Here is a 72,089-nt window from a genome sequence, read left to right as displayed (position 1 = left end):
AGGACCAGCGTCAGCTGACATCCCAGAGGGGATAACGAGCAGGACCAGAGGAGGTCTGTGAGGCCCCCAAACTGATTAAATCCCTTTAAAAGAGGAGGATTTTGGCAGCAAACCGTCAGACTCTCTCGACCTGACCCCTCTACATCTGACCCCTTAAGAAAGGCAACTGCTGCTGAAGGCTCTGCCCAGCTGATCTCTGAACAGAAGCGAGATCCCTCAGGGCTTGAACATAGAAAACGGTGCCAAGGGCCGACCTGGACCAGGCCGAGGCCTTACCTCAACTGTGCACCTTAAGAAGCAGTACATTAAATGGATGTGAGTATGACAAAAATGTTTTAGATGAAACTCCCCAAATATTTTTGATAAACTGAAACCTTTAAGTTTTGCTAAGATAAATTAAATGATGGATGATCATTTAACATTTAGATAATTTCCGAATAAGATAAAACATTAGAACATTAATTACTAAACATAAGCTTCCTTTTACAGAGAAACTAAAGATATTTGAGCCCATTAATCAACATGTCCTGTGCCAAACTAAAAAATTTTACATAAAAAAAGGTTTCTGGAAATCATAAAAATATTTATGAATTTGCCAAGCTACAGAATGCTAATGCAAAAAAAAAAACAGTTCATAATTGTTTACCTCTTTAGAGTCACTAGAAATCAAGGATTTTAGGTTAAAGATTCTAATATATAACTAAAGCCACTAAAAAGTAATAATAGAAACATCTCCATTTGCAAGAAAAATAGGGTGCATGTTTTTGGGGAAAAAAAAGGTATGAGAAATGGAAATGCAATTTATGTTGAGAGAAAAAAGTTGTAAAAGGTTTAGGGAACTGGAATCTTCGAAAAGGGATATTATGAGTGTGGTCAGGGCTGGCTAAGACTGGAATGAATTTCATTAAGTTAAATAAATTTTAATATCAAAAGTAAGCTGACACAAATTAGAATTTGGTTTTCCCTCTGTTCTAAAAGGACAACGTTTTCTTGGACTATTGGTCTGCCTCTGATAAGAGATTATCAAAAGTTTTCTTTATCATTTAAGTAATCTGCTTAACAAAGAAAGATTTTGTGTATTATCCAAATAATTTCCTCTGTCTTTATCGAATCTTAGATTATTTAACCAAGCTGAGCCGTCTCTATTAAAAGAGCTAAGGTTGTTTTGTTTTTTGTAAGTTTTCAATTTTCTGTATTTGTGTTTATTTTTTATTTTATTTTTTTAAAGAGTTTATTTACTTGACAGAGAGAGAGACAGTGGGCATGAAGGGGAGTAGGGGGAGAGGCAGAGGGAGAAGCAGACTCCTCATCGAGTAGGAAGCCTGATGTGCGGCTCTGCATGGGGCTCCACATAGGGCTCATTCCCAGGACCCTGAGATCATTACCTGAGCCAAAGGCAGATGCTTAACTGACTGAATCACCTAGGTGCCCCTGCCTGTGAATTGCCACTATGATTAAATGGATAACTAAATACTGTCTCACAATGATCTATAATCCTATTTGACCAAGTGTTTTAAAACATTTACCTATTTTCTACAAACTTCCCCCAGATCCCTTTTAAAAAAAAAAAAAAAAAAAGATTTTATTTTCTTATTCATGGGAGATACAGAGAGAGAGGCAGAGACACAGGCCAAGGGAGAAGCAGATTCCCCACAGGGAACCCGATGTGGGACTCGATCCTGAGACTCCAGAATCACACCCTGAACGGAAGACAGATGCCCAACCACTGGGCCACCCAGGCGTCCCTCCCCCAAATTACTTCTAAAATCTTTTTGACCTCAAACAACTTTAGGGATTTTCCAAAGGGTCCTTGGAACACCTCAAAAGATTTGTTCTCTATCTTTAAAAAAACCCAAATATTACACTAATCAGGTTTATTTGGTATCTTCAATGACACGAGAAGCATTGTCAAATAAGTGGTGCTAAACCCTCTTTAATTATATTTGTGTGGATACATGTCATTTACATAAATATTGCAGAGATTGTATGAAACGAATATGTCCCGGTATGTTATCACTTGTAATTCTAGTGATCGTCTTGGCATGTCATGTGTCAAAGAAATAACCAAATTTGTCAATTGCATTACAATGAATTCTCACCAGATTTTTAACCACAGCTATTTTTAAGTCTTTGTCATTTACAGAGTTATTGTTTTACCTTGATGCTTTTGAAGCGTTCCAACCAATTGCTTCATCTTCAGGAAGACTCATGGAAAGGGACCCTGATACATTTTCCACAACCCATGAGATCATGACCTGAGCTGAAACCCAGAGTTGGATGCTTAATAGACTGAGCCACCCAAGTGCCAGGGTTGATTGATTTTATATGAAGCCAATAAAGCCTCATGGAAAAATTGACCTGGTACCTTGCTTTTTAGTTTTCAGCAAAGCAGTCTTTAGAAGAACTTATATGGTTAATCAGTATTCTTGCTGCACTTAAATAAATAATTAGGCCAAACTGTATGCAAACAAATTAGTTGTACTGTTACCATCTTTGGTAAAAAATGGGGGCAGTGGTAGACAGAAAAATTAAGTTTGAACCTTTTTTGCTATGAAATTCTAGTCCTATTAATTGTCTTTGGTGATTTACTGTATATCTGTAAATTGGACTGGATCCTAAATACTTCTAGTTTCCTCAAATATTTGGTTATGACTCTCCAAACTAACATTTCCAATTCTCTCTCACCCTTCTGATTTGGAATCACTAAGAGCAGGACCACCCTTGATTCTCCCTGGAAAGGACTATATATCAGGTCCTCCTTACTACCCAGATGACAGCCAAACTTTAGGAACTCAAACGTTACACAATTTACAGCCCAAATTGACAAGGAAGAGAAGTCACCCACCTGAGTGGAGACTGCTTCCTCCCAAGACATTGGTTCAAGACTTCAAAATTCAACTAAACATGAAACCCTTTCTTCTTCTCTTTCTTTCCTTTACACTGGCCTGGAAAGATAATGTCATCATCTACAAATCCCAGGCTGTTGTTGAAAGGGATAATCTTTCAGACTGCTGAATTGTCATTAAAAAATACTGATCTGTCCATGGTGCCAGAGATGTCCCTGGTCCATTTAACAACCCCAAAGTTGGGGAACTTTGCCTCCAGGCTCTGTGCAAAAAAAGGGTACAGGCAAGGGTAACCACAATGAAACTGCTTGTGTGGTCTACAGACCCTTAACATTTTTATTGGCCTACATGGCTATCACCTCCAGTCTTGAGACAAATCCAGATAAGAATTACCAGGAGGCATTCATGATTCAGGATTCACTTCCTTGAGCAGGATTCTACTTCCCTGTTTAGGAATAAATGTAAATGACCTTATGATTAAAAACCTCTTCCTGGGTGCCTGGGTGGCTCAGTAGGTTAAGCGTCTGCCTTCAGCTCAGGTCATGATCCTAGAGTCCTGGGATCCAGCTCCATATGGGCTCCCTGTTGAGCAGGGAGGCTGCTTTACCCTACCTATCCCTCTGCCCCTCCTCACTACCCTTGCTCTCTCTCTCAAACAAATAAATAAAATATTTTTTAAAAAGGAGGAAAGAAACCTCTCCTTAACTCTTAAAAGTATTGCAGGATCCACTGCTAAGGTGATAGCTGCCCAACAAATAGATTCTCTGGCCAAAGTTTGTTGTCTGTTTTTTAAAGCAGATGTTAACATTTTATTTTATCTTATTTTTATTTGGACATAGTTAACACACAATGTTACTCTAGTTTCAAGCGTACAACTTTAGAATTCAACCACCCTATATGATATGCTATGCTCATCACAAATGTAGCTATCGTCTATCACCATATAATGCTATTACAATGGCACTGACTATATTCCCTATACTATACCTTTTATTCCCATAACTTTCATTCCATAACTGGAAGCTTTTACCACCCCATTCCCCTTCACCTATTTTGCTTGTTACCCCACCCCCTTACCTCTGGCATTTATTAGTTTGCTTTCTGTATTTATAGGCCTGATTCTGCTTCCAATGTTGTTCTTGACAACAGAATATCCCTTGGATATCTTTTAGCTGAGCAAAGAAGTGTCTGTGCTGTGGGCAACTCCACCTGCTACATCTGGATTAATACTTCCGGGGAAGTCGAAACTCAGTTACATATATTACTGACCAAGCATCTTGGCTTAAAAGGATAACTCCTCCAATAGGTTTTTCTTTGACTTACTTGATTTTTATTGGTTTGGGTCTTGGGGACCAGGGCCTGAATTATGCTTCAAATAATTGGGAATTATCCCGCTTAGAATAATCATAATGTCTCTGGTGCGTTGTATCCTCTCAAAAGCTTTTAATGCATGTTTGCAGCCACTAACCAGAAAGCAAATGATCTCTTTAAGACTGGAATATCAGAAAAGGAAAAAAAAAAAGAATGATTGACTTAAAGATTGTGAACCTGCTGTGACCTGTGAACTTTACACAGATTAAGCAAAAATATCATGACCTATGGATAGCATAAAAAGAACCAACAAAAGCTTCAAGTAATAGCTGAGGGTGGTGCTAATGCCTCAGATTTCGATCACATCTCTGGGTTAAGCTGAGAGTCTGGTCACAAGGGGGTGGGGGTGGGGGATTGTTAAAAAGAAAAAACTGGCCTAAAATAGAGTCACTCGTGCTAAGCCCATACCACCGAATCTTGACTAAATACCTAGCTTAATTGCAATTTCAGCTTTCTCCAGGACTGTAGTCTTAACTGGTCAGTCTGGAATATTCCGGTCAGTACTAATAATGTAATCTGCCACATAGACTATTTTCATCCCCAAAAGGATGACAAGCAATCTCTTCTTTCCTTCCTCATTCCCCCTTCCGCCTGTAACAGTCTTATATCTTGTACAGCTTTATGTAACTCCTTTCTACTTGCTAGAGGGGATGCTGCTTGATTCTTGAATCATTGAATAAAGCCAATTAGATCTTCAAATTTATTCAGTTGAATTTTTGTTGGTTAACAAAGGACAGGATCTAAATCAATTCAGGCAGAAATAGCAGGCATGGGGGTACAAGACAAGAAGATGGCATCAATAAGCTTGAGTCAATTTTATTTGCCAATTATACCTAAATAAAGCTGAAGTTTTAAAAAAATAAGAAAAACTGTATTTTTGGAACTGCTGTAACCTAGGGTGGATATAAAGATAACACACTGGATGAATTCCTTATATTTCATTTTTAAAAATTTTCTCTTCTGTCTGAAGCCAGGGCTTACATTCCTCCTTTTCTGAATTTCAATTTACAGGCCAATGTTGAACATTTCTGTTTGTTACCTGTAATTCAATCTTGAAGTTACTGAAATTGATTTTACTCTTCCAAGAATTTCATAAAGTAATGCGAAAGTTAAACCGAGGTCAGTCAGTAGTTGAATTGTTTCAGGAACCAGCCAGTTAGAATGTTGCAGATGTCATCATTTCCAATTTGGGAAAGAAGCAATACAAACAGATTATTTTGTGGTTTGTCTGTTTGTGAGATCAGAGAAAATTGTTTTCATACCGCTTTGTTGAGGTTTGCTAATGATTGACAAAGATTCTCCCGGAAATACTTTATTTTCCTCTAGATTCCAAATTTTAAAAAAGTCAAAATCATTCTTGCTCAATTCTCTGAATTAAATAATGATGGCTATCATTAGGTTATTTACTGCATATACCACGGGAAAAGTGAATTTGAATGTTGGGGTGAAGATAGGATTCTTTTGCCTAAAAGACCCTGAATCTTTTTTTTTTTTTCTTTTTTTTAGAGAGAGAGAGAGAGAGAGAGGCAGAGACACAGGCAGAGAGAGAAGCAGGCTCCATGCACCGGGAGCCCGATGTGGGATTCGATCCCGGGTCTCCAGGATCGTGCCCTGGGCCAAAGGCAGGCGCCAAACCGCTGCGCCACCCAGGGATCCCCAAGACCCTGAATCTTTTTGTCAAAGACACTTTGGTGCGCTGATGGAGACAGGCAAGAACATTTCAATATTTCTCAAGGAGTGATTAACTCACTTTTCAGCACTTCTGCATCATATGCAATAGTAAGAGCAATGACCCTACTATCTCTATCTATTCTTCTCCAACCTATGAAGTACCAATTTAAAGATTCTTTGTTGCAAGCAACGTAAATCAGCAATGCAGTCAGCTTCTTTGGGCGGTCGTGAGTTTAAAACCATAGTATAATATTTCAAAGAAAGTCTTGTATCATGCTTGAATGTGATGACTCCTAGGGTAGTGATCTTCAAATGTTTTATCTGTATGTGCACCAGTTTTGTATTTTTTTAGGAGGTGTTCAGACAGGTGCGCTACAAGAAGACATGCAGACAGGCTAAGGAAACAGCAGAAATTATTATACTTGCAGATTCTGCAGACAGGAGGCACAGCGTGTCATGCAGACCACGTGGGAAAGCCACCGAGGTGTTCAGGAGGCAGAAGCAGGAGTGATGGGAAGGTTTAGGACAGTCTTTATTGGGGTTTCCATGGGGAAGGCAAGGAGGACAGTGCGCGCAATTTAGAATTAGTTAATTTGAATAATTTTGGCAGGTTCGGGCCTACAGTAGGGGTCCCTAGTTGCCTGGAAACTGGCCATGGGATGATTAAGGTAGGAAAGTATATTGCCTGCACAGTATAAGAACCAGATAGAGGGATCCCTGGGTGGCGCAGTGGTTTGGCGCCTGCCTTTGGCCTAGGGCGCGATCCTGGAGACCCGGGATCGAATCCCACATCAGGCTCCCGGTGCATGGAGCCTGCTTCTCCCTCTGCCTATGTCTCTGCCTCTCTCTCTCTGTGACTATCATAAATAAATAAAAATTAAAAAAAAAAAAAGAACCAGATAGAGAAGGTTTTGGATTGGTTGGTTTCCAAATCAAAGACATGCTTCTGGCTGGGTTCTTTGCTCTTTTTAAGAATTGGCTAGCTCCTGGAGGGGCACTCTCCCCAGCCAGGCAAAAAGGATTTTGTTTTGTTTTGTTTTTAAGATGTTAAAACATCATAATATACAGAAAAAAATTTTTTTTGGATTTTTTAATATACAGAAAATTATAAATATTTACAATACAGCACATCACCAGAAAATGGTTTGGGAGTATACACTCACAAAATATGCATATGCATTTCCTTACAAAAAACCATATGCATACACTACATTAAATATTGAGTGCATTAAAATAGAAATTAGAAAATGATGAATTTTAGGGCAGCCCCAGTGGTGCAGCGGTTTAGCGCCGCCTACGGCCCGGACGTGATCCTGGAGACCTGGGATCCAGCCCCTGCATGGAGCCTGCTTCTCCCTCTGCCTGTGTCTCTGCCTCTCTCTCTCTCTCTCTCTCTCTCTCTCTCTCTCTCTCTCTCTCTCTCTCTGTGTGTCTCTATGAAAAAATAAATTTAAAAAAAATCTTAAAAAAAAGAAAATGATGAATTTTAAACAAAACTTAGATAAAATAAAGTATGCTATTAAATAATTCAAATTTAAAAGCAATGCAAACTTTTAAACTAATGGCACAAAAAGTTTTACTTTTACCAAAAACATCCGTTTCAATAATAACTTAGTGCAATGCTATTGAGTATGCTTTATTATTTGAAAGTATTGTGTCAATATTATGTGATACGATGAATTAAAGGAGAAGTTCCAAATTAGGTTTTTTTTTTACCTTTTAAATAAGGACATTTTTAATACAAAAATAGCATTAATACTAAAATGAACCCCTCCATATTCTTCATTTCAATCATTATCAGTTCATAGAAATCTTGGTATATGTATACACTCAATGACTACGACCTTAGATTATTTTGAAACAAATTCCAAATATTATACAATTCATCTGTAAATGTTTTGATACATATTTCTTGATGATATGCATTGTTAAAATAAATCACAACAATATTGACAAGGAAAAACTAATAAAAATCCCTTAATGTTATCAAATATCCAGTCACCATTCACATTTTTTTCATTATATTTCTACAGCCAATTACACTTATATTGACACTTGATTTTAATCACTGTGCTACACATAAAGAGGCATTGCAAAACCATAATATAAACAATGTACATTACACAGTTAGGGCCAATTAAATAATGAATGATACCAGATGTGAAAGCATATTTCAGAGTCTCCTTGATAGTTTTGAACATTTTTGCCCACTTTCATAAGATTTAATTAACTATCATTGTTTTCATCTCGCAACACACACATTTGGCAAAAGCTAAAAAGGAATTGTTGCGTTTAATATCTCCATAGCTGTAAGTACTAGAAGCTTCCAATTCTTCAAATGTCCTCTTTTTTTTCCTCCCCTGTTGACTTTAGACTTCCTTAAGGACTCCTCCTTAGAGAGAGTCTCTACCTTTCAGCTGTAGTCCACTGTTGCTCTACTGGAGCAGTGTTGGCACGTAGTAAGCTGGGGGGGAGGGGAAGCAACCTATAATCTTATGACTAAATCACAGTCTTTTTAGTGGACCTAAGTCCTTGGATATTACCTTCCCAGTGTTTCCCCTTTTATATGAGACAGAAAGGTTAAAGGGGATGAAGTGAAATGCTCTTCCACTCAGGAAAAGGCTCTGTTAAAGATTTTCCTTTAGGGGCACCTGGGTCGCTCAGTGGGTTAAGCATCTTCCTTGGTCTCAGAACAGGATCCTGGGATCCTGGGACTGAGCCCTGCAAAGGGAATCCCTGCTCAGCAGGGAGTCTGCTTCTCCCTCGGCCCCTCCCCCGGATTGTGCATGTGCGCGCTCTCTCTCTCTTTCAAATAAATAAAATCTTTAAAAATGAAAAAAATATTTTCCTTTAGAGAGTAGCTCTTGTTATAGAGAATACTCTGAATGTTATTCACAATGAATAGTCTTTCCTTCCCCTTTCAGAGCCACAAAGAGATTTTTCTCAGCTCTTCCTTGTGAGAACCATTTTGAAAAATCACTGTAGGCATTATTTTTTCAAATATTGCTATTATTCCATTGTCTCTTTCCTCCCTGTCTGGGACTCCAATTTTATATGCGATAGACCATTTTACTATGTCACATGTTTCTTGTACTTTTTAAAAATGTGTTTTCTTTTTTGTCTTTCATACTTGAGTTTGAATATTTTTTCCTGACTTATATTCTGATTTATTTATTCTCTTTTCATTCTGTTATATCTAGAGATTTTTTTGTTTAATGTTAGATATTATTTATGAAAAATTATAGATACTTCAATCTCTTTTTAAAAAATATTTTGTCTATTTATTTGTGAGAGACACACAGAGAGAGGCAGAAACATAGGCAGAGGGAGAAGCAGGCTCCATGCAGGGAGCCTGATACAGGACCCCTGGGATCCCAGGACCCTGGGATCACCACCTGAGCCAAAGGCAGACACTCAACCACTGAGCCACCCAGGTGCCCCGATACTTTAATCTTTTCCTGATATTTTCCCACAGAGAAAGTTTACTTTTTTTTTTTTTTTTTTGCTAAGGGGTTAGAAATTTCAGGTCACCTTGATCTAATCAGAAATTGAAATTATTCTAATTTGAGCCTTATTTCTGGTTCACTCTTGATTCCTAGGATGAAGCCTTTGACGATCCCACCATAAAACCTATACCATTTACTAGTCTTTCTCTTTTCTTATAGTCCTTGAAACACAGTTTTTTTTCTTACTGGAACTTTATGAGTCTGTCAAAACCTCTGCTCAGTTTTTTTTGTAGACTCAGCAGTTATTTGAGAAGCTCTTGGACTTCTCTGAACTTCATTCTCTCTGGGATCTTGCTTTCACAAATCTTTGCTATTTGGCAGCTTTCCTGTGCCTTCAAATAGATTTTATTTTGTTTTACTTTATTTTTGTCCAGAACTTCTAGTTCTTAGTTAAGATGAGACAGACTGAAAATACTTTTTTTTTTCTCAATAGGACCATAGAGAATAAGAACATTTATTTTGTCTCTGTATCTTGGTGATCTGAAATTTCAGTTCCATAACAAAGTTTCAAATAAAGTCTGGTCCAGGAATGGTATAGGTGTTCATTTCTTTAGCAGAATATTAGATATGTCAGCTAGCTTTTATAATATACTCTTTTTTTTAATATTTTTTTTTAATTTTTATTTATTTATGATAGGCACACAGTGAGAGAGAGAGAGGCGGAGACACAGGCAGAGGGAGAAGCAGGCTCCATGCACCGGGAGCCCGATGTGGGATTCGATCCTGGGTCTCCAGGATCGCGCCCTGGGCCAAAGGCAGGCGCTAAACCGCTGCGCCACCCAGGGATCCCTATAATATACTCTTTAAAGTTTCACCAGAAACACCTAGTCAATGTAGTATGCACAAAGCTTCCTTTCGTAGTTTTCCTTGTTAAACACCAGTTCTGGCCAAGACAACAAAATTTTACAGCATATAGGAACTACAAACCAGCCTGTGGGTTAAATTCAGCCCCCTGGGAATTCTGTGGTTAAGCAAGCTCTGTCGGTGACAATTTTCTCTGGAAAACTCTATAGCTAATTTGTTCCATTTCATGATTACAAAGCCTTAATGATTTTACATATTTTAGAGGTCACCAAGGGTGGACGGGTGGAATCAAAAGCTTCCCAAAGTTGCCTTAAGTAGATTTTAAACTCCTATAGAGAATCTCTCCCCACCTTATCTAGTACCTTTCATGCTTCCTGGAACAAACATATGAATGAATGAATGAATGAATGAATGAATGAATGAATGAATGAAAACAGAAGGCATCGTCTAAATTTTCTGTATACTCCGGAAAATAAGAAACGCCAAACTGGGCACAGCGTTCTATGTTCTCATCAACATCATGTAGGGCAAGAAATTACCTCTGAAATTCAGGAAAAATTTTAATTGGAGGAAAATAGAAAAAAGAACAATATTAAGAATACAAGTAATGCAATAACAGGTAACAAAAGAACTTGGTTGACTGTGGTTCAGGTAATTATTTGCCTCAGGGCTTAAAATAGTTTCCAAAGGTTTGTGTTTCTTAAAAATATGCCAAATTACATATATAATAGCTTCATAATAATTTATTTCTCTCTGAAATTGTGACGAGTTATTGCAGTTATTACCTCCCTGTACTATAAATATGGGAAAGTGCAAGGATGCACTAAATATGACTACATTGGGAAAAAAAAAGGAATTTGGGAAGCATTTGATGACTTCCAACCATCTTCCTTCAATATGATCAAGATATTCATTAATCCACACAGTATTATTTCTTTACCAGTTATGTTTTATTTATTGCATTCTATCTGCTGTTCCAAACTTTCTTAAAAGTAATAAAATAATAATGGATAATTGAATAACGTACATCTTTACTAATGACATTTAGAGTAGCTGATGGTTTCTGTTTATTTAAATTCAGTAGACTTTCTTTTGAAGCAGTTTTTCTTGTTTTATTATATCCAGTAGCAATACGATGAACTGTTGAACCAGACCAGAGAAATGGAAAGAATTACAGTTTTCTTTTTATTACAACAGATGGTGGTTCTATCCCAAAAAAGAAATCATCTAATTAAATATTCCCTGAACATACAGCGTTTAATGTAAACAGTTACAGTTTTTGCTTAAAAAATATCATTAAAAGCACTATATTTGGCATTGTTGACATGAGTTATTTTGGTATCCTCTCTGACAGTTTTACAAGTAGAAAAAAAACTTCAGAAATTTACCTTGTGTGCAATCAATCTATTAAATTTACAATTTAAAAACCCTGATAGTTTCTTAAGCATTTAAGTTCATGTCTTAATCTTGCTATTTCTTGTAAGACTAGCAAATTTTAACAACCAGGTTTTTTACAAAAGATTTATTTATTTATTTGAAAGAAATATGTAATATATAAAACACATAATTGAAGTAACAAGACTTTCATTCTAATACCCAAATTCTTGTGAAAACTATTAATATGTAAAGCTTTAATGTTTACTTTACTTCCAAACATAAAAATATTAATTACAGGATTCTGTTTCTCCTAAATCTTTAAATTCTTAATCCATCATATTCCTATGGTTAACAGATGCATATCTATAAGAAAATAAAATCTAAAAAAAAAAGAAAAGAAAAGAAAATCTAATCCAACTCATTCATTCATTCATTCATTCATTCATAGTTATTTCCTTCGCACCTATCATGTTGCAGGCTCTGCTCTAGGCACTGAGTATATCACAGTAAAAAGGCAAGAAAAAGCAAGTCTGCACTCATGAGGATTAACTTCTTAAGGGAGAGGAAAAATATAATAAATAATATAAATGTATCTTATGATTTATAGTGTGTTAAGAAGTGAAACAGCACTTATGACAATATTGCCATAAAAAAACCCAACAAAATAACAAGTATCATTGAAAATGTGAAGAAATTGAAACCTTTGTGCACTTTTGGTGGGAATGTAAAATGGTACAGCCTTTGTGGAAATAGTATGGTGTTTTTTCAAAAGATTTTTTAAAATTGCCGTATCATGCAACAATTCTACTTCTAGGTATGTATTCAAAACAATTGAAAGGAGGGTCCTAAAGAGATAGTTGCATAGCCATGTTCATAGCAGCATTACTCACCATAGGCAAGACATGGAAGGAACCCAAGTGTCCACAGACAGATGAATGGATAAGTAGCATGTGATATATATTCATAATGAAATACTACTCAGCCTTAAAAAAGGAAGGCAATTCTGACACATGCTATAATATGGGTAAAGCTGGAGGACATTTTGCTAAATGAAATAAACTAGTCACACACACACACACACACACACACACACACACACCACATTGTTTGATTCCACTTACATGAGGTACTTAATCAAAATCATGGAGACAGAAAGTAGAATGGGGGTCATCAGAGTCTGGGAGGAGGGAGAAAAGGGGAGCTACCGTTTAGTGAGTATATTTCAGTTTGGAAAGACGAAAAGAGTTCTAGAGATGGATGCAATGATGGTTCCACAACAATATGAAAGTACTTAATGCCAGGGAACTCTACACTCAAAACTGATTAAGGTAGCAAACTAAGAAAGTTGGTGGGGGGAAAGGTGACACAGGGAGTGAAGCAATTTTAAATCGAATTGCCAGAGAACTGAATTACTTAATATCGGAGATGTGAGTAGGACAAGAGCTTTGGGTCTACAGATATTCAGGAACTTTGGTCTCATTGTCATCTGAGCCTCCATTTTTGATCACTGGGTCACTGGGTACAAAATTCATGTAGAGATCGGTCACAGCTTACCTTACCTGATTTCTCTTTTACTCACAGAAGTCTTAAAGTGTCTTCCAGGCTAAAGCTTCACAGAATTTTGGATCTCTTTAACTCTTTAGATATGTACAGTTTTCCCTTCTAGGAATAAAGAATCCTAACCACATTTTTCAAGATGTCTAGACTCTTGGATATTTAAAATGTTATTTGATAGACTTTTGGATATTTCATAGGTTTTGTTTGATTTGTGATTACATTTATAAGATCATTCTCGAACCCTTAGAAACATAGGATTTTCTTTCTGAATGCATGAAATATAAAAGTTGCGTGGCATTGTAGTAACAGATGTTTTTCCTAAGAAAATCTATTTATGGCATTTATACTCTGAATGACAATATTGCTTAGAAAATGATACTTGGAATATATTTAAAATGTTAATAGTTCTGAAAAGTAATTATGTTTGATTCATATAAACAAAAGATTGAGAAATTTCACTAATTTGTATCGAAGCAAAATCACAATGACAGATTTTTTACTTAATCTGGCCGATTTCATTAGATGGAGCAATACCTGCTTCTACCAATGGAACTAGATGTGAAAAATAGCAAAAATTTGCCATGCACAAATTAACTTTATTTAATAACAAGAGTAAGCTGCCAATATTTTTAGGTGCACTTTTAAAGTTTGACAATAGATTTCCTATGTGACTTTAAGAAAAAAACCAGACATACTTGATTAAAATTTGCTGACCACATTTTTAAAATGATATGATATAAAACTAAATTGACAAAAATCTACAGTTCGCCTTAAATTGCTCTGTATGCATACGAGTCACGTCATTAACTGATTTAACCTTGAAGTTTTAAATGGAGTCTAGTATTTGGGTGGCAGGCAGGATATTACCTTTCCGAAGCACAATCACAGCAGTCCTCCTACCCCCATTCCAAGACATAAATTGCTCAAAGTTGGTGGGCCTGGAAAAACTTTTCTAGGACTGGAAAGAGGACAAAAGAATGTGCTTGGGGAGTAGTTCACACAAGGAGGTGACAAGGTCTTCTGAGGGATTAGCTACCTGGTCCTCTGTCCCATTGGTGAGCACAGTCTCTCTTGGATGTGTCAGTCATGTTCCAGCCTAAAGAGCTCTGCCCTTGCTCTGTCTGGAAACGGCTTTCCTTTGTGTTTTTTTGGTCATGTCATGTCATGTCAATTTTTTGTTCAAATGTAATGTTTTCAGTGATACTCTCTGTGGCAGATTGTATTCTTTTTTCCAAAATGACACAGCAATATTTCCAGTCCCACAGGCTCTTCCAGAACCTCGTCACTCTCCAGTGAAGAGGCGAAATCTATTTCCCACCTCCTTAACACTGGGCATGCCTTTGTAACTATCTCAATAAATAGAAAGAAGCAAAATTGTGTGCGTGTGAGGCTAGGCTACAAAGGGCTTCTGCTTGGTCTTTCTCTCTTTCGGGATTCAAGTCCTTGGAACCCAGCTACTATTTTGTGAGGCAGCCCAAGCCATGAAGAGAGGCCTTATCATGTGTAAGTTTCAGCATCAACTGCCGGATATTTGAAGGAGCAAGCCTTTAGATGATTCCAGCCCTTGGTCTTCAAGTCTTCTAAATGAGGCCTCAGATATTGCGGAACAGAGACAAGCTATCCCTGCTGCACCCTATTCAAATTCTTGACTTGGCAAATCCTTGAGATAACAAGTAGTTGTTTCATACCACCAAGTTTTGGGGTAATTTGCTATGCAGTTAGAGATAACTGGCAGTTGCCATGTAGGGTCCCAGGTAAATATTTCTTATGAATTCTCTATGTGAACCATTTTACTAAAAAAATATGATACAAAAGTCATGAGCCCATGTGAAGTATGATGATTTATCAATGAAGAGTTTGTTTTTTGTCCAATCAGTGCATTGAAAGTTTCTTAGTCCAACGTCTGACCTATGTTAAAGTCAAATCAACTAAGCAGGTCAGCCCTACCCTAGTGGTCCCATCTCTCATGATCCTAAGAAAGAAATAATACACCAGACAGTAGAAGTGATCCGCTTATCAGGCCATTCTCTTGCAACTGGGGTCTCTCACTGGCATTCTAAAATGACCTCAGAGGTATGAGTCCTCACGATCCAGAAAATAAAGGGTTTTAAAGCCAATCTAAGAAATCTATATTTTAAAGTGATTGAGAGCCATTAGAGGGTTGTAAGCAAGAAATAGATCAATGGAAGTGAGTGAGCAGGTAATGAGAAGACTGGCCCAAATAAAAGTAAGAGGACTTTTTTAGGGAGGATATAATGGAAGCGCTTAAATGTAGGCAAAACAGTTAAATTAGGAATAGTTGGGAAAAGAAAAAAAAAAAAGGAATGGTTGGGAAAGAAAATCAACAAGCATTTTTCAATTACAGTGGGTTGACTTACAGTATGCTGGGTACTAGAGATATAGAAGATAATAAAAAACAATCCGAGAACTCACATTCAGTGGAAGAAAAACTAAAATTAAATAATGATAAGACCTTGTGCTCTTGTAATAGTCATCACACACGATTGTAATTTCATTGACTACTTTTCCCACTGGACTAAGAGGAGCCCTAGGTAAAGAACCTTGCCTACTTCATCTTTCTTTCTTGTCTTTCTTTTTTGTGATCTTCAGCTCTGAGTACAGTGACTATGACATAGTGGACACGATACATGTACTTTATGAATGAATTAATAAATATAAGAGCAATGATGAAGATACATATGGGTAGTATGAGAACCCAAAGGGAAGGGACATCAGGTAAGATTAACTAGAGATGGCCCTGAGCTAGTGTGAAGTAGGTTTGACATTCCACGAAAACAGGGCTGCTCAGAAAATTCTGAGAACAATTGGCTTGAGGTTCTAGAGTGTAACTTGAGATGTGGAGACCTAAGTAAAGAGAGTTTAATAAATAAGCATGTGTCATTTCAAGGTTGCATTTGTGAGCCACCATAAGATTTATTCCATAGATGATGGGGAAACAGTTTTCAACAAAGGATAGGTCTGTTCAGGCTGATGTGGCACGGCACTGGTTTGGAACGTAGATTTGATGTCATTTGGTGCCTTGACAGAGAGGTAGTAAAATGTTTGATTGTCTGTTAATCTGGAGTTTTGAAGTGGAGACCGGTGAGAAGGCTGACATAGTGGCCCCCCTTATTACCTACTCCCCCTCTTCCTTTTATACTTATATTGGAGCCATTTGACTCCCACGTACAGTCTTGCCCTTGCCCTGAGACTTGAGATTAAATCTGTCTGAAGTCAGAGGCAATTAAGAAAGGAGATCGGAGAGCCCAAGGAACTAAAATCCAGGTCAGCCCTGCTGCTCCTCTCATTCTGATTTTTCACCTTAAATTTAGTAATCTGGCTGTTGCCTTGTTTTTCAAATCAAGATCGAAGCTCTCCCGTATGTCTACCAGGACTGGGGCCAGGTCTTATTGTTACTAATTGCCTTGATTGCGGAGCTACTACCAGTCTGTATAATATTTCTCTTGTGAATTATAAAAAGATATCTTGTCTAGGATAAAGCAGCTACAGCTTAAGACTTACAGGATTGGGAGTTAGTCTTATTGACTCCCTTGTGGGACACCTTTGTGCAGTTCACAAATTGCACAACTGTACATGTTGGTCCTGTCTGAACCCTGTGCTGTATCACTGAACCTCAGCCTCATGACCTTCATCTTGCTACCAAGCCTCTAACACAGGATTGACCACTTGCCTGGGTCTTTACCCATCGTCTTCTTCCTGAAACCTCGCTGAGTAACTTTTACCTGCTAAGACGGTTTAGGATTTGAGGGGTACAAAGTGGTTTTAATTATTAGTTTCATTTTGGAGGAATGTATTTGGTTTTTTCAATTAGGCTTAGAAAGTATATAAAGAATTCAAATCACCTATTTTTCTTTTTAAATTAGTTACTCGTGTTATTAGAAAATTAGCATTTGATTTTATTGTATAGTTAATTTTTTTGTACGATTGGATAAAATGTCTACTATTATATTTTTTTCCCCAAGAATGCTGTCTATATTAAAAAGCAGTATTCTTATATGGTATAGATCTCTATTTTGTTCCATTGTTTATATGTGTATTGTTATACCGATACAACATTGTGTTAATTACTCTAGCTTTATAAGAATTATATGTGTGTGTGTGTATTATTTATTTGTGCTATTTTTTTTGTTTGAAAGTCTACTAGTTTGATTTTATAATGGCTACAAAATGTTTCTTTTAGGTAATGTTTACATGATATATCTTTTTCAATTGTCCTTTCCTTTATTTTTATATCCTTATGTTTTATTTAAATCTCTTTTAAGTAGCATATAGTTAGCTTTGTTACTGTCCTATATAATAATCTTCATCTTTTAATTGGAGAAATTAGTTCATGTTTATTTACATTAATAATTGATATGTTTGGATCTATCAGTTTGCTATTAAGTATTTTCCATTCCCTTTCTCTCATTTAGGTCACTCAGTTGCTCAAAATAGATATGATTTAAGTTATTTCAGCAAGATCCCTTCAGTGAGACACAAATATCCTCAGAAATAGAGAACTTTTAACAAATATAAAATCATATCTTGAATGAAGCAAGATATAAAATGAATAGTCAGAGATCTAAGGAAGTCAGAATTGAACAAACAATGGGTGGGCAGCTTTTATGGAGACACAGTAGGTCTATTCAATCCCAGTATTGGAGGGACCTAAGTTATAGCTAGAAAAGGGGCCAAGGGTCAAGAGTACAGTGAATTGTTCCTGATTAATTCCTACAGTCATCAGGTATCTGTATTAGTCACTCTTACCTGCACATAAAACCACCTCACTGTCGCTATATCATATACCAATGAGTACTTATTCTCACATTTGAGACCATGTGGCTCACCCTCTATGGCCTCAGTTTCAGAGGTGCTCCACTCAAAGGATATTCATTTGGGAGCCCAGAAAGTAGGAATAGTGCTTCTTTGGGAGAGGTCAGAATCATTCTCTGAATGTGTGTCAATAGACAATGCTATTTAAGACCCAAATTTGAACTTGTACTTTCTCACTTCCATTGACCAGAACAAGTCACAGGAAGAAAGTAAAAAGTAGAGGGACATATCCTCCTTCTAAGGAGGTATGAGGTTAGGGAAATAATATTGGCTGAGCAAAAGTTCAATAAATCTCAGTGCCTAGCTAGAAAACACTTTGAAAGCACCCCTCATTCTTTTCTGTACTTTTTGCTCATGTAGAAAAAATGTCATCCTTAAGCTTCTATACCTCTTATTTTGGTCTTCATGAGTCTTTAAGTGAAATCAGGAAAGCAGCGGGGTCCCCCCCCTTTTTAAAAAATAAAATCAGCTTGCAATAGACTACCATATATTTTAGAACTTGAAAAAAATTCATATAAGATATTCAACTCCTCTCTTCCTCTCACAACAGGGACTTCTATAGTGCTCTTCAGATACAATAAACATCTATTTCAGTAGGTAATTTCAGCTAAGTTCCATCAGATGTAATAATATGTTCTTGGGCTTTAGTATATTTGCAATTACAGCCTGAAATTACACTATTTTGAAATTAGTTCATATAGTAGGCATCAGAATAGTAGAAATTCATAACATAGATATAAGACCTTAATCATTTTATTTTTAACATCAGATAAAAATAACATTACCAATGTATTAGAAATATTATAGGGATCCCTGGGTGGCGCAGCAGTTTAGCGCCTGCCTTTGGCCCAGGGCGCGATCCTGGAGACCCGGGATCGAATCCCACATCAGGCTCCTGGTGCATGGAGCCTGCTTCTCCCTCTGCCTATGTCTCTGCCTCTCTCTCTCTCTATCTATCATAAATAAATAAAAATTTAAAAAAAATTAAAAAAAAAAGAAAGAAATATTATATAGAGAATAAGATGAAGGCACTTCCAAGAATGCACTCACATAAGTAAAATGCTTTGCATTGTCTGTTTGCCAAATAAAAATCGCATAAATGTAAATTCTTCACATACAAGAAATACCCAAATTAAGGAGGAATAAGAGCAAGATGCATAATCAAAAAAGCATAAATAAAACAAATACCTGCAACCTATTGAATACATGTAACAAAACAAACAGCATAGGAGACGATAGCAGAATATGGGAGCGGCTCTTTTCGATGGTTGGAGTTTTGTCATTACCTAATATTCACATATTCAAAGGATATTCAGATATTCAGATAAATTCATAGTAGGCACTTCAAAGAGAAATAAAAGAACTGCATGAAGGGATTTCTGACAATGCTGAAACGGCATGTATTTTTAGAAACTGTGTGAAGACAAAAAGGGTCTCAATGAGAATTTTAATGGGTTTGGTTGATGCAGAATGGCAGAGCATCACTGATGCGGGAAGTCACCAGAAACAAAGATAGAGCACAAGTGAACCACCTGGACAGAAGATAAAGTAAAAAAAGAAACTGAGAGACTTGGAAAAAGAAAGGAGAGAAAGAAAAAGGAGGGAGTGGTAAAAAAGAAAGGAAAGAAGGAAGGAAGGGATGGAGGGAGAGAGGAAGGAAGGAAGGAAGGAAGGAAGGAAGGAAGGAAGGAAGGAAGGAAGGGAGGGAGGAAGGGAGGAAAAAAGGAGGGAGGAAGAAAAAAAATCATTCAGGGCAATTGGCAATTTTAACTTTCAAGTGCTCCTATAGGTGTTTGCTTTGTTACTGCTTTTATTCTATAAGAACTTTTTTTTCTTTTTTGCTGTAAAAAAATGCCCCCAAAATATGTCTAAAATTTTTACGTGCAGACTGGGAAGTTTTCTCTGAACATTTAAACTCTTTATTGCCAGAAATAAAAGTCTATTCTTATGAAAATCTTTACCAAATCTTGGGCAGAAACGAGGCTCTTACATTACCATACAGTTTCCTAAATCTTTCTGTGGCTGCTATTCTAAGATGCTCAGTTTCTGTAAATCAAAGTCTTTTTCTTTCAGGATAATTTACATACATAAACTTGTAAAATATAATGTATCACAAAAATTCTAGAAGTCTCTTTCCCGTTCGCTGTTTCTATAGCAGCATCCACTTTTTGAATGAGTAAAATGCAATCCATAAGCAATCTGGACTGTGGGGATGATCCACAGGGAATATTACAAGAGATTTAGGGAGGAAAATTATTTGGTTAATATTCAAATCTTATCCTTCCTATTTACTTTTGAATCCCAAATTTATGAAGGACAAACACTAAAGGTGCAAAGCATAGGTCATTCTCACTGGTGCCTTAACATCAGGATATAGGGCTCAGTGGGCTTTCTTCTTCCTGCTCCCATCTTTCTTCAAAAACCATACTTCTTTGAAGATTATACATTTTGATATACCACCTACCAACTTTCTTTATTTCTGTCATAAACCATATTCTGGGTCATTCTCCAATTACAGAAGACTTGAAATCTTAATCTTTCATGTACATGATTCTCAGAGTAAATGTATTGCCCTCTCAGTTCTTCACTCTCATCCTTGATTTTCTTCCTCCGTCCTCATCTTGGTGAGACATTCCCATCATTCCACCCTACCCTGCGACTATCATGACAAGTAGCTGCACCATTACAGAAATTTCTGTTTGAGTATCCCATGCTCTGACCAGTTCATCTAGCTCTGGTAGCTTCTACCAATTTGCTTACTTCAAAAATCTAATCTGTCCCCAATTCTTTGACCTCGGCCAATGTACTTTTCCAATATCACTACTCTCTCTTTTCTTCAATTTCTTCTTTACCTATTGTCAGTGGCCATCGTACCACTCTCACGCAAACACCTCAAAATCACGTGTGCGCCCTGTGTTATATATTCTACAAAAAAATCCCGTCCCTTGTTGAATCCAGCTATCTATCTTCCCTCATTACAGAAGAAAATATTTACTCTCATAACTTGTAATGGAGAATGCTGTAAAAATAGTGACGGAAGCCCTCAGACCAGCGTTCAAACGTGCCCAGCCACCCTAGTCTGTTTGGCCTCAAAGGTTCAATTTCACCCTTTCTGCCATGACTATTTTATACCTTCTCTCTTCAAATTTCTGATACCCCTCTTGAGCGATGCCCTTATGTTTTTACTTTATTATAAAAACACTCAAAACCAAACACAAACTATACATCAATAAATCTGCATCCATCCATATTCGTATTGTCTGTGTTTTCCTTCTTGCCACAAAAGAATAAGTGTTTCTGCTTCCAAAAAATGTCAACTCGACCATGATCCTCTGTGTCCTGTCTCCTCTTCCCTTCGCCTCTTTCTCCTAGAGCAATTTCTTCCTGATTATTGAATCCTTTGTGTTCTCTGTAGCGCCTTTATGCTACCTCAGCATTCATTACCTTCCCTGACCCCATACCCTTTATTGTCTTCCATCCTGTATTGGTCCCCTTAACTTTATATTTTTATTTCCATCCTTCCTGTTTATTCATGAAGCTACTCAAATCAAGCTTCTAATTCCATCAAATTTACTGATACTGTTTTTGCGATGGTCTCAAACAGTTTTCCTATTACTCAAACAGTTTACCTATTACTATTCCTATTATTTCCTATTCCTATTACTATTATTTCCTATAATTTCCTATTATTCCTAAACTCAATAGCCTATTCATTAGTCTTACCTTGATTGGGCTCTCAGCAGTGTTGGAAATCACTGACCACTCTTTGCTCCTCAAAATAATTTATTCTCTGCATCTAGGATACAACTATCTCTTGTTTTCTACTTCATAGGCAGCCCAGAGCTCCTTTGCAGATTTTACCTTCTCTAACTAACCTCTAATATTGGAATTCTCAAAGCTGAACCTTGATCTTAGTTGTCACATCTAAATACTCTCTCTCCTTCAGTAGTTTCTAGTTGCATATCTTTACAAACATATTAACACATAATATTAACTTCTTCATTTAGATCTCTCCTCCCAACTTCTCCTCTGAACTCTAGACTCATATCAAACTGCCCACCTGGAATCTCCACTATGTAATGTGTCAGTTGTTATGACACTAGCTGCTTTCACAAACAAATTTTCAAATTTTTATGGCTTGATATAGTAATAGAAAAATTATTTCTCATTCACATAAGCAGTGTAATTCGGAGGGTCCCAAAAGCGTCCTTCCTCCTGGTAATGAGGTAGGTCTCAGATTCTTCTTTATTATGTTTCTACCCTCATCCTTAGATTCAGAAGGTCTGAAGACATTCTGCATGCAGTTGAGAGCATATGCGGATGAACCGAGATGACATTTTCTGCCCAGAATGACACACAAACCTTTCTCTTTTGTTCTACTGATAAGAACTAATCACATGGCCCCGTGCACATGCAATACAAGCTGGAAATATTATCTCCAGCTGAAAAGCTGCTCACCAGCACAATAACCCTGAGCTAAAAGGAGAATGAATCTTTGATACACAGTTAGTCATCTCTGCCACATTCTGCCTTTCTTGACAGCAAATCAGCATCCAAATATTTTTTTCTCCTACAAAAAATACAATGAACCCTTGAACAACAGAGGTTTGAACTGCATGGGTTGACTTATATGTGGATTTTTTGGATAAATACAGGACAGCAGTATAAATGTATTTTCTCTTCCTAATGATTTTCTTAACATTTCTTTTCTCTAGCTTATTGTAAAATACATATGTAATACATGTCACATACAAAATATGTGTTAATTGACTGTTAATGTTAGCAGCAAGGCTTTCAGTTAACAGTAGGCTCTTCTTAGTGGCTAAGTTTTTGGTGAATTAAAAGTTACACGTGGATTTTCAACTGCAGATATCAGTGCCTCTAACCCCTGTGTTGCTCGAGGGTCAGTTGTGTTGCTAAAGAGTCAACCCTTCTTTAAGGGATGAAACCAAAATTGTCCACCAGCTACTTCATCCAGCTGAGTTCAAAATCTCTGGGTGAATGATTCTATCCAGCAGGGGTGGGTATGCTCCTTTGCACTCTGGCAACACATGAACTAAAAGGAAAACTCTCTATTCAATCCTCCACCTTGACAACACCCAATATATAGTAAAAGAGCAAGGACAAAAAAAAAAAATATTTATTTATTCATGAGAGACACACAGATAGAGGCAGAGACACAGGCAGAGGGAGAAGCAGGCTCCATGCAGGGAGCCCGACGTGGGACTCGATCCCACCACTCCAGGATCATGCCCTGGGCCAAAGGCAAGCGCTAAACCGCTGAGCCACCCAGGCTGCCCGTAAGTTTCTAATCAAATCTGATCTTTCTGCTAATCAGCCCCTCACCCAGAAGACTATTGAGTCATCTCATTTAGAACAAAAGAGGATCCTATCACTCATGAAATTTAATAGGATTGAGGAGCTCTGTGTAAGATGTTCCTGTTATCCCTCACCACTTAGGAAATTACAAAGGTTTTAGGAGCTCTGGCCAGGACCCAGGGATGAAGACCAAAATATAAATTTCTTATTATATCACAGTATCACAGTAAGCATTGCAGACATAACAGTTACTTGTCCTTAGAACTGATGAAAACCCGAAGGCCAGCACTGTGAGTTCCTTTACCCAGGTAAGAGGAGAAGTTTCTTATTCAGACTTTGATTCTGTTTCTGGAAGGAACTCATTTGTTCATTGTTCTCCATGGCCCCTGCAACCACCGTCCAGAATTATCTTCTGAGATTTTTCTGTCTTGTCCATTATCTTGATGGCCTCATCTGATGTGGATTTGAGGATATGTGCCCTTCATGGTGGTATACTACTTTTGCAAGCCCCTTCATATTAATGCAAGCTTGGGAGCCTGGTAGTTGTTTGAAAGCTCAATGAGTCAAGGGTAGGCTGACGGTTTCTTTAGCAATACATTTTCAAAAATTTGTAAGCTTCTGATCTATTTGTCTCAAGTTCCATGTGCCATCACAATAAAAAAAATATTCTTTCTTAGACATTGGTTCTTAGGCCAGCTTTATTTTTTTCTCCCCAAAGCTTCTCTCTTTTAACTTGATAGTGATTACATTGAGGCAATCTGAATTTTTTTGTATGGCAAATTCATATTTTTAATGGACCCCCATTGCTCAAGCTTTTTAAAATCATAAGACCAGTGTCTGTTGCAGTCATTTTTTTTCCCAACCCTAACAGGTCCTAATCTCTAGATTGTTCACTTTCAACTTTCCTTGTTAATTGGACCATTCTCATCTGAGCTAATACCTTTCTTTTAATGCCATACCTAACACAGCAAATAACTCACATAACTAACATGAAATCCTAATTATTTCTACTAGAGCAGAGATTCTTAGCCTATTTTTTGCCATGGTTGCCTCTGGCAATCTATGGAATCCTATTAGCTTCTCAGAAAGATGTTTTTAAATACATAAAGGAAAATACTGAAGATCAAAAAGAAAATAAACAATATACAAACACAGTTATCAAAATACTGAAAAAAATTATAGTAATATACGTGTCACTTTAATGACACATCTAATAAGACAATACATTTAAAATAAAGACAACGTTTAATTTTTAAAAAAGTATCAGTGTAAGCTGTCCTTACATGGGTTACATAAAAGCATTAAACATTAGGTTGGCTTCAGATTCATCTCTTTCCACATGTAGGCAACAATTTGTGTTTCACTGGAGACTACGTGCTGCCTATATATAAAATATCCTCCCAGATTATCTGATTCTAGATTTTCATTGTCTTTAAGCTATTTGATAATTCTTAAATTGTAGTAAATAATAAACATGCCTCTTCTGTCTTGTCTGGTAGAGATTTAATTGTCTATTTCAGCATCTCTCTTCTCCCTGTAAAAACAGTCCTGCCTCTACAATGTACTTCAGCATTTCTTTTACTTCATATACAGCTGTTGTTTTTATTTTTTTTTTATTTTTATGTTTTTTTACTTTTCCTTTGAGCTGGTTATAATATCTGAGAGACTGGTTCTCTCATTCAATGAGTAGAATAAAATCTTTAGCAAATTCTCATTTTTATGAGCATCATGGTTTTACCTTTTTCTGAAAGCTTTTAACAGACATAATGATCAACAAAGACTTTTAGATAGGAAACCCTAGAAAGCAACATGAATGTCTGTGTCACAAATAATTACATACAATTTACAAGATGAAGAGCTGCCTGATGGTCACATGGCAGTCCACAGAAAGAAAGACACTGGCTCCTTGGCCTGGAAGTGACATACGGCATCCTATCTCACATTCTTCTGTTCAGAACTAATGACATGGCCTCACCTAGATGAACAGAAGCTAGGAAAAAAATCCTTGACTGGGTAGCTATTTACCAAAGCAACTCACTTTATAGAATGAGAGCAAGAATGTTTCATGGACAATTAATGTCTTGAACAGAAATATTTAGTAGATAATAGTGGTCTTTGCCACATGTCATTAGTAGACCTCTCACACTTAAATAGTCCATGATATCTGCATGAAAACAAATGTTGTTTCAAGGTTGGCAAGTATTTTTCTCTTAAAGGGTCTCCTCATTTCTTTTTTTACTTTTTTTATTAAAAAAAAAGTAACGTTATCCAGCTTCAATCACTGTCAAAGTTTTAAAAATTTTCTATTATGTTTCAGTGTAAAGAAATTAGAAAAAGGTACATCAAATTCTTAATAAATTTATAGAGTAACCCATGACAATATAGCCAATGGTGAAATACACACAATCTTTGCAGCTTTGTTTTTAGATAAATCTTCCAAACTATGAAAGTGAGTGAATGCATATCATTATTCAGAACTAGAATTGAGAATTATGTAAGGAGAGTTTTCTAACCTGATTTTTTTTCCTATACTGTTTTCCTATTTGCGTACACTTGTCACAGGATATACTATTTTCACTAGTTTAAAGTTGCTCTAAATGTTAGCCCTAACCCAAAATACTGAGTTTAAATAAAATTTTATGTAATTGTTGCTATTTTTTGAATTTGAAGTTTGGAATTTTACTTTGAAGCTATTTGCCATAACCTGCAATATAAAGGAGTACAGTTGTATGTTTTGTAGCTAGCAAAAAATATCATGTTTTACAATCCATTCCATAAATTCTCCTTAAATAACTATGTTATGAATTTTTCTAACTATGTATGTTAAGAAAGAAACTATGGGGCCAAATGGAGTCAGTTGTACCAAACCCCACATCAACAAACCAAGACCTAATACCTAACTTAATTGCATTTCAGCCTCTCTCAAGAATGTGACCTTTAATCACTGAAGCTGGAATGACCTTGTCAGCATTAATAAGGTAATCGGCTTGGTTGACCCCAACCACTCCAAAGGAAAGTGACTTTGCCTGAAACAATCCACTCATTTTTAGAAACTTCCTTTATCTATCTTCTTTTGCCTATAAAACCCTTCCATTTTGTTCAGCTCCTCAGAGCTCCTGTCTATCTGCTAAGATCACTTGATCTTGATTCATGAATCATTAGTAAAGTCAATCAAATCTTCAAATTTCCTCAGTGGAATTTACTTTCTAATATATGTAGTTTGAGACTACCTAAAATCAGGGCTTCCTAAATGTGTTTAATGGACACTAGTTTTTTCAAAGTGTTAAAATGTTTAACAAGAAAGTTATTGTAGTAGTAAATTTGGACATCCATGGCTTCCAGTCAAGTATGTTTCTCTGCTAAAAAACTTCTTAGAGCTTTAATGTATTAATGTTTATTGGGAAACATCAAGAGGAGAAACAGCATTTTCCAAACTTAATTGTAGATGCCTTATTTGTGATGACATAACTGACACTAGCATTGCTAGTGATCTGGAGAACATTTTAGGTTAACACTTTCAGTTTGAGGGGCTTTTTCTTGGGTTCCTCATGACCACCATTCAAATGTGTTTAGAGGGGATGCGTAAGCGGCTCAGAGGTTGAGTGTCTGCCTTCAGGCTCAAGGAGGGATCCCGGGATCCCGGGGTGCCGGGATCCAGTCCCACATCAGGCTCCTTGCAAAGAGCGTGCCTCTCCCTCTGCCTGCATCTTTGCCTCTCTCTGTGTCTCTCATGAATAAATAAATAAAATCTTTTAAAAAACAAACAATAACAAAAAACCCCAAATGTGTTTAGAGCATATCATAAGGAAACCAAACTAATCCAAGACCATCTAGATTCCATAGAGTATGGTTGTAAGAGGGGTCCTGTGTTTATACTTTACTAAACAGATTGTTAAATTATGACAGAATGATCATTTATTTCCCTTCTCCTTCTATCATGTGGGAAAATGTTGCTACTGAAATAACCAGTTATCAGTGCTTATTGCAATATTGATGTTTGTTTCCTCCAAAAGAAAGGATCTGCATTGACTGACCAGCCCCTTACAGCTATCACTGACAACCCTAATGATTCTGAATATTTACTAGCTTTTAGATGATAGGGATTTTTCTCTTTTTTAAAAACTTGAATTTCTTATGTGATCAGATCAAAAAAGTATTTTTCAGAAAATAGCTAGCATTACTCTGGACTAATACCAGTTAAATATATTCACTACTTTCAATATATTAATTTATTTAATCCTCACAACTACCTTTTAAGAAAACACTTATATACTTCCCACTTTATAAATGACAAAGATAAGGCACAGAAAGATTTTTGAAGTTTTTCCTAAGTCATACAATACTATATAGTAAGGTACAGAATTTGAATCCAAGATCCAGATAATTTTTAATCAGTGCTGAACAATGCTCATAAGGAGAAATCACCTCCAAAATTCATTCACACCTTATCTGAAATAACTGTGTCTAGATAGATCTTGTCATTTGATTGAAACTTTAGAAATTATCGTTATTAATATGTAGAAATAGTTGTAAAGTGACAATTTCACATGTTCAAACTCATGGCAAAGAAAAGTAGTGAGATGCCAATGTAGGTTAAGTATTTATTGAGTACATATAACCCGTCAGTTTTTTTACTAGAAGTTGCAGATACACAGCTGAGCCAAACAGACCTGGACCTTCATTTAAAAGTTAATTAAATTATCCAAAAAGTTGAATACATAATTACAAAGTGGGTGAAGTGCTAAGAAGGAGGAAAATCTGGTGCTGAGAGTATGCAACAAATTGAACTGATTTGTTTTGGGTGTGGAATTAAGAAAACTTGCTTGAGGGAGAGAAACTTGAGTTGATTTTTAAAGGTTGAAGAGGAATGAGTAAAGCTCTGGGGGTGTTGGGAAGGATGGGACGAACTGAAAGAGAGGAAAGGAAAGGGAAAGGAAGGAAGACTGGAATAAATAAAAGGGAGTATTGCAGGTTGTGGAGAAAGGCTTTCTGGGAAAAACTAATAGCGTGGGTGAAGATTTGGAGTTCAGGGATATATGCATAGTTTGAGGGACTGAAGAAAGGCCAGTATTTCTGGAATGTGGAAAACATCCAGAAGAGGAAACATGGGACCAGTTAGGGATATGGAGTTTTTATCAAAAGAGTCATGGGAAACTACTAAAATGATTTAATAATGTTATTAAATGTACATTGTTACCAAATTATAGATGGAGCCTGTAAAATGCACTCTGTGGTCCATTGGAATAGTAGCATAAAGGTCTGTTTCATTACTGACGAAGAACTCAAAATAATTTTTTTAAAGATTTTATTCATTTATTCATGAGAGACACAGAGAGAGAGGCTGAGACCCAGGCAGAGGGAGAAGCAGGCTCCATGCAGGGAGCCCGACGTGGGACTCGATCCCGGGTCTCCAGGATCACGCCCTGGGCTGAAGGCAGACGCTCAACTGCTGAGCCACCAGGGGTGCCCTCAAAATAAATTTTTAAAATATATCTTGAAATTGGAATAGTTATAAATCTTTGAATCCACACAGTGTAAAATTGTTTCTGGCTTCTATTAATGGAAGCTGGATAAGTATTTTTTAAATATCTTATAATTAAATACTTATGTATTAAATACATATTTTACAAATCATATATATATAATACACAGTAATCAAAGTATTATTAAGTCATGTTTAAGGATAGATTTTTTAAAGGTAAAATAATGACTCATATAAATGTAAAATGAATGTATGTCAGAGATATTTAACTAAACTGATGATGAAATCATTAAGATCTTAAAACCAATTTCAAAAGAATATTTAAAGAACCATACATATATGTGGAATTTAAGAAAAAAAAAACCCACTTAAGCAAAGGGGTAAAAAAGAGAGAGGAAGGCAAGCCAAGAAAGAGACTCTTAACCATAGAGAACAAATTTAGGGTTACCAGAGGGGAGGGGAGTGGGGGATGGGGGGAACAGGTGATGGGGATTAAGGAGGGTGTATGGTGTGATGAGCATTAGGTGATGTAAGGAAATGTCCAATCACTATCTTGTACACCTGAAATTAATATTATACTGTATGCTAACTGGAATTTAAATAAAAAATTTTAAAAAATTACAGAACCACACATACAGAGGCAAGTAAGGAATGCAGAAATAGGTTTCCAAATAGATGTACAATGGGTCTGTCCACAAGTAATAATCAGTTCCACACCTAACACAACAAATGTATACTTCTGTGGGGAAGAATCTTTGCGTTGGTCTCACTTACCACTTGTAGGATTGCAAAAATAGTGCAAAGACAATGAAAGAGTGAGAAAGCCTGAAAGGGTAAGCTAGAGGAACACATTTTGGTCAACTTCTAAGTCTTTCAGAATTTTTCCTATACATATATAAATATACATTTTATGGCCTGTAAAAAGGCGGGTCTAATATCGGTCTCAAAGATAGCGCCATACTCTATAATAGATTTGACCTAAAATCAATGCTGTTATTTTTGGAAAGGCTCTATGGGCTCTCAGAGCACTTCTTTATTCTTGATGTAGGTCAGCTTCAGAACCTATGAATCCAGACAGATTTCAGTCAGGTGAGACCCTGAACAGGGAATCCAGCTGCAGGACATGGGACTCTTAACCCATGAAAACTGTGAGGTACTAAATTTGTGCTATTTTAAGCCACTAAGTGTGTGGTAGATTTTTACATGGAATACAAAACTAAGATAAATATATACTGTATGGTTCAATTCATATAGAGATCAAAATGAGGCAAAACTGAACCATGGTATTGCACGTAAAGATAGGGGTGACCTCTGGGGAGTGAGCAGCAGCAACAGTTGGGTGGGGGTAGGAAGGGCCTTCTGGAATCTGACAGCCCTCTATTTCTTGATCTGGGCAGGTGTGCTCACCTTGTGGAAATTCATTAAGCTGTACACTTGGGATTTGTGTACTTTTCTGCAGGTATAGCTTGGTTAAATATTATTGAAGAAAAACATGATTTAGCCTTCCTCTGAGTTTGTATTTCTGATTCCACTGCAAAAAAATACTGATCATATGAACATATATTGAGCCCTTATAATGTGCTACACAAGTTCTAAGAGCTTTATATGAATTAACATGTTTTTATATCTCAATTTTGGTTTGGGCATCCTTTTTAATACAGAAATTTGTTAATTTGATAGAGTCAAATATAAAGTACTTGCTCTTTAGAGTGTACTTGAATCTTGTTTAAAAATCTTTCCTTATCCTGTAATGCTTTTAGAATTAAATCAAAACGGAATTGATTAAACTGCTTCTAGGAACAAGTGTTTTTTGCCATATAATGCATTTAGCATGTTCCGTTATAAAGAGAAGTATGAAGTCTTTAGTGTGTATGGAAGGTGGTTTACCTCTCCCCACAGAGACACCTGTAATTAATGAAATTAATTAATTTCATTAATTATATTGAGCCTATTTTTTCTCTTTGCTTTGACAAGCAACATCACTTCTCAGGCCCAGCATTTAAGGATTCTATTATGAGATGAATCTTGGTCACAAGAAAGAGGCAGTATTGGTTCACCGGGACTTTTCTTCTAGATCAAACAGAAAGATGTCATTTGCGGTTCTCGAACAAGCCTCACGTAGAAAGTCATGGTCGCTTATACCAATCGTTCTTGCCATGTGGCTAATAATGTTTACTATTCTTTTTTTTTTAATGTTTACTATTCTTAAATAGGAACAAAAGCGGACTTATCTTTCAAAAATCATTGATATAGGCCTGAGATGATCTTCAAACTACTTGTAGGTGCACAGTTTGTTTCAGAGAGAACATAAAATGGTGATTTCTGAGTGGACTCTGACACTGGACTCTATAATAACGTATTCCTTTTTCATAGATACTATAAAAATCAGGTCATTTATAATTGTATGGTGTGGATGGAATGTAGATGCTCCAGGAAAAAAATTCTTATGCGTGGACAGCCTTTGTCAGCTTTCACTAAAGATTGAAGTGTTCATTTAAATACAATAAATTATTTAAGGACAGTACAATAAAGGTGAGATATATGGCATTACCAGAGGTACTCATTACATGAAAATATGCAGACTATTTCTACTGTGGGACCAAGAGGAAAAAATAAAACCAATAAAAATAAAAGGAAGACTTTTTGGTTTTGCCTATTACATTTTCCATAGAAATATGTTAAAAGTTTTAACCGTTTCCTAAGAGACCATTGTCTGCAATCACTGAGTGGCTTTTTTTTTTTTTTAATGAATGATAGAATAATTTCTTTAGGGATCATTATCACTTTTCATTACAGTCTTGGTTCAAATGCTCTCCTCAGTTTGGCGTTCCAAACAATTTTAATTACACGCATTAGAATTTTGAATAAATACTATATGCTGTTGATTCAAAATTCAAACAATTCAGAAGTGAAGACAGGGAAAAATCACCCTCCTAGTTTTGTCTCCGAGACCCCAGTTTTCCTTCCCCTGAGCAATATACGGCATCATTTCCTTTTGTACCTTTGCAGAAATATTTTATGTATACGCAAAGCAAATATGTACAAATTATATATGTGTGTATACTTTTCCTCTGTTACTCAGAAACGATCAAGCTGTTTTTAACACTTACAGACAATAAACCCCTTAAGATGAGAGTTTGCAGCTGCTTCATCTCTGTGATCTCTCCAGCACACTGAGATATATATAATACCCCCACCACCACCTTTCTTTTTTTCACATGGTGGCATATATACCCATTCTGCACTACATTTTGTTTCGTTTTTTAGATAACAATATGTTTTTCCACCTTTATTGAGAAATAGTTGACAGATGTCACTGCGTAAGTTTAAGGTGCCCTGCAGCTTGATGGGCCCCTTAAACTTGATTTCTGTAAATTGTGAAATGATCACTACAATAGGCTCAGCTAGCCAGCGTCCATCTCCTCATGTAGATACAATAAAAAGAAAAGAAAGAAGAAAAGAAGAAAGGAAAAAAATTTTCTCCTGTGATGAGAACTTTTCAAATATACTCTCTTACCATGAACATGTATCCTATAGTAGTGTTAGCTATAGCCCTCCTGCGCGTCATCACATTCCTAATATTGACCTATCTTATAATTGGAAGTTTGAACTTTCTGACCGCTTTTCTCTACTTCCCCCTCCCACCTCTGATAACCACAAGTTTAATCCCTTTTTTCTATGACTTTAATTCTTAGGGTTTTTTGTTATTTTTTTAGAATCCCTGTATAAATGAAATCATACGGTATTTGTCTTCTACTGTCTGATTTGTTTCACTAATAGAATGCCTTCAAGTTCTATCCATGTTGTTGCAAATAGTAGGATTTTCTCATTTCGTGTGGCCAAATATTCCATCGTGTATCTCGCACAACTTCTTTCTCTGTTCATCCATCGATGGGTCCTTAGTGGTGTCCGTGTCTCGGCTATTGTAAATAGAGCTGCTATGAACATAGGGGAGCAGTTATCTTCCCAAGTTAGTGTTTTTGTTACCTTTGGATATACACCCAGAAGTGGAATCTGGGTGGATCCACATGGATCACATGGTAGTTCTATTTTTAGTTTTTTGAGCATCCTCCATACCGTTTTCTGTAGTGGAAAAGCATTTCTTTTGCTTAGTGAGTTCCCTATCAGTACCGGACGTACTTTCTTAATCCTTTTTCATGATGGTATAATGTTGCATTATATGTAATACTCCACATACATATAATCTATTTTCACTCAATCTCCTCTACGTGCACATTTGGGTTTTGCCCAATAGTCTGCCATTATAATGTGCATGTGGTCACCCAAAATAGCGAACTTCAACTGAGCACTTAGTATGGTTTGGGCCCCATGTAAAATGCTTTACATTTAATTCTCAAGCTAGCTCTAGGAAGGCAGTACTTTTTTTATTCCTACTTGACAGATGAAGAAAACGAGAGGTTGACTAATTTGTCTAAAGTGAGAAAATGAGTAAGTGGAAGATTCAGAATCTGATTGCTGCTCTGTGTGTCTTCAAAAATCTTAGAACAGAAAATAATTACATGGATATTTACTAACAATCTCTATGTATTCAACATGCTGAGGAGGGAGATCTCATCCATACATCAGACAGAGACTCTTAACTTGAGGAGCTTATAGTTGTGTTGAAAGCAGCCTGATAATTTCTGAAAAATGCTAAGTCGGTCAATTATAGCAGATTTCAGTAAAGTGACAGGTCAGTAACAAAAATGTTTTGTGTACACAGAAATGACAGTTTAAAATCACATTCTCAATTTCAAGTTTTATGATTTAACTAAATAGCAAACCTTAAAAGGAGTAATTACAACATCTAATAAAACTAAATCTGCTTCTGATGTAATCACAGTAAGGTATAAACTTAATACCTAAATTTCAAAGATGACCACTTTTAGAGGTGAACCCAGAAAATATCTCAAAATCATTAATTATATAGCTAGAAAAAATATCTTCCAATAGAGGAAAATCTGAAACAAATATTAAGAAAATGAATGGCTCGAAAAGAATTCTGAAAACGGCTTCCCTGTTTCTAGGAAGAAGTTAAACTTAGTTCGATTATTGGATTTTGGAAATTTGTTTCATTCTTTTCATTGCCAATTTCCTTCAGGGACAAAGATTAGAAGTGTCAAAAATGACACGTAACCGACATTTCTTCCAAATGTTGGGGCTTTTGTAGGGATTGAAAATGTTATGAGGAAACTGGCTTCCAAATCTGCAGCCCAAATTTTCTTAAGTTAAAAAAAAGAAAAAGAAAAACCAGTTGTGGTACATCCAAAAGGCAGTCTTCGCAATGCAATGACTCTCCCCACTCGAGTTCCGCAGCTGCCCTTGAGTTTACTGCTCAGACTCCAACGTTTGCCCATCAGATTCCTGGTCTAATAACCCCTATGATTTGCCTACAGAAGGAGTGCCTGGGTGGCTCAGTGGATTAAACGTCTGACTCCATTTCCGCTCATGTCATGATCTCAGGGTGGGGAGATGGAGCCCCTAGGTGGGGCTCTGCACTCACCAGGGAGTCTGCTTGGGATTCTCTCTCTCCCTTTCCCTCTGCCCCTCCCCCGAACCAACTAACTAAATAAATAAATAAATAAACTTAAAAAAATTTTGCCTACTGAAACTAAAAAGTTATGGCCAAATTAGAACACAGTCATTTTTTTTTTAACTTTTGGCTTTTGAACTAGCAATTGAATCACAGACGCACATGCAGAGTCTTTGGCCCGAAACCTGACTTTTAAACAAAGTATTGAGAATTGTGGTAATTCTCATATACTCGAGTCTTTGAGCCACTGAATCAACAGCAAAGAAATTACAGGGGTTACCTACGGCTTCTTTCTTCCCTCATGCATTTAGGGAAAAACCAATGGATAGAAAGTGCACCAATTTAAGGGGCTGGGGAAGTATGTTCTCCACCTGGCTCTGCTGCCTCCTAGCAGACTGACCTTGTATGGGTCATGCACATCCATGAGTCCCCCAGAGTCCTCTTGCTCCCCTGAGTTATTGTGGAGTTAAGATGACAAACAGATGTGTAGGCTCTTTATCTCCTGCTACAAAAATGTAGAACATTAATACTGTTAATTAATAATATCTCAGCATAGGTTAAAGAATATTTTTGAAACATATACAATTCATTTCTGAAGAAAAAAGATAAAAAACAAGGAAGGATATAAAAATATTAACTATTTATAAATTCACAGTAGTATTTTTAAGTAATCTTATGATTTAAAAAATGATTTTAAATTATTATCATTAAAAATGATTTTAAATTAATAGATCAATCTATTAATCTATTCTTAATAGATTCTTTAAGAGCTATTACATGTTACTTTTCCACATTTCAATGAAGAGCACATTTGCTTCCTTTGATTAAGTTTCACAGTATAAAGTTTCACAGTATAAAGCATTGCTTACTTTCGATAGAATTGAGTTTCCACCAAGTCTATGAACATCTTTTGTTGCTGTTGAAGGATATATGCCTTAGGGTTTACAGTATCTCTTGCTTTTTGTTTTAGAAAAGAAATACGACTTAATCTGACAAGTGTGACTAATATGATCACAGCCCTTGGGAAATTCGATGGTTTTCTGGAGACATCACTAAAGAATACTGACTGAAATTACTCCTGCCTGACATATGAGTCGCTCTCTACGCCAAGGCCACAAACTGTCGGGATGAACAAACACCAAGATGAGTATCTTTAGCTAGTTGTTCCAACTAGTCCAATCACTGATGACTCAGACACATCTGCCAAATGCATAAGCTTATTAGCATTTTGGAGCCTCACAAGTCTCATGGAAAAATGAAAAAAATCAAGATCAGTTAATGAAGGCATCATCCAGGATTAGGGTTCTGGGATGTATCTGATATCAACATGATGTAAAAATAGGGATGCTTCAGCCAACAACAGGGTTGAGAAGAAAAATAGAAAGGACAAGTCCAAAACTATGAAGAAATGGGAGACAATTGTAAAGCCAAAGTGCTGCACGTTTCCCTCCCTGAAGAGGGAGGGGCAAGTGGAGAGAGAGCAGCAGCAGGTTTAGGTGAGAGACACAACGGCCAGAATGGCCTAGTGGTGAAGCAGGAGAGCTTCAGAGCCAGGCTGCTTTTCTAGCTGCGTGGCCTTGGGCAACTCTCTCAGCCTCTCTAGGTTTCAGTTTCATTATCCCTAAAATAAGAATAGTGGTAGGCAGTGCCTGCCACAAAGGAACACTCTAATGTTAATTTTCTCAGTACTATTAAATGGGCCGTACAGTTAATATCCAAAGTTATCTATGAATAGTATCTGACGTACAGGCAACTTGACAAACGATTCTTGATTTAATCAGTGAGAGATTGAACTATTGTTTTTAATTTAAAGTATCAGTTTCTCCTAAGCTTTGCTCTAGAAGTTAGTCTACTACAAAATTTGAAAATAAATCTGCATTTAATTTGTTGATATACCTAGAACAAGAAGAAAAATAAGATGTTTTCCCCTATTCATCTGCTTTCTTCTTACTCAGAATTAAATTATGTATATAGTTCAATATAAACACTGTCATTTTTATTCTATGATTGCATGAATAAAGTTTAAAGGATATCAAAGACATTTTGTAAGATCCTGATAGGGTAGTTGATTTCGTTACTCCATCTAGTTTCGCTTCTTAAGGCTAAACTCGATTCAAAGTTCTCTGGGTAGATATATGACATTTTAAAAGCAGCGAATTAAGTTAATCAGCGTGAGATATGGAGACTTGTGACTAACCAGGCAAGTTTCCTTAAAAAATAAATGAGACTATGCTGTGCGTCCTACGTTATGTTTTTTACAGCTGAAATAGTTCATCAATCTGATTCATTTGGGGAATTCTTACTAGAACCCTGGGAGAGGAGGAGTACAACCACTTTGCTGCTTGTGGTTCAGTTATATAGATATGATGTGCAGTTTAGAAGAGAACAAGGAAGACTAGAGCTCGCTGCCTTCTGATACACATTTTTCTGTTCTGGTCATGGTTTTGTGAACACGGCAGTAACTCTATGTGTCACAGTTTTATTTAATGACTATGGGTTGAATTCATCTGTATGAAGGGATGAGACTGACAGGGATTTAAAACATGATCTATTTGGCATTAAGAGAATACCAAAGGAACATTGGCATGGCACCGGCTACTCCTTTCCAAGGACATAATCAAAAGATAGTTGGACAACCCACACCACCCACAGTTCCCAGGTGGCTAACAAATAAATGGATCATTACTGGATAGGCTAGCAGAGCCTCATGATATTTGAAACAAATTGTCCGTGACTATTTTTCCAGTTTAGAAACATCTAGGAGCTCATTCTTTGCATTTTAAAAAAAGACTAGTTATTTTTACAGGAAGAACGTAACTGAACTTGAGGTGGGGGTACAACGATTTCTATTGTTCTGCTACGGCTGTCATTTTTCTCTTGCTCTTGGCAAAGCAAATGGTTTATTCTGAAATTTAGAATGGTTGTATTCTACTTTACATAATTTGGTTAATATATTTCTAAGCTTCACAGAAATGTGGTTCCAGTAATTAATAGGAATCTGTTGCACTTTTTGCTAAAGTCAATAAATATATTTCAATCTGCTTGCACATGTATTTGGTGATGGTTTGACAAGCTTGACAGGCATGACTAGTTTTGAAACCACAGAATTAAAAGAATGAATTAAACTAATTATTTTTAAATTACTTGGTCAAACAGGAGTTGGAATAATCTTCAGTGGATAAACATATGGCAGCTTAGCAGTTAAAAAGCACACAGTATTAAGCAAAAAAAGAAATTTTAGCATAGATATATAATTTCCCTTTCTCTCTAGGTCTATCCTACATCCTACAATTGAATTGTCTTAACAGCTTTATTGTACCATATATTATATCATACTCCATTTCTTCTTATCGCTAAATGATCCCTTATTCACACATAATAGGCCATATTTTGAATATACCATATTTTGTTTATCCTTTCTTCAGCTGACAAACATTGGTGTTGTTTCTGCCATGTGGATTGTGAATAACAATATGAACATTTTGTATAGGTTTTTATGTGGGTAAATGTTTCCATTTTTCTGGCATATACCTAGAAGGGATCTTCTCAGATCTTATGGTAACTCTATGCTTAAGATTTTGAGGAACATTTTTTTTTTCAAAGTGGCCCTCCTTTTACATTTCTTTTTTAAAAATATTTATTTATTGTTTTAGAGAAAGAGAATGCACAGGGGGAAAGAGGCAGAGGGAGAAGGAGCAAGACACTTAGGTAGACTCCACACTGAGTACAGAGCCTGATGAGGGGCTTGATCTCACCATCTGAGATCACAACCTTGGGCAAAAGCAAGAGTCGGACACTTACCCAACTGTGCCACGAGGTGCCCCTTTTATATTTCCATTTTCCACATCCTTGACAACACTTGTTATTGTTGTTTTTTTTTTATTATTTCAACCAAGCTAGGGATTGGAATGGTATCTCATTGTGGTTTTGATTTCATTTCCCTAATGGCTAATAGCGGTGAGCATACTTTTGTGTGCTTATTAAACATTTGAATACCTCGCTTTCGTAAAAATGCCTTTTCAGTTCCTTTTCTAATTTGTCATTGATTGGTCTTTTTTCAAATTGGCTTTTTTTGAAAAGAGCAGTTTTAGGTTCACAGCAAAATTGAGGGGAAAGTACAGGGATCTTTCACATACCCTCTCCCTCCCACAGGTACATCGCTTCCCACATTCTCAACATCTCCCACCAGACAGTACATTTGTTAAAGTTGATGAACCTACATTGACACGTCCTAATCATCCCAAGTCCATAGTGTACAACAGGGTTCACTCTTGGTGTTGTACTTTCTTTGCGTTTGGATAAATGTGTAATGACATCTGTCCATTATTTTCACTGCCTTAAAATCCCTCTGTGTTCTACTTACCTATTCAGCTATCCTCCCCCAAACCCCTGGAAACCACTTATCTTTTCCCTGTCACCATAGTTTCACCTTTTCCAGGGTGTCATATCGTTGGAATCATACAGTATACAGCCTTTCAGATTGGCTTCCTTCACTGAGCAATACGCACTTCATGTTTTCCCATATCTTTTCATGGCTTGATTGTTTCTTTCTCTTGAGCATTGGGTTATATTCCATTATCTGCATGTACCACAGTTTATCCATTCACCTACTGAAGGATATCTCACTTGTTTCCAAATTCTGACAATTATGAATAAAGCTTCTTTTTTTTCTTTTAAAGCTTCTATAAACATCTATGTGCAAGTTTTTGTGCAGACATAAGTTTTCAATTATTTGTCTTTTTATTTTTGAGTTGTAAGTGTATTTTATATATTTCAGACATGAATTCCTTATCAGATACATAATTTGTAAATATTTTTTCCAATAACATGAATGTCTTTTCACTTTCTTGCTGATACCCTTTAAAAAAGTTTTTGAACTTGCTAAAGTCCAATTTGTCTATTTTTTCTTTTGTTGTTTTGGTATTACATCTAAGAAGCCATTGTCTAATCCAAGCTTACAAAAGCTTACTTCTTTGTTTTCTTCCAAGAGTTTCATTGCCTGAGCTCTTATATTCATATTTATAATCCATTTTGAGTTGATTTTTATATACGCTACAAGGTAAGGGTCTAACTTATTTATTTTGCATGTGTATCCAGTTATCCCAGCATAATTTATTGAAAAGACTCTTCTTTCTCCATTGAATTATCTTGACAGTTTTGTAAAAAATTGACAATAACCTTACGGGTTTATTTCAAGATGCTCACTTCTGTTTTATTAATCTGAGTCTAGCCTGATGCCAGTAACACACTGTCATGTTTACTGTTGTTTTGTATTAAGCATTGAAACCTGGAATCATGAGTCTTCCACCTTTGTTTCCTTTTCAAAAAATTTGTTGGTTATTCTGAGTCCCTTGATTGGTTTCCATGTGTATTTTAGGATCAGTTTTTCAATTCTGCAAGCGTATAGCAAGGATTTTGATAGAGATTATGTTAAATCTGTTTATCAGCTTAGGAAGTATTGCCATCTTCACAGTATTAAGTTCCATGATCATGAGATATCTTTCCATTTGTGTATCTTTCCTACTTTTAATCTATTTCAATAATGTTTTATAGTTTACAGTGTTCACACTTAGTTTGTATATCTTTTGTTAATTTTTTTGAAATATTTTATTTCTATTATAAATGGAATTATTTTCTTAATTTCATTTTTGGGTTGCCCATTGCCAGTATATAGAAATCCATTTGATTTTTCCACATTGATTTCATATCCAAACTTGCTGAACTCATTTATCAGATATAATCACTTTTTAGTGGATACCTTAGGATTTTCTATGAAAGGTAATATCATCTTCAAATAGATACACTTTAACTTTTTACTTTCCAATCCAGTTGGGTTTTATTACTTTTTCTTGCCTAACTGACCTCCAGTACAATCTTGAATAGAAGTGAGAGCAGAGATCCTTGCCTTTTTTTTCAAACTTAAGATGGATGGATTCAGTCTTTCACTATAGAGTATGATTTTAGCTTTGAGTTTTTCATAGATGCTCTTTATAATGGTGAGGGCATTCCTTTCTACTCCTTGTTTATTATGAAAGGTTGTTGGATTTTTGTAAAGTGCCTTTTTTTGTATCTCTTGAGGTAATCATATAGTGTTCTTTATTTTATTACTATGATGTATTACATTGACTGATTTTTGTATATTAACAAAACTCACATTTCTGGGATAAATTCCACTTAATCATGGTGTTACTTCTTTTTATATGTTGCTGGAATTGATTTACCATATTTTGTTAAGTGTGTTTACATCTATGTTCATAAGGGATATTGGTGTATATGTTCCTTTTCTTACAATGTATTTTTCTAGCTTTGATAGCAAGATAATTCTGGCTTCACAGAACGAGATGTAAAGTTATCCCTCCTCTTTCTTCCTTTCTTTTTTTTTTTTTTCTAAGTTTGGAAAGAGTTGGTGTTGATTCCTCTTTGAATATTTGGTAGAGGGGTGCCTGGATGGCTCAGTTAGTTAAGCATCTGCCTTCAGCTCAGGTCATGATCCTAAGGTCCTGGTGTCGAGCCCACATTGGGCTCCCTGGTCAGTGGGGAGTTTGCTTGTCCCCCCCCCCACTCATGCTCTCTCTCTCTCTTTCTTGCTCACTATCTCAAATAAATAGATACAATATTTCTTTTTTTTTTTTAAATAAATGTTTGGTAGAATTCACATGTGAAGCCATCTGTTTCTGGGCTTTTCTTTGTGGAAAATTTTTTATTACTAATTTATTTTTTCATTATACATCTACTTAATGGACTAGATTAAAATTTTAATCTTTAAACTTCAAGGGGAGTATTATCATGGTGATGAAGAATATGTGACCATGTAGAAAAATATTATATTCAAAACTAATAGAGTAAAATGAATCTTTGGTCATTTTTGTCCACCTGGCAGCCAACCTCTTTCCTATTTAAGAAAAATCCTCAACATGGAAGTCACAATCTTACTGAAGTGTAAGGAGACCACAGACCTGAGGTTTGTCAGTTGAATGCTTCTGCTTGACACTGAATCTGGAGGTATTATGGCAAAGTCATGGAAGATAACATGTGACTACTTTAGGAGTGGTTAGATATGGAGGAAGTAATGAAAGAGGTTAAATGATGCTTCTAGACAGTTGGGGTAAGTACACAGAGATATGACCAGGAAGGGCTAACTCTGTGTGTGTCATAGTTTGAAATTTTGGTCCAAATTTCCCTTGTTATAAGCTTTATAAGCTTTTTATGAAACATAACAGTTTCTTTCATGAGAAGAATGAGAGTTCAAGTCTTCTTATTTGAAAAGGAGTTTGAGTTATTCAATATCTCATAAGGACTTTGCAAGTACAATAATTTAGCAAGTAGATATGATTTGGAATAAAGTGTCAATCCTGACAGGTTAGTTTTATTTTATCTTTTACAGGTTAGTAAATTTTATCTTTTCCTATAACAACAGGCTAATTCCTTATATCTTATTCAATTTATACTGATTCCTTCTAACACTTTCTTTGATTGATCTGATCAATGACAAAATTTTAAACCAGTCTAATTCTTGGTTCAACACAATGAATCTTTATTGAATGTCTGCCCATCATAGTGATACAATCATCAACAACAGAATCCCTAAAATCAAACAGTTTACTGTTTTGTGGGTAGAGGCATGCGTGGTTATAAATATGAGGCAGAAAACAACCACTTCTGCAAATGAAGTACAGTTTTATAGTGGAGAAGAAACAGATTTACAGCTATGGGAACTTAGAAATAAATCTTGGGAAAAGTGTTATTTGAGCAGGCCTTGATGGATAATAAGATGATTCTAAATTAGATTTGAGGAAAGAGGCAAACATGATGAAGGTAATTGCATGATCAAAGAAAAGAGCCTGTGAGTATGGCCAAAATTTGGCGTGATTTAAGTTTATGATACATGAGTAAGAATGCAAATAATTAATTTTTATTGAGTATATACTATGTAACAAACACAGTTATTTAAACATATATTAGTTGATCAGCTGATTTAATCTTCACAAATCTATGTGGTAGATCCTATTACTCATTAGCCTCCCCACTTTATATATTGGGGGGGGGGGAATACGCAAATAAGTTAAGTGACTTATTTTGGTAGACAGACTCTTAGATGGCTTCCTGTTATCCCCACCTCCTGCTACAAGTGGGTAGGAAATGTGACTTGCTTCTTACCAACAGAATATGGAAAAAGTGTTGAGATATAACTTCTGTATTTGGTTACATAAGATTATAACTGTTATTTTGCTATCAGTCTCCCTCTATTGATTCTTGCACTAGCTTTGATGAAGTAAGCTGCCATATGGAGAAGACCATGTGCCAAGGCACTGAGAGTGGCTTGCAGCTAATAGCTAGCAAGAAGCTGATGTCTTCAGTCTAATAACCTATGAGGAAGAGAATCCTACTAACAATGAAGTGAGCTTTGAAGTACATCGTTTCCTCGTCTAGTGTCAAGTGAGGCAGCCCTGGCTGACGCCTTGAGTTTCAGCCTTGTGAAACACCCTGAAGCACAGAACCCGTTAAAGCATGCCCAGAGTTCTTAGCCATGGAAATTGTGAGAGTATATCTATGTGTTGGTTCAAGCTGCTAATCTTGTGGTTATTTGTTACACAGCAAGAGGTAACTAAATAACACACTTGCCCAGGGCCATTCAGCAGTAAGCTCATGAGAAAGGATATGAAACTGGGCAGTTTGGCTCTCATTTGGGAAATTTATGCTGGCAGGTTCAATTTAAGAAGCATTTTACACGAGAATGTTTTCTTTTTTTACATCAACAATCACTCTTCTGATACGAGTTACAACTATAAAATTTCTCATCATAAAAAGCCAAAATTAATGGGTTAGATCTGGGAGTGAAGTACTTCTATTTAGGGGAGTTATTAGATATCTATTTGCATCATTGATAAGTAGATATTTTTAAGATTGGCCTGGGTAGAGCAAAGACTTGGACTTTGCCTGCTACTGGCATTTAGACAAACACAATTTTAATACAGGCCCTTGCAGCAGTCATTGTATATGGGAGATTATGGAGTTTCTGATACTGGATTTGCTCTAAGAGAGAATATTATCTAGCGCAATCATCCACACTTTAAACATGGCTCCAGAGTTGAACTCTGGAGAGTTGAACTCTCCAGAGTTGATAGTTCAGAGTATGGCTTGGAGACAAATACCAGTTCTAAAGGCATCTGCATGCTTTGCATAGGAGGGGACTGTGTGGTACTTGAAAGAGCTATTTCCCTTGATGGCAAGACCCTGGGCTTTATTCAAATGTGCTAAGGGACCCCACAAAAAGTAAGATAGTAGATAGAATTTTTCTCTCTTGACAGATGTAACAAGAGAATTCCAGCTCCTAAGAGAGGAGACATTACTCGTAAAGTGTCTGTGGATATGTCTGTGCCTGGGGCAAGAAGCCCAGTCCACTAAGTTATGACAAGAACCAGCGAGCAGTACCCATAAATACTCAGATGAAGGTGGGGATGGGAGACTTTGTGGTCAAGAGATGGTAATTGTTAAAAAACAACAACAAACAAACTATAGGCACTAAGTGGAGTCACTTATGCTAGGTGAAACCACCAACTGGGTTTCATATCTAATCTAATTCCAATCTCCCCTAGAAATGCAGTCTTAACCAGTCCATCAGGAATTTTTTGGTCAGAACCAATAAGGTAATGTGTGACATGGCCTTCTCCATCCCCCAAAGGAAGAAGACTTAGTTCACCTAATAAGGCCCTTTTGTCCCCAAAGGAGGGTGACTTCACCCAAAACAATCCTTTTTTTTTTCTTTTTCTGTTTATGACTTCCTTGTCCTGCCTTTGAAAACCTTTCCCTCTCTGTAGCACCCTATTTGCTAGATACAATATTTCTTGATTCATTTAACAAAGCCAATTAAATCCTTAAAACTTGTTCAGTTTAATTTTTGTTATTTAACAGAGTTTCGGGATTGGAGTGTAACGTAGGTGTAAAGACATTTTCCATGTAGGCTGATAAAACTGGGACATTTAGGATATACAAAGATTAAAGAAAACAAATAAGCTATGAAATGCCACAGCACACTTACTCACTTGTCCGTGCCCAATCTCTCCTGTGTACAGTTGGCGATCACTTTTTTGAAGAAACTTGTTTCTGAATATTTTATGCTGGAGTTATCTGAAAATACTGAATAAAACCATGGAAATAAATTATTTTTGAAAATGAATGTGTTTGTTACGTTAATCTACAGTTACTACTGATTAAGGGTCTCTTTGGACAAGAAAGGGAGAGAGACTATTGAAGGCTGAGTACAAATGGAAATACCTCCATTAAGAAGTTTTAAATTCACTGAATCAGACTGAAACTGATGATTTGATCATATTTGTCAAGTTAATGTCTACAGACTATAGTCTGTGAAAGATAGTGCAGTTATGCAAATTTATGCATAAAAATAAAAATCCCATATGTGCCTAGAGGGAGAGATTTCCAGACAAAATGCTAATGATTTGAGATAACAATATTTAGCAGTTCTACAGATTTTAATTCAAAGAACTCAAAATGTCTTACAAGTCTATTATCTGTTAAGTGAAAGCTGGTGGTATTATTTTCCTGTTGTAAATTTCAAAAGCGACATTTTAATTGAACAGAAATACATGCAAAAATAAAATCTTTGAAAGGGAAAACACCTAATGTAAACCTTATAGGAGTTTGAAACATCTCACTGACCCAAGCGCATTTGATGCATGTTAAAATTGCATGCAAATTTGAGCATTGTAAGCATTTTAAACATTATTCTATTCCACGGCATTTACATTTTTACTATATAAGCTAGTAGTAAACATTTTTTAGACAGTGTGAATTCTAGATTACGTGAACAAAATACAGCTGCTGCCTTAAGGAATTTACAAACTAGTGGAGAAAAAAAACTTGTGAATGGCTCTAACGTTAACCAGATATTATGTGATAATAAAGAGCTCTACAGGAGGCCCCTAGAAGAAACAGAAGAAGACATAATCGTCTGTGATGGGCACTGGAAAGGTCAATGAAACCAGATTTTGAAGAATGCGTAGGATTTCCCAAGTCTAATTAGAGGAAGTAAATTTGGGGGGTAATAGAATAATGTTAATGAACTGCCAGAATGTGAAGTGCAGTAAGTAGAACACAAGGGCCTGGACTGAAAGGACAGATCAAAATTGGACTAAAGCAGAATTGTTTTCTTTCTTTTTTTTTTTTTTTTTTCAGAATTGTTTTCTTCAGGTCAAGGCCAGATTAAAGTGGGATGGGATTCATCGGGTAATAAACAACCACAGCCCTTTGAACATGACAGCGACAGAATTATGTTCAATTTTTAAATCCATTCTCACAAGACCAATGTTATAAATCTGAAATAGGAAAGACAGGAATAGAAGCAGTTTATAGGAGAAGATGATAATTTTTGTTTTGGACATGGAATAAGAAACCGTTCGTATGAAGTCTTGGCAGTGATTTCCTTCACCCACACCCCTACCTTGCCCAACCTGATTTCTTTCTTTCTTTCTTTCTTTCTTTCTTTCTTTCTTTCTTTCTTTCTTTCGTTTATTTATCTGAGATAGACTTACATGCATGCAAGTGGGGTAAGGGGCAGAGGGAGAAGGAGGGAAAATCTCAAGCAGACTCCACACTAAGCATGGACCCTGAGATCATGACATGAGCCAAAACCAAGAGTCCATTGGTTAACTGACCGAGCCACCCTGGCTCTCCTCCTTTTTTTTTTTTTTTTTTACTTAAGACACTGAGAATCCCAGAGATCACCTACTTGTTATTATATGTCCAAATCCATACAGTAAATCAGTGGTGTTTTGAGGTTTTGATGGGATGCTCCATGGAGACTTCCAGCAGGAGGCTGGCAATGTGAATACAGACATCACTCTGGAGTTGAGACTTAAACTTACAGATTTGGGGCTCCTCCTCATAGAATTTAAAAGAACATTCACGGGGTGGGGGAGGGAAGGTAGGCAAGAATAAAGGATAAGGATAAAAGATAAATTCTTCGATGAAATGTGGCCACACCAGGTAAGTAAGAAGGCATGGTTTAAATCAACTGGAAACTACTTTGGCACAGAAGCCCTGAGTCTCAGTTTGGAGAGTCTGAATTTGAACCCAGACGCTTTGTTCTTCCTGTAGATTCCTACCTGGAATCTTTGAGACAAAGGACTCCTTGCTGACAGTTTTGTTTGTTTGTTTTCAAGATTTTATTTATTTATTCATGAGAGACAGAGGCAGAGACACGGACAGAGGAAGAAGCAGGCTCCATGCAGGGAGCCCGACGTGGGACTCGACCCCGGGTCTCCAGGATCACCTCCTGGGCTGAAGGCAGATGCTCAACCTCTGAGCCCCCCGGGCTGCCCTGCTGACAGTTTTTTGAAGGTTACGTACGTTTTCTCATTTAATTTTCACAAAGATTCTATGAGGTATGCACTTTTCTTTTTCCCATTTTATAGATGAGTGAGTTGAGGGATAGGCAGTCTGAGGAACTTGCCTAAAGTCACACAGTGGAATGGCTGGGATCACAGCCCACTCATTCTGAACCCTGGAATCCATCCTGGCGAATACCAAGTGTATGTGCCTCTGTTCTTTCATTTTCTCCTCATAGTCACTCTGTTTATGCATCTACCGAGACAGGAGCTTCATGGATCTGAAAGCTGTGAAACGGAAAATAATCAATGTCACTTAATAAAATTTAGTTTGTCTTCTTTTTCTTATGGAGAAATATATAACCTTCAATTTTTTAAAAATACCAATGACTAGAACTTTGATTATGCCAAAAAGATCTTTATGGGCAGAAAAATAAACAGGAATAAAATGAGGAAGAGTGAGGGAAGCAAAAAAGAAAGAAAAACAAAGAGAATTAGAAACCGATTGAGAGAGAAGAAAACATATGTAAGGCGTTTCATACAAATTTATGAAACTCCTACCATGTAGCAGGTGCACTGCATACTGTGGCAGCATCTGTTGGTTTCCCACTCGGCCAGCCCTCACTCTCCCTGCCGTCACCACCCCCCCCCATCAGAGACTAAGATCACCAAGTACCCTGACAGCTGTGGCATCAGTATGTAACCCAATCTTGTCTAGATGAAGACATAAAGAGGTATACGAGGAGAACCCAACCCTCCTGCCCAGTTGTGATGTGTGGGAGATAACACCTGGAGCCTTGGCAGCCATCTTGCAGCCATGAGGGTTCATATCTAAGGATGAAAACCAAGAGAAATATGGAAAGCCTCAGTTCTTTATGACATCATGAAGCCACCAAAGTAACCAACTCGATGGTTATCTAACCCCTACACTCCTTGTCTATTAGGATAATGCATACATTCATTGCTTTGGCCTCTTTTAAATAAGTATTCTGTTAGTTGCTGCTGAAAGGATCTTAATCGCACTAGCATTCACGGAATTCACATTCCCTGAATGCGAAAACTCTTGTATGGCAAGTCTACAAAGACTCCACCCAGTGCTGGGAATGTGGCCTCCTCTGAGTTGCCCATAGGCTTCTTGATCTGACTCCACAAGGAGACAGGGAGGAATATGGTTGGCATTAAGGTCACTGACTCACACCCCTCTTGTTAGTCTTTTGCTCAGTTTTGATGGAGAAAGCAGCAGTCACTGCCCAGGAGGGGTAAAAACCCCTCAGGGATGAGAATCTCTGTCACAGCAGGAGATTTGCTACTGAGATAAACAGGTGAGAGCTTAGGGTGAGGGGATCTTTACTAAATTGAAAAGAATGAGACCATTAATATTGTCCTGGAGCGGTAGGGACTATGGCTTATTCAGTGACCTTCCTCTTAGGAATTTACTTTGGGAAAAAGGCCACTAGAATTTCCATAAATAAGTGGATATGAGTGGTGCAAGGGGTGGACTGCAGTGAGTGCTTTGGTATGCTGCCCAAATCCCTCTTCAGATATCAAGGGCTTATTTCCCTGGGTTGTTGCAATTGCTGCTGTGACATCGTCCCCAGCTCTCGACCTTCCCAGCAAATTGCCTCTACTAAAGACAATTGCCAAACCCAAGGTCATGCCCCTTTCCAGCACAGCCTGCAGGCCATGCCTCCTCATCTTGGAGGTAAAAAGGCCCTGTTCCCTCACTCCGTAGGACAACTCAGAGGGACCATCCAAGCTTCAGCAGGGTCAAGTGGGGCCTTCCCTGAAATAACATTGCAGTCCAATGTCTCCTTCTGCCCAATCCTGTTTCTTTCCACACATGTTTATCTCAAGAGTGCGTTATAATAAACTGCTTGCAAACTAATTGCAGTCCCAGTGTCTTCTTCCCAGGGAACCCAGGCTGCAACATCCGGGCCGAAATCAGAGTAGGCTTTTCTGAGGAAGTGATCTTAAGTTCTGCAGAGTAAATAAGAATAAATCAAAAGAGGGGGCCGGGACATGTAAGTCAAAGGCAACGATCCTCAATAGGAGTGATTTTCATACCACCTCTTGCCTCACGAGGCATTTGGCAGTGTCTGAAGACATTTCTGGTTATGAAAACCGGAGGTTCCTACTGGCATCTATTGAGTAGAGGCCAGAAATGCTGCTGCACATCTTACATCATGCAGAAAAGCCTTCCACAATAGAGAACGATCCAGTCCAAGATGTTGGTGGTGTCATAGTTGAGAAACCCTGGCCTACGGCAGTGGTCAATGCACAGGCTCTGAAATGGGAGAGAGTATGAGACATTTGAAGAATTAGAAGCCTAATGTATCTGGAATACAGAGTGACAGGGAGGCAAGAGGAGGGAAGCTGCAAAGTAGTGCAAAGAAAGTTGATTGTTTTTTTTTTTTTTAAATATTAATGGAAAGCCATTGAACGTTTCTATGCTAAGGACTAAAATGATCAGCTTTATGTTTTTAGGAAATCATGCAATCTAGTTCATACGTAATGAACTGGGGGGAAAAGAGAAGTTATCTAAAGATCATGTGGAGCATGAATGTTGTGTGGGGGCTAAGAGAAGGCCACCCCAAGGGGGGCCATTTTGGCATATTTTGAGTTAAAAGCAATCCACACCCAGCAGATTCAGAAAAACCACCTCAACTGCCCACTCTACCAGGAAGAGAGCTATTCACAGAGACTCCCTTTTATCTAAGAAACTCACCAGCATAATAAGACAAGCTCTGTTTTCTAAACATCTCCCTTCACCTTTGTGCTAATAGGCTTTCTCCCCTTTATATCTTCAGACACCTACCCCTCTCCTTAGCTCATACAAGCTTCATGCTGCCTGGCTGTCTTTGGAATTTCCATGCCTGTGTGGATTCTCCATACGTATGCTATTAAATTGGATTTTTCTCCTGTTAATCTGTCTCATGTCAGTTTGATTCTCTAAATCCAGCTGGAAGGACCTTGAAGGGCAGAGGGAATTCTTCCTCCCCAACAGTGGCTTCAATCAGCATGGCGACAGGGTGAAGGAGAAAGTATTTAAGAAGTACCTGGGAGGAGGAAGTAATAAAACCTAATCACAGAGAGAGACAACATGATGTCATGTTTATATACACAGACTCTGGAGGCAGAGGACACGGGTTCAAATTCCAACCTTGTCATTTACTAGTTTGGCAACCTTGAATGGTTTATATTTAATGTCTCCATGTTTGGGTTTTTGGTTAACCTGCTGTTATGACTATGAAGTGAGTTAATTTGAGGAGTGCCCAGCACATGATAAATACTATATAAATCTTAAATAAGTCAAATAAATACAGAGATACAGGGTGTCTCCATGGTTCTGGCTTTTCTGATTTATGTAGCTGTAGGCAATTATGCCATTCTCTGCACTGAAGAATTGGGATGAGAGTCTTTTGTTTTGTTTATTTTTTTCCTTAAGGGTTAAAAGAGTGGGTGGGGTCACACACAGGACAGTAGTCAAAACCTCTGAGAAGCCAAAACTTTATTTCTAAGGAGATATAGAGGACTGTTTTTAAAAAGTGCATCCTGAATATTTTCTAAAAAAGAAAAAAGAAGAAGAAGAAGAAGAAGAAGAAGAAGAAGAAGAAGAAGAAGAAGAAGAAGGAAGAAGAAGGAAGAAGAAGAAGAAGAAGAAGAAGAAGAAGAAGAAGAAGAAGAAGAAGAAGAAGAAAGAGGTCCATACTAAACAAAACACTTTGCTATAAACCAGGAATATCAAGTAAATATTGCCTCCCCAAACTTTCATTGCAACAAAATATTCTAGGCTTGATTCTCCTTCTTTCCAAGAAGTAATTAAGCAGTGAGCTAATATTGATTCAATTATCTTTTACTACTTTGTAACATTAACTTACTTATCAAAGTAAAGACATTCTCCTCTCAATATATCAAGAATTCCATGAACTCTAAAGATAGTTTTAAGTCTCTGAGTTAATACTCATCTTATTCTTATTTAAAAAACAATTTTTTTCCCTTTCCTTCAGATGTATACCCTCTTCTTATTATGCAGGACCAGGATTATAGCAAAACTAATTTAAAAAATAATATTTGTGGATATCATTTTACCCAGGTGGTTGGAAGCAAATCTAAATTTGTAAATGTATCTATCCATGTGAAGACATCAAAGAAAGATACATTTGAAGTGCAATCATTCAAAATTGTAATGCTAAGGACTATATTTCTTTGCACAAAAATGCTGAGAATCTTTGTTTTTTTTCTAATTGTTTACTTAGAGCATAGTGTTTCAAAAAAATGAAAAAGATTTTTAGGAGTATTGTGCCTGGCAACATTTCTATTTCTCTACTTCTACAATCTAATTTGGTTAATTGCATGGATTATTAATATGAATTTTTTTAAAAAAAGAAATTAATTTAAAAAAAAGAAATTAATAGAGGGCTTAGGGAATTTATGTACTGCAATCCTAAAATAGAAAAAAAAAATCCCAGTGATCAATTTGAGGTGTTAATTGCATAGAGGAAAACAGAAGTTGTTTTACTTGTATAGAGTCTGATTCTAGAATTTTGTGAATTTATGCAAGATGAGGGGAAAAATGTTTGCTTCCTAGGTTCCTTTAAGCGTAAAATGGATCATCATTACCCAAGCCACTTACTTATATCCTTATGTCTTGCAAGGATATTGAAGTTTAACAAGTGTTCTTCTAAATATTATCTTACTCGATCCTCAAAAGACCCCAATGATACATGTATGGTAAAGCACAAGGGCTGTTTTACTGATATGGTAACCAAGAAGCAGATGTGAAGGCCACGTAGTAGATCTAACACACATCTGAACTTAAGTCCTCTGACTCCAAGACAAGAGCTATTTATTTCACTCCACCGTGATTTCCATTATGTGTGTTTTCTTCACTTGATTCCATAAACTTGGACCTTCTAAAAGAAGTCAAAGGACCTGATGAGATCACCAACATCAGCTGTTCTTGTATTTTCAGAAATATCTCAGAACTTGATGTAGTGGTGTAGTCGTTCAAGGCCTGTTCAAATCCAAATCTTCCTTCTATTTTCTGATAACCTTTGTTTTTAAAGTAGCAAAGATTTTACTTATATTTTAATTCGTCTTCCAGGGAAAGGTACCCACACTGTGCATGGATACGTTTAGCTGTCATGCAGTTCATGGTAGAAAATATTGCCTTACTAACTGCATGAATTGAAACACCTGTGTCTCAGGCATAGGCAGGCTACCGACCAGTCACTTGTAGCCCAAAGTCCTCGAGGGTCAGACAGTGATTTTGCAGGACTGAAGTCATTCTTATTTTCAGAGTCATTTGAAAACCTGTCCATTGAGGGCAGGGGCTCTGCTCGTTCGATATTGCATATCCAAACTGAGTGCAGTGTCTGGGACATAATATGTACTTAGTAAATATTTGTTGAACAAATGAATATGTGACTTTAATCATTCTCAGCAGGCCTCCAAAAGACTACATGCCCTTTAACTTCCCATTCGGCAATTATCTATTCAGTCAATCAAAAGATATTGAGTACTTTTACATGCCAGACAATTGTAGGTACTAGGGACACAGAAGAGAAAGAAAAATTCATTGGATTTATATTCTAGTGGCAAGAAGTCTCCAACTTAATAACAGGAATGAACAAAACAAAGAATTAAAATGGTAGATGGTGATAAGAGCCAAGGGAAAAAATAAGTCAAAACCTAGAGATAGGAAATATTGGATTGGTTCTCATATCACAGGCAAAGTAGCCAAGAGCCACTGTAGTTGATGAAACTATTGTTATCTCCAGTTCATGTTTTTAGCCACTAAACTGAGTATCTTGAAATTCACAGTTGTTTTTATTTTACAGGCTTGCAATCAAGTTTTTTTCTTTTTTTTACTAGGCACTACATACATATATAAATGCCATAGAATTTGTCATCTAAGAATTTTAATTTTAAATGCTGCCCCCTAATAATGGAGAAGGTTTTATAGGGTGCACCTGGTACACGTTAGGTGGATTCCTGATCCTGGAATGGTGTTCCAATGCAAGCTTTTGAAGCTCACAGTCCCAAACAGACAAATCGGACCATTTTCCCCCTGTCCCCCTTCCTTCCTCCCTCCCTCCCTTCCTCCCTCCCTTCCTCTCTTCCTCCCTTGCTTCCTTCTTTCCTTCCTTCTTTCCTTCCTTCTTTCCTTCCTTCCTTCCTTCCTTCCTTCCTTCCTTCCTTCCTTCCTTCCTTCCTTCCTTCTTTCCTTCTCTTTTTTTCCCAGTAGTTTTACCTAGTGCTATGGGTCTTCACAGTAGAGTTAAGTCTCCAGACACTCAGGGACAAATCTTGTGCCTAAGAAGGAGCTCTTCCAATAAAGACATGTGTCTGTCAGTTGAACTCTCCAAACTTAAATGACATCACTACCTAAGAACACCTTTGACCAAACTAGTCATTTTCCTCTTGTTTAACCAATGTGTCTAGAAATGGATTTGGTACAATAATTATGACATTTAAATGTATGTTGTCGATTATTATTTGTTATGTAATTATTAGAGATGCAGTTAGATTTTTAAATAAAACTTCTTTTAAAATGTGTTATTTCTAAGAAAAAAATGTATTCTTTCTGATTTTACTTCTCTCAGATTAAATGTCTTTTTAGAGTATTTGTGACATAATAAAATGAGCATTTTGAATGTGTTTAATCTCTAATAAACAATACTTTAAAGGTTTCCTTGCTATTTCACTGTTATTCTTGAGCTGGTTCACTGATTTGCAAATGTAATATTTCTTTGTTATTGGCTTTTCATCCCTTCCAAGACTTTCTAATACTAGTTGTACCTCCCCCCCCCCTCAAAAAAAGCTCTAAAATTCTGTTCAGTTCTGTACTAGGGACAACTTTTTCTTTTCTTTTTAAAAAAAAATTGTATTTATTTATCCATGAGAGACAGAGAGAGAGGCAGAGATGTAGGCAGAGGGAGAAGCAGGCTCCCTGCAGGGAGCCCGATGTGGGACTGGATCCCCACTTGGGGATCATGCCCTGAGCCAAAGACAGACACTCAACTGCTGAACCACCCAGGTCTCAAACTTTTTCTTTTCTTAACTCATGGCTCCATCAACCTAGTTTATTTCACTGAAGTCCTGTGATATGATTTTTGGTATTTAGCAAATTGTCTTTATTCCTTGTCATCATATCTTGTAAAATACTTTTGTAATATCCAACTTTTTGCAAATTGTCTAATTTTTCCATTTTTCTCATTTAAAAAAATATGTATTATAAAGCAAGTCTTAGTAAGAGACATGAAAAATGTCACCTGGCATTAAATAATTCAGTTTACTAAAATCCATCTTAAAATATTACCTGCCAAGGGGGCAGAGAGGTGAAATAGGTAAAGGGGATCAAAAGCACACTTACCCTGATGATCACTGCATTATGGAGAGAAGTGCTGAATCACTATACTATACACCTGAAACTAATAACATATTATATGTTAATTATATTTAATTTAAGAAAGAGAAAAGAAAAAAATACATTGCCTGCCAAAGATCCCTGCCAGGGATCTTTACTTTGCTTAGCACGTGAGAGATGTTCCATAAATATTGGTTGGGTAAATTGCATTCTTTTCAAAGTAATATGTTCAAAAATTGTTCCCTTGTTGCTATGGCCTGAATTGTGTCCCCACAAAATCCATATGTTGAAGCTCTAGCCCTCGGTATCATTGTATTTGGAAATAGGGTTTTTAGGATATAATTAAGACTAAATGAAGTTCATAAGGGTAGATTCCCAATCCAATAGGATCAGTGGCCTTATAAGAATAAGAGAAATTTCTTACCCCTTCCTCCTTAGTTCAGGGTGGCATATAAACCCGTTGCCTGGTGGGGAGCCTCCTGTCTTCGGGGTTCCTGTAGACACCAATTACTGTTTTTTTCTCTAGTTAATCTGTCTTATGTCAGTTTAATTATTAGACCAGCCAAAAAGACCTAAAAGGAAGAAGGGAAAAGTTTTCCTCCCCTACAGTTCCTGTGTCCTTACAAAGGTTCTCAGTTCTAAAACTAACAGAGCTGAGTCACAAAGACCAGAATTACTTGGGTGATTGATGGAGTTTAATTACACCAGTGGAGCAAAAAGACAACCTGAAGCAATAGTAGCTGATGACTAGTAGGGAGAGCTAGTCAGTACATGCAGGGGTCTGGGACATGCGGATTGAGCGGTGTGGAAAACAGCAAACACAGACAGTATGCAGGGAGAAGGGGCACAGCTGCAAAAGAGCAGTATCACCCTAGAAAGATGGCATCAGAGGCTGTGCGGTGGGGAGGAAAAGCCGTTGGCTATCCAAGAGGTCCTTGTTCCCACGTGGCAGAAATTTCGATCATCAGAGTTATTTCTAGTTTAAAAACAAAAGGCCCTGAAAGGCATAAATTGCATGTACATTTATCTGTATCTGCTGCCTAGCCAATGATAGTTATTTCCTGAGACAACGAAAGTTGAGGTTTTTGTTTATTTTTCGTTTGTTTTTAAAGAAAGTGGAGAAAGTGAGCAATGTGTCATTAGGTGGATTGCTGAATGGAACCGTGTTCTTCTACCCTGATCACCTGTAGGCTCACATTTCATGATAGTCATCAACTTAACCTCATCCTGACCTCTGCTACTCTGCGTAAAGTCATAAATAGAGCAGACAATTGGCTTTGCAAGTACTTCAGGCCACTCCAGGGCAATTTATCTTACAAACTAAACTCTAGCATTTAACAGAATAGAACAATACTGGCAAAACGTGGCCCCCCACTATAAAATACTTAAACTTTGCTCCTCCTCTCCTCTGTTCTTCCATACTTTTATATTCCTACTTAAATAATCAACTAAAATGGTTCTTGCTCCTTGTAGTCTTCCTTAATTTCCCAAGTCAGCATTCTTCTTCTCTCCTGTGTTCCTATGACGCTTGATTTACTTATCTGTTATATTTATTTAATTGTCTTAACTCCACCACATTATAAAAAATATACTCTTACAAAAGTAAGGCTTCACTCATCTGTGACGCTTCCCAAGGCCACCTTCAGGCTTATCTAACTCAAGGATATTTTCTCAGAACTTGATCCAGTTTATCACTTTGGTCTATATTTTTTATTGTAATTTTCTTTGATCTCCATCTAACTGACCTGGTTATAGTAGTCAACAAATGAGTGTTTGTAATAAATGATTCCGGGGACCATAATCTATGTATACATCATATTCAAAATTCAAAATTAGGAGTCTGAAGGTGTAAAATTGTCCCGGCCTAAAAGAGGAATATACAAAATAAAGTACTGGGTGTCTGCTGGACTTTCACTGAGTCTCCTAAAAGTGCAGCAGCTATGAAATCAACATCAGATTCTATAGGAACTGAATCAAAAACAAATAATACTGGTCAGCAAACAGGTATCTGGTCTGTAAGAGCAAAAGGCAGAAAGAAAAGTGATGGCTTTGAAGGATATCGGCACTTCCACATACTTTCATCTGTGTATAATGTGAAACTACAGAAGCTGCTTTTTGGTATTATAAGCAACAGTCTCTACCCCAGGGAGGCACGTTGACCCAAAAAGATGAAAAATAAAAAAAAAAGAAGAAGAAAGAAAAAAGATCTAGAGCATTATTCCAATTGGCGTAAATGTTGCCACAAGGGAATTTTGAAATATGTTTTTATTGTACCTATCACCACGAACATCATAGATAATGGCTTATATCCAGATACCAATGGTATCATCTGGAAATGTTGGCACTCCGCGGTTGAATAGTCTGTATATGATTACAGCTCCAACGATTTGCAGAAGTGTTATGGTGACACTGACACAACACCATGCACTCTGTCATTCTTTTATCAAACATTTATGGTTTCTGTTGCGGGGGCTGAATTTTTCTCTGTTTTTCAAGGTTCTTTTGGCTGATCTAATGACGGAATTGACATAAAACAGATTGACAGGAGAAAATCAAATTTAGCTTTGTACATTTAGGAACCCCACATATATTGAGACATTTAAAGACAAAAAGGTAAAGTGAGGTGTATGTGCCTTCCTGAGCTAAGCAATGGGATGGGAGTCTTAGGGCTTCAAAGAGGAGGAGTGCATTTCACAGGGCAATTAGAAAAAGAGCACACGTTTGGTCAGTAGATGTTTGCCTTGCGGTACAGATGGGTCGGTCAGATAAAATTCATCTCTGATAATAGCTCTTATTCTGGGAAAGACACCCAGCTTAGATTCTTCTAGGTAGTTATGGGGGAAACAAAAGTTTCTCTTGAGCCTGCAGAGTCTCACTTGTATCCTGCTCAAGGTTGTCCACATGCCAAGAGAGCACATTCTAGGGAGACTTGTTCTGAACATTTTCATTTCCTTTGTATCTAGGAACTAAGGGCACCCATTTGCACGAGATGCAAACAAACAGATAAATACACATGCTCCTAGGAATAATGGAAGCCATTACTTTTGATTCTATCTGGAAAGGAAAAGACCGGGAAAAGGAGGAGCCTGACCTAGTTTCAGGAATGATTAGCTTGCTAAATAGGTGGAGACGGGTGGGGAAGGAGAGGTTTTGCAGACAGAGGGAATGAGTACAAAGGCCCAGAGGTGTGAACGGATAGGTAGGGCCAGGGAGATCTAAGTAGAAAGATTTTGCTGAAGCACAAAGTTCAGTGGACAGAATTGCAATTAGAAGTTTGAAGATGTAGGCAGGAGGGCCTTGTTTTGACATTGGACTTTATCCTACTGGCTAGTGGCTCTCTTTCGCGTGCATAAGAATCACCTGGGGAGCTTGTTAAGCTGTCCCACCCCTGATTTTCAGTAAGTCTAGGGTGACATCCAGAAAATGTTTTTAGCAGAAGTCCTCAGCGACATTTTTGAGGTAGTTTTTGTTCATACCTTGAGGAAAGAGCTACAGTAATTGGAAGATGTTTAGGCATTCTAACCAGGAGCACAACATTCCTCAGGATAACTTGGGGTGGGAGGAAGGAACCTGGATGCCCTTGATTTGATCTGTTCAGTAAAACCCTTGGTCTGGGAGTAAAGAGACCAAGTTCAGTTTCCTTACTAACTAGCTGTGCTTCTTCAGAGTAGTTCATCTAATTTATCGGACTCTCATTTGCATCTTTCGTTAAAGAATAATATGGCGAAGCTTCCTTGGAAGTAAGATAAAAAGTAAAGCTAAAAATGCTTTAAAAATGCTTATGCTTTATGCCCCTCTAATGGCAGTTTTATGGTTTTAAACTATGCAAATGTTACAGGCTGATTAGATCCAGGAAGCGACCCAAATTAGTAGTATTAATGGATACCAGCCAACACTGAAGTTCACGTTTTTGAAAACACTGTCTTTCCTTTTACTTTTAAATGGTGTAGACGTCAAGGAGTGCATACAGTTACTTGTTCTAGTTAAAGATCAAGGTAAGCTTTTCTCCTCATTAATTTTATTATCTGCCACATTTAGAACTGGAAAAGATATCCATTTTAATTATTTATGATATTTTTTAAATGCTCCAATAGTTTTAGTGCAACAGCTTTTAATGATTTATCTATAATGCATTGATATGCTAAGAATGTCTTCATGCCATTATCTATATTGCTTAGCTTTTCTGAACCTTTGTTTCATTTTATAGGTTGCCTAGTAGTTTGTAGAACAAAGTTTGATTTCTGGCTTTGTGAATACCTATGAAAATTTCAAGGGACTGCTTCTTTCATGCCTGAGTAAAAAGCTAAAAATTCAGACTTTTCAGTTAGCATTCCTCTTAATACACTGGTAGAGCAAAATCAATGAGTTTGTTTAATTTAGAATAAGTGATTTAACCTCTTGGGGCCTCAGTGTCTTCTACACTTATTTTCAAATAAGTAAATGTCTGGAATTTTTTTAAACCTGGCAACGTATTTATTTAAACATCACGTCAGTGGGATTGAAGTCACAAGTTCATAAATCACATGACAGGTATTTCTTTTTCCTCTTTGTTTCAAGGCTACAGATCACAAGCGGTTAGCCATCTTGCAAATACATCGATTATGTATCAGAAGACTCAAAAAATAATAAGCCAAAACACTGGGAAATGAATGAAAACACTTTGCTCTTTGTTTTGGAACAGCCACTGAGAGTATCCTTAATCATGAGGCTAATTGCTTAGAATTTAAATATGGGGCAGCCCAGGTGGCTTGGCGGTTTAGCACCACCTTAGGCCCAGGGCCTGATCCTGGGGTCGCCAGGATCAAGTCCCATGTCGGGCTCCCAGCATGGAGCCTGCTTCTCCCTCTGCCTGTGTTTCTGCCTCTCTCTTTCTCTCTGTTTTTCATTAATAAATAAAATCTAAAAAAATAATAAAAATAAATAAATAAATAAATAAATAAATAAATAAATAAATAAATAAATATGGGTTCTCAGAACAAAAGAGGAAAGACATGGTCAGAACTCCCCATTGGTATCCTCCTAATAATTTCCTCACCGTTAGAAATTCAAATAGCTAAGAGATACTTTATGCAAAAATTGCCAGGAGTTGTTACAAGCATTTTGAATACATGACCTCATTTAATTATCTCAAAACCTCTACAAATATGAATATGCCTCCAATTTTTAGATTGGGGACACTGATGCACAGAGGTGTCGGGCATCTTTCCCAAGGTAACACCAGTGGCTAGACAGTAGAGCTGGGATTCATACCGAAGGAGTCTGACTCTAGGACCAGCCCCTGTAACAACATCTCATTAGACTGGATCAGTCTCTCTCGATTTGGACACACGCAAACAAACAGATTTTGTCATCGGTCACAAGCAATCACTTAAATTTTTGCCAACACGTGATGTTCCCAGTTTCCGTGATCTCTGCCAAGGTAATAACAGTGGGCTGTGAATTATGTAGAATGAAAATACCATCTCTTTATTTTCTGTACAAAAAGCAGAAGCTTCTTCAAATCTATATTCATACATGTTGGAACGATTCATTCAGAAGTTCATTTTAAAAGTGGATATTTAAATGGATCCATGTGGAATAAAGACAAGACCACCGTTCCCACCCAAGTTACTGGAACTACAGGACTAGAAGTCAAGAAACCTGATTTCTTAGGCCAGTGCTGCCACTAACCACCTGTGCGCTCTAAAGAAAGCAAATTCTCTTTCTTTGCCTTGTTCACCCCACGACCCCCACCCCATTGTAACATCACAGGACTGGACTAAGAAGCCTCCAATATCCCTTTCAGCTCCCAAATTTTGCGACTCTATAATTAGGAATAAAAGTGTTGCCCATCCCTCAAGCTATACATGAATAATAGACCATCCCAGGTCTCTGAAAAATATGCCTTTAATCTCACGCTAACACCTCTGGCTCCCGGTATCTCGGGAGGGCTATACCAATCACATTTAGCTGCTTCGCTTATATAGTTTATGGCCAGAATTGGTTTGCTTTAGATAACACACTCTTGTGCTGTGCCACTGTTGCTAAGAGACGGTTTTGTAAATAAAAGTTACTTTAAATATACATCCTGGTGGAGGGAGGGGAGAAAAGAACCATGGAAAGCCACTAATTTCACCTATCTTTTGAGAGGACTGAGACAATGCTTTCAATAAATATTTAAAAGGTCCACTTTGAAGAGCATCTTCAGATTACTTTGGCTTTCTAAGATGAAACTGAGTGGAGAGAGGGTGAGGCTAAGGTCAACAGAAACCATGAGCTATGTTGTTGCTCGGCGGCTTGGCCGGTGTGAAAAGACACTGCTCTCGCTGCGATGTGGCCCAGTGCGGGTATTTCGTGCCTGCCATTTATTTCTCAGTCTTTTCATCTAAAAACAGGAGAGGATTTGGTTGTCATCGTTTTAGGAAGATCTGGGAAGTGCTTATCTGAGGAACCGCCGTTGAAGGCCGCAGAGATTCCAGCTGGCAGGCCCCGTCCCCCCAGCAGCTCCTGCGTGTCGGGCACTAACGGGCGAGCATCCCGAGGTCTCGGCAGGGCACCTCCACCACAGGCTGAAATCCCCCGGGGGTATCCGTGTCTTAAAGCCCCAGTGACTCCCACCCTTCTGGGCCCTTCGGGGACACCAAGGAGTGAGGCACAAGCTCTTGCCGGCTCATGCCTTGCAGGGGGGTTTCTGTGCAACTGGCCTTGACAGGATAAAAGGCTGGTCAGTGAGAGACAAGGGGTCTAGAGGGTACCTGCCAGGCTAGGAAGAGAAAGAGCTGGAAGCAAACGACAGGGTTTCAAAGGCAGATGGTGCCTACTTGCGCCATTTCAGCAAGGGCCGAGCCGGCCGCTCCAGCTTCCATTTGGCTTTGGGAATGAGGCCTGTCCCGTTAGCCTGCTTCATTTACTCTCATGATTCTTGGCAAAGTTCTTATAAGTCACGTTCAAATTATCAGGCTTCATTCCTAGTCTGAGCAGACTTGTCCCGTCTCCCAGCCTGTGGATGTTCAAGAAGCGTAACTTGGTTTTATGTTTATTAATCAAAAGCCCTTTAGCCTCTGATGAACCTCTGAGGGTGGCTTTAAAGCCCCGCGCCTGCTCTGAGGCCTTGCTGGCCTTTGTGACATTGGCTGATTCCGAAGGGCCACACTGAGCAAATGCTGTCTCCCCCACTCACCTCGTGTCAACCCCCCCACAGCTGCCTACCAGTCAGGACCTTTCTTACTCAGGTCTTTCCTTCTGCTCCGGGGGTCACTGCCTTCTATTCCTATTGCCGTGATTACTATTATTACATGCCCAGCGTCTTCCTCAGACCAGGAGTCAGTTGTCACGACCTGGACTCTCTATGTCCTAGTACCCTTGCCACCTCCTCCAGCAGGGTCAGGTTTCGTCCTTGGCACAGGATTCACTCTTCGTTATTTCTTAAATAAATGAAAGTGCTAGGAGCAGAGGATCCTTTCACCATTATTTGAAATAACCAAAGGCAATGAACATTCTTAGTATTTCTCTCTGTTTCTGGGAGGGGAAAAGAGCGCTGAAAATTTCCACCATGATTTGGTTGTTTTTGTGTGTGCTGCTCTGAGTAATAAGGAGCATAGACCCTGCTCGCAGGAATTGGGGCCCAGCGATGGGAGGTGATGAGTGTTATTTGAGCCCGTGAGGTTTTACTTACCTTTGCTACCCGGGTTTTGCCTCAGTCTGCTTTCCCTCCTCTCCCTTTCAGCCGACTCAGGGTCACTTACCTTCTTGTCTTCCTGTGTGTATCTCCTTTGTCCAGGTTGTAAAGATGAATGAATGAAAGAGTAAAGAAATTACCCTGCTGGTAAGGAAAAGGTTAACTCGGAAATTGCTAATGTCTGGCTGCTTGGCTAATCCAAAGACCCAGCTCATGTATTTCTCTCGAGTGTGCCCCTGGGAAAATCCTGGAAGAAAGTGTTGGGCTAGGACATTCAGACTGTTTCACAGAAATGGAACCAAAAACAAAACAAGTGGCTTTCACTGCCAAAGAAAAATGAAAAATATAAAGCTTGCCAAAAAGGGACACTGAAAAAGTAGACAAACTTAGTAATAGCAAGCCCAGGAGTTCAAACTTACTCTCTCCAAATAGTTCTAGGATTCTAATGATCTGGAGATGATATCGATAGCCATTTCCTAGAACTTTCAGTAAGCCGTGCTTTCTTGGTATTTGCAGTCAGCCATAGCCATGGTTGAGGTGTTCCTCCATCCACAGCGTACTAGTCTGGTGGCCTTGGGTGTCTGAGCTCTCTGAGCACTTCACAAACAAGAAATAACGGGTGGTTTTCATGTGCAGCAGAAGTAAACGCCTGTGGAGCCCTCCATGTGTCAGGCACTGTCTTATTCACTATACACACGTTGCCTCATTTAATCCTCACGTAACCGTCAGAGGTAGGACCATCCTTTGCACATGTTTCAGATGACAGAGCTGAGATACATAAAAGTTAAGGCAGTTGCTCAAGGTGACACAGATGGTACGTGGGAGAATTGGGAATCCAGCCCAGGCTAAGAGCTTGAGAACCCACACTCTTAACTACTATTCTTTAAATCAATATGTTTGCAAAATCTTGGAAATGGAAGACACTTTAGAAAGAGTTTGATACGAGCCATCATTTACATTTGAGGAACCTGGGCTTCCGGAGCAGAGACTTGGTTGGGGTCACCAAGTGTCGGTTTCAGGGGGAGCCGGGTCTCCTGTCCTGGTACCCACTCTGCCTTGGGCTATCTGAATATTTTCAAGAAAGCAAACCCAGGAATATTTATTTTTGAGAAAAGTCTTTTATATGGTTTAGATAGTTTATGAAAGCTGCTAAAATACATTCAATCTGTCCTGCAGGAATCTTAATTCATTGGCAGCATCAGAAAAAAAAGACAGAGAGAGAGAGCTGATAAAGCAGAAGGGACTAGAGAAAAGGGACATGAACAGAATTAAAGCTGATTTTGATTCATTGCTGTATCTCCAAATATGAGAAGGTATGGCTGTCGGATTTTTCATCCCTGACCCATCACTTATGAGGATTTTAACTATGTAAAACGACCAAACTAAGGGTACAGAAACCTTCACATTTTTTTTAAAATTTTTTTTAATTTATTTACGATAGTCATACAGAGAGAGAGAGAGAGAGGCAGAGAGAGAAGCAGGCTCCATGCACCGGGAGCCCGATGTGGGATTCGATCCCGGGTCTCCAGGATCGCGCCCTGGGCCAAAGGCAGGCGCCAAACCGCTGCGCCACCCAGGGATCCCCTTTCACATTTTTAAACTCTTTTTGTCTAGGTGAGTTTGGGGCATATGTGCTCACTTTCCCTAAGTTATAACCGGGCTCCTACTGGAGGTGTGGTAACGCTGGGGCCCCGTACTGGCCGCTCAGTACCATTCACGTTGGGCCATTTCTTTCTCCCAACCATCCTGGGAGAAATGCAGTCGAGACTCAATTGTCTCCTGTTGTCGAAGAGGAGAGCGAGGCTCAGAAAAGGTAAGTGATACACGTGCCAAGTCCCAGCCTTGGCCTTTTGATGCTCACGGTCTCTTAGGGGTTAGTTTCGTCAACCACAATCTCTTTCTTTCTCCCAAATGTGGTGGCCTGTGGCCCAAGAAGGAACTGTAATTTAGGTCTCTATCTGGCTCTGTATATCACTTCCCTAATGTATGCTTTCATCCTATTAATGATACAGGTAGAAGAAAAATAGAGATGAGAGTCACTCCCTCTGAAAATAGACTATTGGGGATCCCTGGGTGGCTCAGCAGTTTAGGGCCTGCCTTCAGCCCAGGGCGTGATCCTGGAGTCCCGGGATTGATTCCCATGTCAGGCTCCGTGCATGGAGCCTGCCTCTCCCTCTCTCTCTCTGTGTCTCTCATGAATAAATAAATAAAATCTTAAAAAAATAAAAATAAAAATAGACCATTAAGATTATAAAGTTGGAACACATAGTTGTGGTGGACCTTGTCACCACAAGGGCTAAATGTGTGAGCATGTGTGTGTGTGTGTGTGTGTGTGTGTGTGTAGCCTCAGACTCAAAGACAAATTCAGAGGCGAGTGGTTAATTATTTAATGACAGTAGAAATACAGCCCAGCCCAGATATAAAGGTTAACAGGAAAGCTTTCAATCAGAAGTTTATTAGGTAGGAATACATCGTAAACTAGACTTACCTCAGACCTAATGTACCCTCAGACCACTGAGCAGCAAGTCATAGGGAAAAGGAAAGAAGATACAGGTATAAATGACATCAATTCAGCAAATCACATAAATGCCCAGGATATAATACGAGAGGACCAAATTTCAGGGCGGCCTCTATTTTCCTTCAGAGATCTGAGTAGCTTTTGTCCGAATTGCCCTAATCTGATGGTTGCTTAAATATAGGTAAGTGGTTCTGTCCGACATAGCTAATTAGCAGTCAAGATTTTATTGGGTGCTTAAAATAGTCTTGTTTTGATTGAATACACTATTTAAATAATTTTTGATCTGGCATTTATTATTTTGGGTATAGGCTAAGACGTTTTAATAGGGTACCCCAAAATACTTAGAGCACTTTATTACACTCACAGATACTGTGAGTTAGGGACTGGAATAGGACAGAGCAGGGATGACTTGCTTCGTTTCAGCACCTCTGAGGCCCCAGCCGGGAAGGTGTGGACATCTGGGGATGATCCAGATGACCAGGGGTAGGATTTGTCTGGAGGCCTCTTTACTGACTTGTCTGTCCCTTGGCTGGGAGGACCTGAAGGCTGGGCTCAGCTGTGGCCGTCAACCAGGCCCCCATACATGACCTCTCCATGGGGCTTGGGCCTGACACAGTAAGGCAGCTGGGTTCCAACAGGCACCCTGAAACTGAGATTCTGAGGAAATCCCAGGGGAAGTCACATGGTCTCCTCTGGCAGCCTGAGGAGTCCCATGGTGTCACTTTTGCCATATTCCATTGGTTGCAGAAGTCACAAGTCCTTCAAAGGGAGGAGGCATCTCACCAGGTGCTTAAATAAACGACCCCTCAAAGGTGAGCATCCCAGGGCTGGAGGGGGCTCTTGTTTTCAACCTACAGTTTCCATGGTTTCTCCAGCTGTCACCATTTTCTAGGCAATGGAAAGGGAAGAGGGCACAGTAAGCACCCATGAGGAGGTGACCTGGAAGTGGCACCTTTCTACCTCATGGGCCTGAACTCAGTCAGTGGCCTGATACTGGCAAGAGAGCCCGGGGGGATGGTGTGCAGCTTGCAGATGTGAGGGGGTGCACGTCGTCAGGTAAAGGTCACGGAATTGCTACTGGGAGAAGGGAAGAAGGGGTACGGGAGACACAGGGCCTCAGTCGGCCCCTCCTCCTGCCCTCCTTCTCCAGATCCCACATGCTCCCTTTTTTCTATTAATACAACCCTTCCTCTTCCCCCAAAAAAGACAACTCAAAATCCCGTCTGTTTTTCCATGCAGCACAAAGTTAGGATGTCTGGGCGGTGCTCCATCTTCTCCCCCAGATCGGGCCCCGGCGGCTCCCGGCCTGGCGGACGGCAGACAGGAACCAGCATGTGCCCGGGCAGGGCCCACCTGGCTCTGGCCAAACAACCTCTGGCTGTTACAGGATAGGAATAAATACCTTTTTTTTTTTTTTTTTTTAATCCACTGTAGTTTTTGTTTGTTTCTGTCAAACTAAGACAGCATATACCACAAAACCACTTGAATTTCTGGTATTTAATTCAGTTTTATATTTAAAGATGACGTCTCAAACAACAAAACTATGCATTTTAGCAATTTAGGATTCAGGGGAGTGGAGTCTATTTTGCTTATTTCCAGTTATCTTGCTCCATGCTCTCAACAGACGCTACAACACAGATCACGAAGAGAAGAGCAGATGGCCTGCAAGAGGATCAAAGCAAATTTGGCGCTCGTCGTTACTGTCACTGCCACTGCTTTTGCTTTTAAATGAAAAAAAAAAATCATTATACTTCATTTTGGGAAACTTTCCGACAGACTCCGTGAAATCTGGGGATGTTCTGCGATCAGGACTGGAAGGAGATCCTCTCCCCCTTGCCCACTCCCAGTCCAGGCAACTGAATATGGCACGTAGAATGATTAGGTGAGGACTAGGTAATCGCCAGTCTACTTCCTGAGCTCCTACTCAACCCTTAGCTCTTTAGGGGTGATCCAGACAGGGGCAACATGTAGCAAGTGTTGAGCTAAGCTTCTAGACCCAAGATGGAGCCACTCCTGCCCAGGCTGCCATGTGAGCAAATAGAAACTTAGATAACTTTCCAGATGCGTGGGGGGCTCAGTGGTTGAGCGGCTGCCTTCAGCTCAGGGCCTGACCCCAGGATCCTGGGATCGAGTCCCACATCGAGGTCCCCATGGGGAGCCTGCTTCTCCCTCTGCCTGTGTCTCTGCCTCTCTCTGTGTCTCTCATGAATAGATAAATAAAACCTTTAATAATAATAATAAAAACTTAGGTAACTTTCACATCCCTGTAGATGCTCCACTGACCCAGACACGCAGTTATGGGCACTAACTGCCCCAAATGCCAATCCCCAAATCCCAAGCCAAATGCCAAGCCAACTATGGGCTCTATGCTCATTCCTTGTTCTTTATTCATGTCTTACTTTTCTCTTCCATTTTCTTTTTTCTTTATCCTAAGAAAGGTTCTCTGCTCTCTGCTCCATTTTGCAATTCTTGGGACCCTTGGGAATGGAGGCTGCCTGCTTCATGAAGTATTAAATAAAGTTCGTTTGAATCACCTGAACTGACTTCTTTAGACATTTTTAATACAAGTTGTGTTTATTTTTTGGAGGGGTCTGTGTTCCTTGATTCTTTTCAAAGTCCTCCAATGTTTATTGTACAATTCTGAGTTCAAAATGTTATAGTAACACCTCAATTAATCAGACAGAGTAGGTAAAGGATAGTCTCGTCAACTACAGTTTGAGGAAATAAAACACATTATTTTCAATTGATAAGATAAATTATCTTAAAATCTTAGTGAATCAGGGTTCCTGTGCAGAACCTAGTTCCTGTGACCCTTGCTTTAAACCTACTCGGGGTATTGGCGGTGGGCAGGGGGCAGGGGGCAGGGCTCTCCCCAGAGTCTGCTTACAGAAAGCACCAAGACTCCTCACCATAAGCAATGTATTCCCAGAGGAAAAGACCATTAACAGCCTAGGGTAGAGTCTGAAAGGAAGACTATTTCTGAATACGGTTCTGAGAGCTTCCTTTAGTTTAGTGTCCATGAACCCACCACCGAATCCTAGAGCAAGGGAATTGCAATAAAAAGAGGCCAAAAAGGAAAAAAAAAATCTGGGAAATGTCAAGCACGTGTTTGAGTTTCAAATCCAAGATGGGGCTGGCAACGCAGACGTAAGCACCCTTCACGCTGGGCACCTGCAGTTGCTGTCCGGCCAGCAGGGGACATTCGTGTCAGTGTTAGTACTATATTTTGTTAGTGCCCTAGGCGTGTACTCAACCTGTCTATTGAGTAATCTAGGTTGGCCTTAAAAGCAATCCCCCTGCAGAGGAGAGGGCTAGCCCCTAGTACCCTGGGCAAAGATCCCATCTTACTTAACCCAAAGATCCCCATCACAAGAGGCGTTAGCAGAGACAGAAGGCAAAGCCAGAACAAGATGGATCAGGAAAGAAGCATGGCGGGTGCCCCACATGCTCTCATGGGTACTCATTTATCCAGCATGGTTGGGGCCCTGACTTAGGCCTCCAAGAACTCTTCAGAAGGAATATGTGAGGAGTCTAGAGTTTCCACAGAGCAGTTTCAAGACTAGAGGAAAATGGTTTATAATAATAACTATGATTCTATTTTTTACTTTTAGGTTGATGCAGTCTGGCTATTTTTCATGATAAAAGATCAAGTATATTACAAATAACTGAATCTTGGTGATTCAAAGTCTTGAGGTATCATTATCGGAAATCTTTGAGCCTTGCTTGTATTAGAAAATAGCACAGATAGCTAAAAAATACGGAGGTGATTGGATTTCATGTGCAGAGTGCCATAACATGCCATCAAAGTTATTTTCTGTTATATTCAATGATCTGTCATTTTACTTTTGTTATTATTCAGGGCAGGCAACAATATTTCTGGTTTTTGTTAATCTCAATTTTAGGGTGAGCATCAACATATCAATTCAACAAACAGGTCTTGACACTCACCACCTATCAAGCACAATTCAGGGTGCTCAAATATAGAGGATGATGAACACATAGTCTTTGTCTTCAAAAGCTTCACACTGAAAAAAATACACACACACACACACAAAGATTAGTAAGATTAAATTCCATAATACATAAACCTAGTAAATAGAAATGTATCAGTAAAATAGCAGCACATGGGAAGAACACTTAATTTACTTGGTGGGTGTGGGGCTCAATGAGAAAATATTTCTAAAAAGAGGTAGTGACTAACTGATCTTTCCTGGGGAAAGAATAGTGGTTGGCCAGGCGATGAGGTAGGGATCAGGAACCACCCATATATGCAAAGTCATCGAACATTTAACAAAGTCATAGAACGTCTGGCCTAGTAAGAGACTGAGTATGCTTTGATGTAACTGAATTAAAAAGTGTGTATGGACATTTGGAGAAGTAAGCCAGAAAGGGTGAGAAAAACCCACTTAATCCTGAAGGTACGAGGAGCTGCTAAGAAATGAAGCAAATGAGTAGCACGATAGGATTTGCATGGTAGGAAATTCATCTGCCAGCTGTTTGGAAAGTAGAAAGGAAAGGATAACTAAGGCACTGTTTGAGAAGACTGATTGGGGGACGACAGGATTCCAAGTACGTCTTTCTCACTGAGGTAGAAAAAGAGTATTTCAGAAGTAATGTTGGGGAAAAGGAGCAAGAAAATTAAGATGATTCTCATTTTTTTTTCCTGTAAGTGGCTGTTTAAGAAATTGAAACAAGGGGGGGATCCCTGGGTGGCGCAGCGGTTTGGCGCCTGCCTTTGGCCCAGGGCGCGATCCTGGAGACCCGGGATCGAATCCCACGTCGGGCTCCCGGTGCATGGAGCCTGCTTCTCCCTCTGCCTGTGTCTCTGCCTCTCTCTCTCTCTCTGTGTGACTATCATAAATAAATAAATAAATAAATAAATAAATAAATAAATAAATAAATAAATAAATAAATAAAATGTAAAAAAAAAATTGAAACAAGGAAAACGAAAAGAAAAAGAGCATATTTGGATTTTAAGCAAGGTGGAGGCTCATGCTAGCAGTTGTAGAAGGTAGAGTTGCAGTGCTTGTGAGAGATCCACGTGGAGATGTCAAAGAGGCATTTGGAAACGGAGATTTAAAGAAACGAGGTTTAGGATGGAGACAGAGACTTTACACAACTGAACCTTGAACAACGTAGGGGTTAGGGGGGCTAAACCATCCCCCGTGGTGCAGTTGAAAATCTGAGTATAACTTCCAATTCTCCAAAAACTTAACTGGTAATAGCCTACTACTAGGGGAAACCTTGCTGATAACATATAGTAGATTAACACATATTTTGTATGTTACATGTATTATATACTATATTCTTATAGTAAAATAAACTAGAAAAAAAGGAAATTTTATTAAGAAAATCATAAGGAAGAGAAAATACATTTATACAATCGTACTATAAAAAATTCACGTATAAATGTACCCACACAGTTCAAACCTGTGTTGCTCAAAGGTCAACTGTAGTTGATCTTGTCGCATCTCACACAGATCATCTTCCACACTATCTTTAATCATCTGTTACCAGAATGTAACTTTTCCCTATTACCCATTGAATAACTGTAAGTAGGAAATACCTTATCCTCTTATGAGTAAGGCCCAAGTAAATGGGATCACAATAAGAGTCAGCTTTAGAAGTCAAAAATGCAAAGGCAGTGGCTGAGAATGAATCCTCTGCAAGCCATATTTAAACAGAATCCTTCATTAAAAGACACACTTGCAATTATTCTATGCATTTCTTAAGGCTGGGATGCTAAAGTTTATGGGCATATTTTCTGGATTGGCTTCATGTTTTTGCTCCCAGTTATGCTTCCCCTGAGTTATGTGATCTTGAATAACTCACTTAAGCTGTTTGTATTTCAGTGATCTCCTGGGACATGAGGCTAACGTAGGGACAGCACACTACACAGGATTCTCAGAAGAATTAAATGAGATATTACAGGTTAAGCATTTAAAGAGAGCCCGGCATACAGAAAGTGTTCAACACCCATTATCTATTATCTCCAATGAACAGTAGTTTTTGTTCTTCTTCTGACTTAAGTATACCCCGAATGGGGAAGAGTGGTCTCAAATTTCCTTTAAATCTGTATCAAGTGAACCCATTATCAGTAGGTGAATATGTGCATTTTAATTCTAGGAAAATGAAGATCTTTTCCAGCACTAAGAAAAATAAAAGCACATTCAATATTTAAAAAAATATATTTAATTTGGGAGAAATTTTGCTGTTTGGCATTGCTTCCAGTAACCAACCAGCTAACAGTTTCAGTTTTCCTAATAATGAAGATGCAATCCAAGTCTCAGTAAACCAACTGTGTGAAGGACAAAAGGGAGAGCTTGCAAAAGCTGGAAATGGAAACAAATGCAATTAATAAGTCTTAATTGCTAAAAACTGGGGGCAATATTTGTTCTTGGGCTTTCCTGTGATGCATTCGGAAGTAGAGCAAATTAGCTTGGAGAGTGAATTGCCCATGTAGACGGAGAGGATGTGGTCGGAATCCTGCAGCATCAAAGAGGGAAGGGAAATTTCAGGAGACGAGAGGTTTAAAAAATAAAGGATGCCAAATCAAAAGTGTCAAATCAAAAAACAAGAGAACCCTGGCCCCTTCCGGGGGTAAGAAGGGCTGCGGATGAGGTAATGTAGGAGCAGCATCACCTTCTGCTACGGGGCGCTCAATTCAGCTTCTGGATTATGAAAATGACCTCATTCTTTCTCTTAACTTTCTAGATATTTATATGTCTTCCTCTGAATAGTCAACGGTTCTTTTTTAAAGCTTTGTTTATGTCTTACAGTTTTCTCAAAATAAGCACTGTGTTGAAAATTATGTATATTCAAATGCAGCACAGCAGCCTCACACCAGTTTATTTTCTGCCTGCTTTTCTAGTATGCGTTTGATAGAGTCCTCCCTGGTTGAAGTTTCCCTAAAAAAAAAATATGAAAGGTAAACATGACAAGGTACAATTTGGAGGATGTGGAAGGCTAAGAACATGAGGACACTAAAGCCTGTTTCAATCTATCTAACATCGCTTCCTATACATTGCACAGTGATTAGATGCATCTTTTAGAAGAAACAGCATAAAAACAAAGATAAAACCAACCGTGTAGTTCACTTTGCTTCCAGGAAACCACCCAAACTTACTGATTTAGAAATATATATTTAGGGTATTTTTGCCAGAAATAACTTATTCTTTTTCCATGTTCACACGTTCAGATATCTTTTTCTATTTTCCCTCTACTTTAGAGGCAAATTTATACTTAAGAGACAGACCCCCCGGCTTAGCCTATGCTCTAATGCATTTTTCCATCAGTAAAATAGAAACTTAGTATGCATCAGCTTTAGCCTCACAGAAAATTGATCTAAATGAATTCTAAGAGTGTTGGCTAAAGAGGACTTCCACACAGTGACCGGCTTGGCTGCCAGGTTGTTAGGCCCTTGGGGTGACTAACATGCTCTGAATCAGACTCCAAACTCCTGGGGAAGAAAGATTAGGAAGAGTTAAGGTCACACATGCATCTCTGGTCCATCCACTTAGGGCCAGTCTTGAGAAGACTAGGGTCACATAGAAACATAGCAGCTTCCAGGGAAGCGTGGCCATGGACCGACAGGAAATTATCTACTACAAAATTATCTGCCACAGGCTCGAACTAGGCTTTATTCATCAACAGGATTAAAAGCAATCAGGGAAAGAAATTGTTCGGAAGAGATATACTTGGGGTGTGACTTAAAAAGAAGAAAATATAGTTGTCAAGTTGTTCTCCAGGGTGGAGGAATCAGCAGCGTCTCTAGCATTGTGGCAATGACAACGCAGGAAACCCAAAGGTATCTTAGCTACAGGCTGGAGAGCTTGCTCTTTATCCAAGGTCAAAGAGAGGCAGGATAGCTGGGATGACACCATTCCTGTCACAAAGGCCACT

The 72,089-nt window shown here is 38.1% G+C and overlaps 2 long non-coding RNA genes across 2 annotated transcripts; both read right to left on the bottom strand.

The window, feature by feature from the left end:
* Window positions 1-32,490: 32,490 nt before the first annotated feature.
* LOC129516965 (uncharacterized) lies at window positions 32,491-44,437 on the bottom strand. Its single transcript, XR_008665909.1, has 3 exons — window positions 44,343-44,437; window positions 34,700-34,804; window positions 32,491-32,704 (listed from the first exon to the last, which is right to left on the bottom strand). It is a non-coding gene; the product is annotated as an uncharacterized LOC129516965 (long non-coding RNA).
* A 2,091-nt stretch (window positions 44,438-46,528) lies between these two features.
* Window positions 46,529-54,500, bottom strand: LOC129516964 (uncharacterized). The gene is made up of 3 exons (XR_008665908.1): window positions 54,437-54,500; window positions 54,019-54,076; window positions 46,529-46,931 (listed from the first exon to the last, which is right to left on the bottom strand). It is a non-coding gene; the product is annotated as an uncharacterized LOC129516964 (long non-coding RNA).
* Window positions 54,501-72,089: the final 17,589 nt, after the last annotated feature.

The sequence above is a fragment of the Nyctereutes procyonoides genome, unplaced genomic scaffold (genome assembly GCF_905146905.1).
Source record: "Nyctereutes procyonoides isolate TBG_1078 unplaced genomic scaffold, NYPRO_anot_genome, whole genome shotgun sequence".
NCBI lineage: Eukaryota > Metazoa > Chordata > Mammalia > Carnivora > Canidae > Nyctereutes > Nyctereutes procyonoides.
The sequence above is the reverse complement of the archived record's forward strand: the minus strand, read 5'-3'. Positions and strand labels throughout refer to the sequence as shown.